This window comes from Solanum lycopersicum, chromosome 5 (assembly GCF_036512215.1).
Source record: "Solanum lycopersicum chromosome 5, SLM_r2.1".
NCBI classification, from domain to species: Eukaryota; Viridiplantae; Streptophyta; class Magnoliopsida; order Solanales; family Solanaceae; genus Solanum; species Solanum lycopersicum.
The window spans coordinates 4,488,607-4,552,070 of record NC_090804.1 but is presented as its reverse complement, the minus strand read 5'-3'; the positions used below and the strand labels follow the sequence as shown (position 1 = coordinate 4,552,070).

The 63,464-nt window shown below is 29.7% G+C and overlaps 7 protein-coding genes and 2 long non-coding RNA genes across 15 annotated transcripts in view; 7 read left to right on the top strand and 2 right to left on the bottom strand.

Annotated features, from left to right (window-relative positions):
- The window catches only part of LOC101245544 (uncharacterized), a 5,473-nt gene extending 8 nt beyond the window's left edge, over nucleotides 1-5,465 (bottom strand). Inside the window, exons 1-4 of the mRNA XM_004238933.5 lie at nucleotides 5,248-5,465; nucleotides 3,778-3,913; nucleotides 2,153-2,281; nucleotides 1-1,471 (exon numbers count right to left, since the gene is read on the bottom strand). The exon at nucleotides 1-1,471 is cut by the window's left edge and continues 8 nt beyond it. Of these exons, the coding sequence (XP_004238981.1) occupies nucleotides 1,364-1,471; nucleotides 2,153-2,281; nucleotides 3,778-3,913; nucleotides 5,248-5,408 (534 nt within the window). The 5' untranslated portion in view covers nucleotides 5,409-5,465 and the 3' untranslated portion in view covers nucleotides 1-1,363. The remainder of the gene's footprint in view (nucleotides 1,472-2,152; nucleotides 2,282-3,777; nucleotides 3,914-5,247) is intronic.
- On the top strand, nucleotides 95-1,305 carry LOC101245253 (lysine-rich arabinogalactan protein 19). Its single transcript, XM_004238932.5, has 2 exons — nucleotides 95-899; nucleotides 1,019-1,305. Exons 1-2 carry the CDS (start codon nucleotides 201-203, stop codon nucleotides 1,109-1,111), a joined length of 792 nt encoding a protein of 263 aa, XP_004238980.1. The 5' UTR covers nucleotides 95-200; the 3' UTR covers nucleotides 1,112-1,305.
- A 245-nt stretch (nucleotides 5,466-5,710) lies between the features above and the next one.
- PHO1-3 (phosphate transporter PHO1-3) lies at nucleotides 5,711-11,103 on the bottom strand. Its single transcript, XM_004238931.4, has 13 exons — nucleotides 10,720-11,103; nucleotides 10,323-10,629; nucleotides 9,214-9,613; nucleotides 9,081-9,129; nucleotides 8,936-9,007; nucleotides 8,580-8,709; nucleotides 7,811-7,931; nucleotides 7,454-7,703; nucleotides 7,211-7,360; nucleotides 6,759-6,911; nucleotides 6,393-6,671; nucleotides 6,117-6,253; nucleotides 5,711-6,017 (listed from the first exon to the last, which is right to left on the bottom strand). Exons 1-13 carry the CDS (start codon nucleotides 10,939-10,941, stop codon nucleotides 5,927-5,929), a joined length of 2,361 nt encoding a protein of 786 aa, XP_004238979.1. The 5' UTR covers nucleotides 10,942-11,103; the 3' UTR covers nucleotides 5,711-5,926.
- Nucleotides 11,104-25,768: 14,665 nt separating this feature from the next.
- LOC101244664 (probable isoprenylcysteine alpha-carbonyl methylesterase ICMEL1) lies at nucleotides 25,769-33,336 on the top strand. 2 transcript variants are annotated; one of them, XR_011221099.1, is made up of 11 exons: nucleotides 25,769-26,603; nucleotides 28,994-29,070; nucleotides 29,179-29,248; nucleotides 29,348-29,428; nucleotides 29,812-29,886; nucleotides 30,652-30,753; nucleotides 30,840-30,980; nucleotides 31,414-31,454; nucleotides 31,575-31,729; nucleotides 32,686-32,776; nucleotides 32,879-33,336. XR_011221099.1 is itself a non-coding variant. In XM_004238930.5 (11 exons), the coding sequence occupies exons 1-11, from the start codon at nucleotides 26,212-26,214 to the stop codon at nucleotides 33,032-33,034; spliced, it is 1,395 nt and encodes a 464-aa protein (XP_004238978.1). In that variant the 5' UTR covers nucleotides 25,769-26,211; the 3' UTR covers nucleotides 33,035-33,336. The 2 variants fall into 2 exon arrangements, 1 of the variants encoding a protein (XP_004238978.1); XM_004238930.5 differs by having other exon boundaries at nucleotides 31,414-31,479; nucleotides 31,586-31,729.
- A 766-nt stretch (nucleotides 33,337-34,102) lies between these two features.
- On the top strand, nucleotides 34,103-35,865 carry LOC112941471 (uncharacterized). Its single transcript, XR_003246736.2, has 3 exons — nucleotides 34,103-34,217; nucleotides 34,797-34,913; nucleotides 35,592-35,865. It is a non-coding gene; the product is annotated as an uncharacterized lncRNA (long non-coding RNA).
- Nucleotides 35,866-37,728: 1,863 nt separating this feature from the next.
- On the top strand, nucleotides 37,729-48,341 carry LOC104647298 (uncharacterized). 6 transcript variants are annotated; one of them, XM_069297809.1, is made up of 6 exons: nucleotides 44,779-44,935; nucleotides 46,103-46,180; nucleotides 46,528-46,602; nucleotides 47,388-47,483; nucleotides 47,611-47,669; nucleotides 48,091-48,341. In XM_069297809.1, exons 1-5 carry the CDS (start codon nucleotides 44,851-44,853, stop codon nucleotides 47,616-47,618), a joined length of 342 nt encoding a protein of 113 aa, XP_069153910.1. In that variant the 5' UTR covers nucleotides 44,779-44,850; the 3' UTR covers nucleotides 47,619-47,669; nucleotides 48,091-48,341. The 6 variants fall into 6 exon arrangements, 2 of the variants coding, with proteins under 2 accessions (XP_069153910.1, XP_069153909.1); XR_011221096.1 differs by lacking the exon at nucleotides 46,103-46,180 and having other exon boundaries at nucleotides 44,700-44,935; XM_069297808.1 differs by lacking the exon at nucleotides 47,611-47,669.
- Nucleotides 48,342-50,191: 1,850 nt separating this feature from the next.
- LOC101246816 (nudix hydrolase 1) lies at nucleotides 50,192-55,265 on the top strand. Its single transcript, XM_069297806.1, has 4 exons — nucleotides 50,192-50,443; nucleotides 51,340-51,417; nucleotides 52,017-53,956; nucleotides 54,706-55,265. Exons 3-4 carry the CDS (start codon nucleotides 53,785-53,787, stop codon nucleotides 54,993-54,995), a joined length of 462 nt encoding a protein of 153 aa, XP_069153907.1. The 5' UTR covers nucleotides 50,192-50,443; nucleotides 51,340-51,417; nucleotides 52,017-53,784; the 3' UTR covers nucleotides 54,996-55,265.
- Nucleotides 50,314-52,395, top strand: LOC101244184 (uncharacterized). The gene is made up of 3 exons (NR_136277.1): nucleotides 50,314-50,443; nucleotides 51,340-51,417; nucleotides 52,017-52,395. It is a non-coding gene; the product is annotated as an uncharacterized lncRNA (long non-coding RNA).
- A 6,592-nt stretch (nucleotides 55,266-61,857) lies between the features above and the next one.
- LOC101243889 (protein MIZU-KUSSEI 1) lies at nucleotides 61,858-63,214 on the top strand. Its single transcript, XM_004238929.5, has one exon. It carries the CDS (start codon nucleotides 62,125-62,127, stop codon nucleotides 62,899-62,901), a length of 777 nt encoding a protein of 258 aa, XP_004238977.1. The 5' UTR covers nucleotides 61,858-62,124; the 3' UTR covers nucleotides 62,902-63,214.
- Nucleotides 63,215-63,464: the final 250 nt, after the last annotated feature.

The window sequence follows — 63,464 nt, the reverse complement described above, 5'->3', positions numbered from 1 at the left end:
AATATATGACCAATATCATATTTTCATATGGATTATAAATCTTGTGATGAAGAAACATAAAAACAATTAAGCACAAAATTTTGGTGCCAATTTTGACAAATGATTAGACATGCTGTAGCATTCACATAAAACTAAGTTTCCCCTAAAAAACATTTCTACCAAACACTTCTTCTTATTTAGAAGTTAAAATAATATTGTTGATGTATATAAGTAGAGAGCTCTTGACAATCAAAATCCTGCACAAAATGGCTTCTTCTAAGTTGATTTACCTTTCAAGTTTTTGCATTTGGCTTGTGATGGCTAATGCACAAGCACCAGCTGCATCACCATCTACACCAATCACGACACCTCCACCTACTACGACACCTGTTGCAGCAACACCCCCGCCTTCCACTACGCCTGTTGCACCATCACAGCCACCAGTAACTTCAGCACCACCTCCAATAGTACCTCCGCCTAAAGTTGCCCCCGTTTCTGCTCCAGCGACCCCACCACCACAACCTCCACCAATTCCACCTGTCTCAAGTCCATCACAACCACCAGTATTACCACCACCTGCCCCAGTTGCTTCTCCACCAGCAGTCCCGCCACCTCAGATAGCCCCAGCACAAACGCCACCATCACCAGCACCTGTAACACCACCAGTGTCTCCACCTAAGGCGCCACCAGTATCAGCACCGACACCAGTCGCTCCTCCACCTGCTGTGATATCACCAGTAGCAGCACCAGAGTTAGCACCCGCGCCAGCACCAGCTCATGGCAAGCACAAAAGAAAGAAGCACAAGCATAAGCACCATCACGCGCCAGCACCTGCACCAACTGTGCCAAGTCCGCCAGCACCACCAACCGTCCAAGATTCTGTGGATGTGACACCAGCGCCATCGCCTACTCTAAATTTGGTAACGTTCCCATCGTTTTTCCCCATCTGGTAACTGTAATTTTTCGAAAATAACGTAGTACATAGACAGGAACAGCTCTAATATGATAAAATCACTTACTCTCTCTCGCTTGAATGCAGAATGGAGCAACCTTTTTACTGCAAGGAAGCGCATCTGGAATGTGGATGAATGCTGGTTTGGCGATGACTATTCTTTTGGCCATCATAATCTGAGATTCCCACAGACATGACATGAAAAGCTATATGTTTCATTACCAGAAAGAATTTTTTTGAAATGAGATGGGGACTATTTATGTGTTTAGAGGAAAAATAATGTGCAATATGATTTTCATTGTTGTCATTTCATTGATATTCTTTTCATCCAGACTTTTACATTGAATGTAATTGATTTTCTTTCACCTACAAAATTGCATTGTCAATACTGTTACTCTCTTGCTAGGGCCTAAAGGTAAGCTTAAGCTTCAATCAATCTTGATCAGCATCTGGATCCATACTAATTTCTTCCTTGAAGTTGTACTCAACCACAAGTCCAAGGTTGTCAACTAATTTGTGATACTGAGAGCAGCCTGAACACTGAAATGAGAATCTTCAGTTGACATATTTCTATACTAACAAATTTTTTTAAAGGAAAAAAAGGCAAATAAGACAGCTATGTCACACCATTATTTGACTTAAATACCACATACTCAAAAGATGTTTAATTATAGATTTCAGTTTGGTATTAGTATTCATGCAAACAATATGTCAGATATCTGAATCCAGAACTAGGGTTGTTAAACTCTGATCATACATGTAACGAAAATCGATATTAGAATCCCTCATACTACTTACGAAAGTTCCAACAGTCCAAAGGATTGGTTAAACCATTATTGGACAAACGTGCAGGAGCAAAAAAACATAATTATTCATGCATTAAGGTAGGGATATAAGATCCCATATGTCCCCAGCAAATGAACGGCTCAGATATGGTGACCACTACCTGAAAACTTATGTGTTCAGCCAAATGTTTTTAGGAAAAATAGTTCAAATTGAGGAGAACAAATGAAAGCACCATATAATACAAGTGCTTCTGAGAAGATTACCCATTAATACCTTCAACGATTAAATCGTCCATCTAGCGCTTCTACCCTAAAATATCTTGGTGAATACATAATTAAGAGAGAATTATTCGACTTTGCTATCTCGTAAGAAAATTAGTTTTGCTTGCAATTATCAAAAGCTTAACAGCATGACTATATGCTCAAATCTAAGTACCTGTATAAACACAGTCCCTCTTTCATATGCTAATCTGTTTATCAGTCTTTGAGAACGAGCACCACAAGCATTACATGTAAATGTTGCTAACAGACTTCTTCTTGGTAATTTCATGTCAAATACTGCTTCCTACAAGAAGGTACCCCCTCATTAAGAATACACAAAGAAAATGTTAAAAGAAACAAAGGAAATCCAAAAAGGGAACTGAACTAGGACAATTGAAAACTAATAACACATCAATACTAATGGTAAGAGGTAAAGAAGAAACAACAAGAAAGAGAAAAGAATATAAATGGAAACAACTTCTGAGATATATCGCTTTATTTGAAAATTTTAGATTTAAAATTTTGGCGATGTGAAGAGAGAAGAAAGAGATGAGGTTCTTTCAGGATAAAGGCCATATATGTTCTGCATCTTTGAGTTCAAAAGTTAAATTCTCAAACAGATGGATACAAAATATTTCACCCTCATTACCAATTGAAATATAGCTAGACTATGTTTACCCTTTAGTAAAAATTATCCCTACAATTTAGGAAATGGATATTTAAAAGTTGGTTTTCATATGTCATATATAGAGCACTTGAACATTGGAATGTACACGTTAATTATCTTCAGATCAAATCATTGCAGCCTACTTAAAATGAATGAATTAAACAAATCCCAATTCGAAATTGATTCAAAGAACTTATTCTGATTTTTCTAGAAAAGAAATTCTCATCAAGACAAGGAAACAAAGAAAACTACATAAATTTCACACCAACTTGGTGTGTTTCAATGAATGAAAATAAATAGTTAATGGGGAAGAAAACTTCGTACTGTGATTCAGAGAACTGTGGAAGCTCTATGGGGGTGATAGAGATGTACAAGTTCCACAGAAGTGATTAATAAAAAGATTACTTCTATGATGTAAGAGAGATTAAGAGGGAAATCTGACAGGAAAATGAACTGTCTGAGTTCTTATTATATTTCCATATTCTGTTGCGAGAGCACAAGGGAATTATGGCAGAATACTAGAATAAGCAATTCATTATTGTTTATGGCTTCTTTTCTCAGGAGAATGAAGCTAAATGAGATTTTGTAGTCATTCTCTTGGCCCAAAAAAATGATACTTGAGTGGCCAAAGGGCAAGTAGAAATTCTTTTTCCATGTAACTGCAAATTAGAACATCTAATTCATTCTTTCGCTAAATAGGGGGTGTAAATGTCACTTCCAATTGAAGTTAAGTTACTCTTTTCAAATCTGAAGTAAAAAAAGGTACTGAGTCAAGGTGATAACTGAAAACCACCCATCAAGAGTCAATCTTTCCATAGAGATCTAGTAAAGGAGGAAGGGAGAACTTAGCTTAAAGAAAACTAGCCAACAGAGAGACAAAACTACTCTTTTGCCAAGTGCATAAACCAAGGATAGCTTTAACCTGTTGAGATGCAGATGCAAAGATGTCTCAACTTCAAAACCCATCAAAGTGTTTTTGTATCTAACTAATTAGTGCTCCACTACTATGGTGTACCTAAGTGTATAGACTCTAGAGGCTCACGGTGGCACCGACTTCCCCTAGCTGATCGTCAAGATATCCAAAATCGTTAGGCACACGTTCACAATGCATGCAAAGAACGGCAAAAGAGTACCTTTGAAGAATCACTTGAAGCAGATGAATTCACAGCGTCTGGTTGTGTTTCAGAACTATCTTCCACAACACAAGAAATAACTGGAAGCCGGAACAAATGTTCTGATGCTCTCCTCTTCCCATAAATAGTACTTGACCTGTTACATAAAAATATAACATACACATACTGTTTTAACCAACACAATTCTCATGCACTCCACCTATTATGAAAAAAACTACTACCCCTTAATCACAATATAGTTGTGGTCAGCTATACATATCCTCATACACACTTAGCTCCAATTGGATCTGTTTCATCCACACGACCCAGCTTAACTAGTTTTAACATAGTACCGCAGCAACGGGTGGAGGTAGAATATAGGAAACGGATTTGGCAGAACCCAGTAATTTTGGTTCAAACCCAGTATTTGTTCTAAGAAATTCGTTTAATATGTACAAATATTTTGAAATGCAATAACTCAAAAGGACTAAAACCCGAACCCATAAGCTTCAAATACTACTACTGCTACTACTACACTCGGGGTTGGTTATACAAATCATCTATATCCATTCCATTCCATAAGGACCTGTTCCATTCCACTCATTACTGTGTTCTACATACTACAACCATATCAACTAAAATGCCTCAATCTCAAACTAGTTGAAGTCGACTTAGCTATATGAATCCTCTATATCCATTCTACTTCATGTGAACCCGTTTCCTCCACTACTCAACTCTCCATAATAAAGTTCAATTTTTGGGGGATAACTATTTAAGTTAAGATTTTCATACCAAGCAACAAACAAGGGAATCAAAAAAGATAATACACTGCTATCTCAATGTTGAGATTGACTATATGAATCCTCTATATCCATTCTACTTAATGTGAACCCGTTTCTTCAACTACTCAACTCTTTCTTTTTCTTGATAATCGTGGTGTTCAGGCCAGATTGCGCTCACCTCAACTAATTTCAGTGTCACCTCCCACCAACGACATGCACCAGGTTACTCTAACTTCCACTACTGAACTCTACATATTAAAGTTCAGTTTTTTTTTTAGATATAACTAGTAAAGTTTAAGATTTTTATACCAAACAACAAACTGGTGAAATAAAAAAAAAGTAATAATCCTCTATCTCAAACTACTTGAGGTCAACTATATGAATCCTTTATATCCATTCCACTTAATTTGAACCCATTTCTTGCACTAAATTCTTTTTTTCTTTCTTGATAACCATGGGATATCGCGTACCTCGACTAATTCAACCGGATAACTTCCACCTCCCACCAGCAACACATACCAGGTAGCTATCACTTTCACTTCTCATCAGCTCTACATATTAAAGTTCAGTTTTTTTTAACAGATAAACCAGTAAAGCTAAGATCTTTACACCAAACAACAAACTGGGGCATCAAAAAAGAACCAAAAAGACAAACCCCATGAAATAAAAGAATGAAATTAGGAAAAAAACATGATGCATAGAAGCTCACCTAGTAGATTTAATACAGAAACGATATGAATTAGATCTGAAGGAAGAAGGGAACTGAAGAGAACAAATGGGCACATGGGTTTTGGTGCAAGTAACAGATAAAGAACTACAAGAATTAAAATTATGGAAGATTTTGCTGTTTCCTGTTATGGAGAAAGCCATTGAAAGAAGAATCAAGAACAGAGAATAGCTCAAGCTGCGGCTTAATTGGAATTATATGCAACTTTATATATATATATATATATATTTATTTATTTATTTATTTTTTTTATTTTTATTTTCAAGAATTGAGAAAAGGAGTTCAAAAGAAAAAAATAGATTTTATTTTGATTTTTTCACTTCAGTCTCTTCACAAAATTGAATATATTTGTTTTTATGCATATGAATTGAAAAGAAAAATCAAACAAATTTCTCCTTTTAACACAAAATTATCGCTTTTTATATTGTTGTGTAATGATGCGTGATAAGATAATTTTGACGCAGAAAATAGAGCGTCATTTTCATTCGCATAAGAAGAATTTATATATTTTACAAGTATGGATTATTTCCTAGATAGAAATAGAACATATTACACCGGCCAATCAAAATACCCGAAAAAAAGGGAATAGAGAACAATTTGACAATTTATCATTTTGTTCAATAGGATAACATTTTCTTTTGTTGCTGCAAATTGGAATAATTCAATCTTGTTCATCTACTTCATGAAAAGGAAGTGGCACTGTCTTAACAGCTCTAAATTTCCCTGCATTATTTAGATGCTCATTCTCCAACCTGTTATAAAGAATTAAAAACAATGTCCATATTAGGAAAAAAAAATACGCGATTTTAACTTATATACACTGATAATATAATCGAGATATCGTAAATCACCTGTAATAATTCCAATGTCCTCTTCTAATAACTTCAAGGGCTGCTAAAAATAGCCCTGTTACCCTGTAGTCTACAGTTCCAAAATTGTAATGAAGTACTGTTTGTAACCATGCTAGTCTCAACACAAGGTTCAATCCCTACAACAACATAACACATTTCAAAAACACGACGACGACTAGTATACGTCTGATCCTCCAAAAGTAGCGCATTTTTTTTTTTTTGAGGATGTAACATGTACGACAACATTTTAGGTAAGTCTGAACGTAGTTTTTTTACCATGGAGAAGTAGTAGATAAATTTTCGTCGTAGCATCAATTCATTCCTTAACCAAGGATTCTTGGAATGACATTGAAGCAAGCCCCAATCTTTAACAAAATCCCAGTATAATTGATACACAGTTGCAACACTTGACACGACTATAACTAAACAAAGCCATCCCATATTCTTTTCTTTTTCATATGCAACTTTTGCACCAGCAGCCAACATTGCAGATACATATTTTCCTAAGTTGATTAGGTGGCTTTTGTGTCCTTCATCGAACCATCTTCGTGCACACTGCAAATATATCGTATTCGTTTCAGTTTTTTCTATGCAAATCAGTTCAAAAGTTCAAATCTTGAAAAGGGGAAGTTGTTAAAAAACCTGCATAGCTCTCCAGTAATATGGCAAGAATGAAACTGCATAAGCAAGGTCTCTATAATATTTTGTCCTCATACAATATCCATAATCTTGATTTTTGTAACTTCCTGTTATGTAATAGCATGCTACATATTCAAGGTTTCGTAGCATTGGAACCTGTTTAGTTAACGGAAAAATAACATCAGAAAATGTTATCGATATGTTAATAGTACTGAAAGAATGATACTTAAACAGACATTTAAATTTGGCCTCAGCTGACAAGTAAACACTCTAACTTTGAGTATGCATATCTAGACATGCACCTCGACTTGTCTACACTGTGTCAGATGAACAAAATGATCATCTAGACATCTCCAAAATTTACGTGTTGGAGTGCTTACTTGTAAGTTGAGGTCAAATTTGAGCGTTCGTGGATGTATTTATGCCTATTTAATGTAGTGATGTTTCTTGCTAACCTGGCTACAAAGTTGATCAGCCATGAAGAAGTCTAACATGACAACCTTATACAAAGGTGAAAACATGATGTTCCTTATAACACAAATGAATCGATAACGGCTAGATTTGTATATGATGTTGAATGGGCACACCAGCAGCAAAATAAAGACCTGTGAAAAACAATTGTGATTATACTTAACACATATATTGAGCCAAAATAGGCGGAAAAAATCAGTTTTTTTGGTTAATAGTAAGAAAATTACCACTAATAGGAGGGCAGGAATTGCTTGAATTTGATTATAGGAATACCCTTTAGCTACAAGTGTTAGATGAAGAAACAGGACTCCGATAACAGCAGTCATCGATGTAGTACATATAAGGAACACATCTCTATACTTGAGTTCCTTAGTTTGAGCTAGCTCAAAGATGAAGCTATAGTTTACACGAGTCTTTCGCCACATAAATATGTTGCATCCATACAGAAAGAAGTGCAAGAACATTAAGCTGAACATGCTGCATCATCATCAGTGTAGTTTCCATTAGATGTTTCGAATTTTTTTTTCAAAGACTTTACGAGTTAAATAACATTTGAATCGTTTAAACCATAATCGAACACTTGCCTGAGAACAGGATAGACAGTTTCCATGTAGATTGTATCAGATTTAGGTCTATACAGTCCTGTTATATGAGCCATGATCACATATCCAACTAAAAGTGCTATGAAACATCCTCCAAATAAACCTGTTTTCAAAAGCCAATATCAGTCACTGTTCAGTAGTTCAAATTAGATCAACATCATCTTGTTAATGTGAAAATATATATAATATCAAATCTTGTTCCGTGTGTTACAAGTTTCATTTTGGCCTTTGTTGCTCGGACTATCCAAACATGTTGTCCCACCAGTGTTAGATCCTCCAAAAATGTGTAATTGGAAGATTCGTCACACACCTTCAAACATTTTTGAAGAGTCTGAGCAACATAGACTTTCGTGACACAAAGAGGTACAACAAACCTTTGAAAAAAGCTAAACACTATTGTCTTTTGAACACTTAGAAAGTTCTTTAAAAGTTTGAACATAATATTGGTCAATTACATGATAATGACCTAAAATGAGGATTTCATTGTCCTCCACTGCTGAAAAAAAAGTGGACCCTTAAGTCTACTTTTGCATCACATGGCCCTTTTTTATGTTTGATAGACTCTTTGTTTTTATTTGGCTATATAATAAAAGAAGTGGTAACTTTTTTTTAAAAAAAAGCCACTCATGTTATATTATCTTGGATGTTTCCTTCTAGGTCCTTTCCATCCGTGTCGGATACAGAATTTTCATTAAGGGATTGATCATTTACGATATATGAATATACAATATGCTTTTTCAACGAAACTCACCGATGAAAAATGTAACAGCATGAGATTCTTTTTTCTGAGTTGGCTTTAAGTACTTCATAGCCTTTTTTTTATCATCTTCAGCAAAGTGTTTGATGAAAATCTCCTCAACATCATCAGCCAACTTCAAAGCCTATGTAACAAAAAAATGTTATGATGTGTGAGACAACAATATCTTATCAAATACTATAAAGCTATTACTTTTGTAGAATTTCTCCTCTTTAATATATGACCACTTAGTACTGTCTAAGAATAATCTTAAGATGGGATATCTATTTGGAATTTAGTACCAAACAACACTTTTAACTCAAAACAATGTCATGTTGCTACATTTTTCATGTTAAAAATGTTTCATTTACCTTGTCTGAACTGTTGAAGTAAGAACTCTCCACAACTCTTAGATAAATAGGAAGGACTTGTTTGTTTGTAACCTATTAAAAAAAAGGAAAAAAGTTAACTTAAGACATAGTAAGAGTTTTTTAGTATGGTGAGCCAAACACTTACTTTGTCAAATTTCTTCAAGATCTTTACAAAAGCAAGCATGTTTAAGTTCCTATAAAGATTTCAACATGTTAAATTGTTAAGTTAAAAAGAAAACTAATTGTAAATCGAACGAGTAGTTAGTTCAGTAGCATACCGATAAGTTTTGAGGTATCCTAGTCCCTTGTAGAGCTCAATGAAGGCTCCTCTAATCATCTTCTCCGCGTGTTTTAGCTTTGTTCTATTGATGTGCAACTTTTTTCGTCCATTAGGACCACATTTCTTGGAGGATTGATTGATCATATCATCCCTAAGCAAGTAAGTTATAGCTGAGAATGTTCGTGTTGGATTCGTTAGAGGAATGTGAATCTTTAAGCTTTTTCCCTGGGAATTTATCACGCGTTCAGATAAACTCTTCGATTTATTGTCTTCTGTATTGATGTTAGCTGGATTGCCTAGCTCACTTGATCTTGGAGAGTCTGGTATCACTTGATCTATTGAGTTCTCAATGTCCTGTTCTTGTTCTTGTTCTGTTCTGTCTTTGTTAGACTCTTCATCTGTTGCCAAAAAAAAATCATTAGTATTGGTTAAGGTAAGTCCTGACGAGATGGAGTTGCTCGGATAGTAAGCACCCTTCACTTCTAACCCGAAGGTTGCGAGTTTGAGTCACCAAGGGAGCAAAAGGGGCCCTAGCCCCTTGTACTTCTCCCGAGGATTTTATGTTATTAATGAAAAGTCGATACACACTCTGTCTAGTGGTATAAATTCGCTTAAAAAGATTTTGCTTCAACTTGGAGGAATAGTATATATATCATGAAATTGATTTCTAGATTTCTATGTCCTCTATATATATGATAAAATCAATCAATCATATAACAAACTTAGAAAGTATGAATAAAATGCTAAGTATATTTGAATGCAAAGTAAAAAGTCTCAAGAAAAAGTATTCACTCCCTATGTTCAATTATGAAGATGTAAACAAACGAGGATTGTGATGAGATAAATAATATCCCACCATCCTTAACCAGAAGTATCAGTTTCGAGTCCTGAGTGATTAGTCTACGCTCCAATGTGAGTTCCAAACCAAAAAAGATGTTGTTCAGACCCTCAGAAAATGTTGTCAACACCAGTGTCGGATGTCTATAACATGCATGGTTTTGGAAGGATCCGACACACATGCAACTGTATTTTTGAAGAGTCTGAACAACATGAACGGACATAAAAAAAAAGCACGAAAGAGAGTGAAAACAGGGGTAGCTGTGTTACCACAAGAAATGGTGGCTGAGATTAACTCATCCTCTTTGATATTTTGGCCTGAAGAAGTTCCTTTATCATATTGCTGTTTGATCAATGCATCTTTGAGCTCAACAAGAATCTCCATTTGCTTCTTCAAACACTCCCCTCTTTCGAAAAATTCCTTCTCCTTTGTTCGAAAAAACTGATTCACTTTGTTTAGTTGAAAGTCTAAAAGCGCGAAAAACTCAGCAGCAGATTCAGTATCAGCAAATTGCTCCAACAACTCGGTTTCATACATATCTCCTTTACTCAACGTTTGTCCAATCTTCGTATGAACCTAAAATCGATAAAAAAAATCCACGTTAAAAAACAAGTTAACAAATTAGGAAATAGAACAAAAAATAGCATAAAGGGTGATCAAGTATACTTGAATGATCTCATGTTCGCGACGTTGAGGTCCAAACATATGTAATTTTCTAAGAGAGGTATAAATGTTACGCGTAAAAGAACTCTCTTTATTCGCGTTATTCACATTGTTGTTAAGAAGATGAATTTTCTTGAGGTCTTTCTTCAATTGCCAATAATCAACAAAAGCTTCTTTCCATTCAGGAATTAATTGTCCTTCAAATTGTTTAGAAAATTTCACCATTTTATTTTTTTTTTGAGTAACAAAAGTGCAATGAAAATGGCAAAAAATATGCAAGTGAAGTGTGTTTGGAATGAAGGAAAATATTGAAATATTTAAGGAGAGGGAAAAAGGAATTTAATTATTATTATTATTATTATTTTTGAATGGTACAAGATTCTAAACAAGCACAATTCAAATAATATCCAATGGTTATACTATGCTCATTCCACTTGTGATAATACATTTTATATTAGTGATTTTACATTTCATAATATAAAATGTAAAAAAACAAATATGGTACTAACCTAACTTCCCTTTATTTCTTTCTTGTACTTTAGTAAAATTTCAGTTATGTTTTTTTTTTTTTTTGGTTTTACAACTTTTCATAACGTTTAAAGTACATCACGTAATACATACTTAATTTGTCACGAAGAAATCAAGTGACTGTTATCGGATGTGGTGCGATGGATGTGATCTCGTCACTCTTAACTAGAGGTTTTATTTGGTTCGACTTTTCTAATAATAGATTATATATATTTATCAGATCAGTGAATTTCGAATATCAGATGATTAGACAAAATGAAATCCAATAAGTGGTAAACAAAATTTAAATTACAGTGTTTTTTTAATTCAAAAGTTTGTCGTTAGTTACTTATCCTTAACTAGACGTCTCGTCTTCAAGTTCATCTGGTATGGAGTCGCCTTTGTTAGAGAGCATTTTAACCCTCAATGTGAAATTTTACGACGCGAATTCGGATATAGTATGACTCTAATATAGATACTGAACACCAGGCGAAAAACATAAAGTTTATTTTAACTAATCGAATTTCTTATCAAAGATGTTGTTTACTGGCCAAAATAAAATTAGCATAAACACATAGCTTAACTCTAATTAGACTAGACTGATTTCCACTTACATTTAAGATGATTAAAAAGATTACTACTTTATTTTTTAGTAATGTTACCCTCTTTTCTTTACTTTCACTAACAAAAAAAATATATAAGATTTTGTTGTGTTGTATTAAAAGTTAGTGTTGGCATTCAATGTTTAGAACTTTTTAGGCCATTTTTCCAAATAATTGCTAATCAATCTTTTTTTTTTTTGACATCCTCTTTATTGACCCTCTAATAATGGACCATCCAAGTTTATTACTTGATTCGGAGCTTAAAGAGTATAAAATATTAATAAAAATTTCAAAATGATATATAAAATTTTATATCAACCATAATGGTAAAATTGCTGAAACAACAGTGATTTCCTCCACCGCAAAAAACAAAATTGCTGCTACTGCAGCGATTTGCAAAATGTGATATTGTTTTTAAAATAATTAAAATCACTGCCTAGGCAGCAATTTTCATTTTTAAAATTTTTTTAAAGAAAATCGCTGCCTAGGCAGCGATTTACATTTATTTTTTTTAAAAAAATCAAGAAAATCGCTGCCTTTTGTTTAAAAAACCACATTTTGCAAAATCGCTGCAATTTTAGTTAATATAAAATTTTATATACCGTTTTGAAATATTTGTTAATATTTTATACCCTTTAGGCTCCGAACTCTTTATTACTTTACCAATGTTGGTTTCATTTGATGCAATTTGGACTAACACATCCCATATTGATACAACAATAATAAATCCGATGTATTTCATAAATAATCTCTAAAAAAAGTATAATATTTTAATTACTCGTATATTATAAAGATGAAGAGATTATTTTTCGATAAATTTTCAGTCTAGATAAAACATAGCAGTGAAGAAGTTAAAGCTGAAAATAATGTTGAAGGTAAAGGAGACTACGAATTATGATCATTAATATTATTGATGATCATCATTGATAATCAATTTCTTATATTTTGCAATATTATTCGTAGCTTAAATATATAATATTTTTTTTGATAATTTATAGTGAATCAATTTCTAAATAAAATTAAGGATGAATTGTTTATTTAGCTATAAAATTTATCTTGTGCTATTTTTTGTTTTGAAAAATAAAAAAATTACACCACATATGTATTTAAGACTTTGTATTGCTAGTTATAAACAAATTTTTAATACTCCTTCCGTTTTAAAAGGGATGATCTAATTTGACTTGGAACAGAGTTTAAGAAAAGAAATTTTTTTTTTTAATCTTGTGGTTCTAAATTAAAGTTATGTCAAATGTATCAAAATGCCCTAATCTTGTGGTCTTAAACATGTCACGTGAAAAGTTAAAGTTAAAATATTGCTAAAACGAAAGAGTCATTTTTTTAAAAATAAATTAAAAAAGAAAGGAACAAGGACATTCTTTTTTAAACTGAGGCGATATTATTGAAAATAACAATTTAATTACAATCTACAAGTTTTTTTTTTTTTTTTTTTTGCTTTAGATAGTAGGATTATTTGTATTTTTAACAAATGGTAATTATCGGAGCAAAAATAGGAACGGCTTCTCTCTCTCTCTCTTTTTAAATAACTATATAATTAATATAACTATTTAACTACATTTTTAAAAATTAGGGAAAATATTTTTTCAATATTTTTTTTTAAAAAAAGAAAAGAATCCCCTAAATCTCTCCACTCTTTTCTCCAAAAGTTTTTTTTATCTATTTATGTTTTTAATGCATTTTTGTCATTTATCTTCAAATGAAGTTTTTTATAAATATATTTTTCTCATAAGCTTTTTCAGGTTGTATTTCTTGGTTTGATTCTAAAGTCATACTTTTTGTTTTGTTAGTTTTTCTTATATAAATAATGAAGTAATAAAACCATCAAAAGATAAAGTTTTGGTTGATAAAAAGACACTCTTAAATTTTTTTATAATAGTCTTATATTGTATTAATATTAAAATAAAGGGCAACTTTCACATATAGCAAACAAAAAAATTCATATTTGTATGCTATAGCAAAGTTTGCGTAATTGCGCTTCATAGCAAACATAAAACTGTATAATTCGGTATACATATATAATTGTATAATTCGCTGGCCTTTTCGCTACAATTGTATAATTAGCTATCCTATTTCACTGCGATTGTATAATGCCCAATTGTATAGTTCGCTGCCTATTTCGCTGCAATATTTTTATAAAATTTTCTTTGCATACAGTTGAATCAAATTTAAATGTATGTATATTGCATAATTATAAGTGTATAGCAAGAACATATATGTTTTTCTCTTGCTTTACATAAAAACAGAAACACAATATATACACTTCTGTTGTATAAAACTAGAGAAAATTGTATTTCACTGTAATTGTATAATTCACAATTGTATAATTTGTTGGTCTTTTTCTCTGCAATATTTGAAGTAAAATGTTTGTAAATTGTATAATTAAGTGTATAACACGAATTTATATATTTTTGCATGTGTATATACAATTTTCTCTCGCTTTATACAAAACAAAAACAGAATTTATACACTTCTGTGTATAAAGCGAGAGAGGCGAGCGAGATTTTTTGGAGAGAAACGCTTGACAAACTTTAGCTAATGTTTGCTATGGAGCACAATTAAATCAAATCCTAGGTACTCCATTTATTTTAGATTTTTAGTTTGCTATTATATACAATTTTCCCTAAAATAAATGGTTAGCCTTGCTCTCTATGATTATTTTAGAAATTTTTGCAATCAACTTTTATTTAAGAGCTTTAATCAAGCATATAATAAGTTATTTAATTAATTACAAGGACACACATGTTGATATTTAAGAATAAAATATTGATGGACACAATTATGCATGAGAATCAAATTAAACCACCATTATGCTGGAACTTTTACTATTACATGTTCCAATTTATTTTTACTTTTCAATTTAAAAAAAATTAAGATATAATTTATTTTTCTATATCTATTTTATCTTCATTGTTAATAATTCGTTTTCAAATTTTAGATGATTTATAATAATTAAAAATAATATAATATAATTATTGGTTTATTTATTGATTTTTTATAAAGTGTGATAAATCAAACATTAACAATAACAAGTATTTAAAAAATAATTACATTGTATGTACCTTTACTTGATCATCATTATATAATAAAAAGAATTATAAGTTATGGAGACCAAGCATAGATAAAATACACGTTAGGTGATTAATTTCTTTCGATTTAAGTTTTGATGGAGAAAATTTTGATCGAAAGTATATATGTAGCATATATCTGATAAAATAGTCAAAGTACATAAAAGCTTATTGAAATTTCACGGTTATAGAAAATTGTGTAAATGGAAAATCAACAAAGACAAAGGTCGTATTTGAATAAAGAAAAATATTGTTATTCAAGTTATTCATGATCAATTAGCTAAATTAATTGAAAACGTTTCTCATTCGTATTAATTTCTTTTCCATTTATAAAAGATTTATTTGTGTGGACGGAAAGTAGTACATTTTACTAAAATAGTTGGCATAAATATAAACTGATTCGAATATCATAATTATTAAAAATATATATAAAAGATTAAAGGAAAAAAAAAAGTAGTGGCATTATATTATATATCACATGCCACGAAATTCCCACCAAATTGTCAGCATGATATAATATGCCTATCTACTAGCTAAGTTACAACAAAAGAAAAATATTCCAAGATTCGTAGCCGTGTTAGATATTGTCTTAACAAAAAAAAAAAAAGTATCTGGACATAATTGTAACTTTTGGAAAAAAAAAATGAAAATAATTTCAAAAAAATTTAAATTAAAATTTTAAAAAATCATAACGAAAATAAAAATTATTCATGGTCAAATAGACGATCGTATCGATGTGGAAAATTGAGAGCTCCATCTCTCAGGTGGGATGACTCAAAGATACGTTCTTGTTTATATTCCAATATATTTGCCCCACATATATGTAGTGACAGATGTATTAGTACGGATGGAGGGTAATTACACGTGGCATTTACGTCGTTTTATTTATACGTGTCACTAGCTTATGTGGCAGTGTAGAATTTGTTTCTTCTGCCTCGATTTACATGATATTTTAGATATGATTATAAATCATGTAATGTTTCATGATTTGATTAGCTTATAGACATGGAGTAAACTAGTTTTTGAAGTTAACTAATTAGACTCATGTGGTCGTTTTTTTACATGGTATTAGAGTCAAGTCCGTTTCTATTATTTGGGCTTTCGATCCATGCTCCACTTTGGCCCTAGACGTGAAGAAGGGTTGTTAGAGTGGGTTGAAGTCCCACATTAATTAAGGAAATAAACCGATGATCTGCTTATATACTGATTTGGATAACCCTTTCTTTTGATTTTGATTAAAATTTTAAAATGAGTTAAGCTCATATGTCATGTTAAGTTATCATATCGACCACTAAAAATATCGTGGGATCGATACTATCTCTCTGTCCTAACCCAAATGTGAACTAATTGGATAATCAACTTCAATTAAAAATATATATTTAAATCAGAGAATTAGTGCTGAAGAATAAGTACTATTCGAAAATACGTAGAAAATAATGGAATATCCCATTGGATGACAAGAGAGGAATATGCTTTCATGTATATTTAATATTTAGTGTTACACTAGATAAAATCTGAAAAAAGAACCAAAATAATTGAGTTTACATTATTAGCTACGGAGAATAAGCTTCATTATCGTCAAGAAATATCTAGCAGATAACACATTTTTCTTTACAACAATCATACACAATGTGAAGTAAAATCTTATCGAACAAATGAATTTTGAATATCAAATGTATGTACACGACATCAAATCGAGTCATTTTCGTGATCTCTTTAGAGTTTAATTTGAGGTTGATATGTATACAAACATACAATATTGAACCAAGACATAGTCAAGTTGTTGTTACAACTAGCAAGGGAACAAGTACTTAATTTGTTCCTCACCATAAGTGAAGAATAACTATTTCAATAAGTAGATATTATAACGTATAGAATAATATATATACTATTATTGGATGATTGAGCAGGAATAATATACTTCATGATTTGTATTATGTCGAGAATATCACTAACTAATAAAAAAAACGTATTCTCTTTAATCGCTTAAGCTAAATTTTTTTTTAGATGAGAGTATACTTTAGGCCAAACATGATATTCATGAAAATCTTTTATACATCATTTCATTCATGAAACTAACTATATGTTACTAAATTAATTAAGCTTATAGAAGATTATAATTATCTCATCAAGTATAAAAATTAGACAAATAAATTGAAACGGAGAAAACGTTTTAGCTCCCGAACTGAGATCTTAAGGAATATGAATTTAAAATAGATGGACTCTAATATAAATGTCAAATATCGAAAATAAAAATAAATTATAACAACAATCTACGACACAAAATTAAACATATGAAGAATTAATAAACAACTTTTCCTTTTCTACTTATAATATATATATATATATATATCCATTTTAACACATCAATAATATGCTTACACTTATTCTCTCCAATTTTCAATGATATGATTTAATATAATTTCCTTCTAGTTATCCTCAAGATATATATATTGTGACAAAATTTTCACATCCATTTATCATATGATCGATTTCACTTTTAACTTCGAAAAATTATATGCACCAATTATTAAAATGGCCTCAAAGATTTAACTCATCAAAATCATGCCCAAAAAAACTAACATCATTATTTATAACATTTAATTGCGTTGAGAATATATTTAAGTAAATAAGCATATGTTCTGTCTAACTAATTGTTAGTTTTTTTAAAATAAGATATTATTTGTGATATACTTCAACAAATCGAGAAGGATAAAAGGACGGATTCATTATTTAACGAGTCTCGAATCTTACACCTTTTTAACCCTCAGAAATTTCTCTATTGTCAATAAAATACTATTCTAAGTGAAGGGTTTATAATGAAGGAACAATTAGTTTGGTGAAAGGACATTATCACTTGCAAAGTTGGGGGAAAAAATAGACGTAGAATAGGAGAAAAATAAAATAAATAGGCACGATGCTATATTGTCATAGAGTTTATTTAGTTCGCGGATTAAATTAAAATGGAATTGTAATTTTGAGATTACAATCTCGATATCAATTTATTTCGATTGGCAGATGAGATGAAATAAGATGAGATATCTCGTAATTAAATCTGAGATGAAATTCATATTGCATTTGTTTGAGGGTATAAATTTATATCATTAATCAAATGTCGTATAATTTTATCTCAAATTTAATTTTGTTTTATCTCACCTCAACACATGTGAAACAAACTCTATTCCAATATAAAACTAGTATATATTATTCATTCACTGAATACAAATTATAATGTAGAATATAAACCGAAAAAGAAGTAATCAGAAAGGGATGAGATACATGACCATAGAATGGAGATGAGAGGATCGGAAAGCCTGTTATTTTCATAACCGTTCTTCTAACTCCTGTTACTCTTTAATAAATGATAATTAAATCTGGATCTCAAATACAAGTCTATAATAGCCATAGGCCCTGACGGAGTCAAGTTGATTCACAATGGGCACCAAAATATTATGACAATAAAAAAATAAAAGTGAAAACCCTTCAAATAGCTCCAATACAACAATAACAAGAGGATTTAAAAGTTCTTCGAAAATGGTTACACAATAAATGTCAAACATGGAGAAATAATAACTACACGAATAAAAATTAATTGTGAGAAATCAATTAAATTGAATAGAGTAAGATGAAATATCTCGTGATTAAGTCTGAAATAAGATTTATACTATATTTAATTGACGATATAAATTTATCAATCATCAATTAAATACGAATATAAATATTATTCCAAATTTATATTACCATATCTAACATTATTCCGCGTATCGTTAAAAAGTTTAAGCCAATGACAGACTAGTAGAATAATGGACATGAGTTGGATTGCATTTCTAAATTTGGTGTTTATTGCTAGGCCCTCTTACGTACGTTTTCTATATATCTTGTCAAATAATTACCACGCATGTAAATTGTAATCATTGCATATCTCTCAATTGAGATAATTTGTTTATATATAAAACTTAAAAGACATATTTACTTTGTTTCGTTTTAGTATTTTTTTTATAATTTTATAAAATTGTATTTAGAAATAGATTCAGAATTTTCAAGTTATGAATTCATATAACAATTGCTATTGAATTGTCATGATTCATAAAGTCGCATCAGATCCACCATTGATTTCATCAGTATAATTAACTTCTTAAGTTCATATAGCAAAAGCTATTAAATTATCATGATTCATGAAATCACATCAGATCCACCATTGATTTTATCAGTATCGTCAACTTCTTAAGTTCATATAGCAAAAGCTATTAAATTATCATGATTCATGAAATCGCATCAGATCCACTATTGATTTTATCAGTATTGTCAACTCCTTAAGTTCATATACCAAAAGCGATTGAATTGTAATGATTCATGAAATTTTGTTTATAAAATTTAAATAGTGTATATTTCTATATATATATATATATATATATATATATATATATATATATATATATATATATAAAATTTAAATTATAAATGTTTTGACTCTCGTATTTTGAACTTATTCAGACAATTAATTAGAAAAGATAAAGTAATTTTAAACAAGTTATGATATTAGAATGATAAGTAAATTTGTCTTTTAAGCTATATTCCACCCTTATATATGTATACAGTAAGAGAGTTAAATTTAATTTTGTGCACTAAAATATTTTTAGAAAAAGAAAAAAAAGGATGACAGTACCTTTAGTAAAAGTTTCAATTGGTTATTGACGTTTTTTTGAGATTATTACTTTATGAAATAAAAAATTACTTTTACATGATATATATATTATGTGGAATCCATTTAGGTCAAAATTAAAGAAACATTTTTAGTGCAACTCCAATCCATTCGATTTGCCCGTTTGTGTTCGAAATTGTCACAAACGGGTAAGTCATATCTTTCTGAATCGAATTTTCGGAAAAAGCAGAAGTAGGGGTATCAAATGAGCGGATTGGGTTGACATTGAAAATATTATAATGGGTTGAATAGAAACCGGGTTGGATCTTGACCCGCCCAAGTTTACTTTGGGCTTAAATGTGTTGGGCTCAAATGGGTTTAAAAACGGGTTGGATCTTGAACCGTCAAATTTGACCCGATTAATTTCAATAATTTAACATATTGATAAGTAACTTTTACGATCACAATTTGAATTTCCACTCAATAATTTTTTATTAAAAAAATAACAAATTGATAGATAAATCTCAAAAGATGTTAAATAGATAATAATTCATATCTTAAATATAAGAAAATACCTTAATAAAAAAATTTAAACAGATTGAAATTGAAAATTGAATTGGACTTTATTGAGAATTTCCTTCAAATGGGTTAAGCCGGAATGAGTTTGAGATTGTGTTAACAAAATTTCTTATGTTAAACTTGAATTTATTTTCTCATATGTAGCACTACGCAAAATGTGAGAAAATGACAAAAATAATTCCTTATGTTTGACGATAAGTTCTCCCACACCAAGGGCTACGTGATGTTTTTTTTTTTTTAAAAAAAAAAAAATTAATAATTTAAAAAATAAATAAATTATATTCTTCAAAAATTCACAAATATATAATGTATTATTTAAGCTTCAAAGTAACCAAATTCTTTAAGCATATGATTCTTGGATTGTGATTACATGCCATTCATATTATATCAATAAAGAGAATATCCCTAATTATATTTCCCTTGACTTAAAAGTGAAATTTTTTTTTCTCTTTTTTAAAATTAAATGGATATATATGGATAAATGATTCATTTATAGCATATGCTTTTTTCATTAATGTACTTCCATGACACCTTTAAACTTTTTTTTTTTTTTTAAGTAGCATAATTTATGGCTACCATATATTTTATTTTTTTTAAGTATATGCTTTTATCTTTGCATAATTTTGGTATGCCTACCCCATAATTTAGAATGAACATGGGAGGTTATGGATTAGAATATTAAGATTCTTGAATACACGTGTATTTAAGAACAATAATCTTTGATAATTTTAGTGCCTAGCCAGCTGCATGTCTGCATGAAAAAAAACATTATATATATATATATATGGTTCGATCTATTAATAATTTTTTAAATTTTATTTAGAAATTTGAACTGTGATTTAATTTGTTATAATTTAGCATATATTTGCACATCATGTTATATTATGTAGGATTGTAGATAAGTTTATCATATAAAATATATTATCTTTTTATATTATAGACTTTATTGTCAATTGCACAAAAAAAGTTTCAAAATTTGAACGCCAAGTGTCTAATATAGAAAAGTTTATCAAGTATTCAGCTGTCTAATTGAAACAAGTCATAATTCGAGTGTCTAAATAAAAAAATAGGAACAAATTTTATAAAATGTCAATGTATTAATTCTATATATGTATTATAGTATATAAAGATTTTTTGGGTACTACCAATATATGTATTTTAAAATAATACAACAAGGTAAGTTATTTTTATTTGACGTGTCTACGAAGTTTAATTTAAATAATGATATATAATTAAATATAGTAGTAGTTTTAAATTAAAGGGGTAAAATAATGTTTATGAAATATTTTACATATCACATGTCATATTATACAATTAAGAAATTTATTAAAATTGATATTCTTTTTGAAACATAAAAATAAAATGTGTAAATGAATCATTTTTATTTTATACGTGACATTATTATGTAGATATACATACTTAGACCTTAAGAAATTAATATGTGACACCATAAATGAATTACTAGAGTCCGATAATTTGGAATAATATAATGCTGTAATGTCGAAGGATATTTCATCTTATTGTAGTACTATATAATCTTTATATATATAAATATATTTGTATATATTATTTATTTTATTCATTTTATTTTCTGTCATAAAATTCTGATTCTTGAAATGCATCAATTAAGAATCATAATCTTTTGGAAGTGTATGGATGAGGAAAAAGAACATATTATTCTCTATAATATTTGTGATATTGGCTTCATTGCCATTTGTCTTCATCATTTTTGTCTTACAATATAATCTTTTTTTTTTCCAAAGGGAAATTAAGGGTGTGTTTGGCATGAAAGGGGAATATTTCTTTAAAATATAAATGATTTTTTGTTACTTATTAGTATATTATTTCAAAAATATTTATATATAACTATTCAAACATTAAGGGACGAGGTGGGAGTGTCGGGAGAGAGTTTGATTAAAAGAATAACTTTGAGCCAGACTCGTTTATCTCGAAAATTCATTAGATATATACCATTATTTAATTTAGAACTCAATTGCTTAGAAGAACTATCTAATTTTGAATTCGTAACTATGCCTATAAAGTTAAATGTGTCGGAGACTGTAGAATGAGAAGAAGACAATTAGTATCAACTATCACGCTCCAACCTAAAAAGTTATATTTTTCAAAAAATTTAACCAGTTAAATATGTTTCCTTTGATAACAAACATAGCTTTAAGTCTTTTATTTTTCTTGTCATTTTTTTAAAACAGAAAATAAAGGATGTAGTATTTATAGTTGAAATTAGCAAATATTAGTGTCACAATTATGCTTTTTTAATTACTTGTATTTGAAGTTTAGTAGCAAAAAAATGGATCTTCTTTTATACCCATCTACAATTAGCCAGGAATATTTTGGGTTTAGCTAGTGAGTTTAAACTATACTTTATAAATCCACTACAATAAATTAGGCAAATGACAATAATTCTAGAATTGTTCATCCATGAATCTAATCCAATTACTTTTCATTAAATAAAATAAATTCCACCACATTTTTGGAATCTTATTTTTCATCATCCTATCAATAAAATTAGGCTTTGGGTCTAAATTAACTATTAATACGAAATATTTTTTCATTCTTCAACATCTCTATCTCACCTTTCAGTACGTAACGTACATTCATAGCGTGAATAATTATATAACTTAGGAGCTCAACATCGAGTGAGATAACACTGCTTTAATATCATGTAAATTAAGTCTTGAAATTTAACTCATGTAAAAACTAGTTTGAAGAGAAGAGAATTGCTCAATATTTAAAATATCACCCCATCTTATTAACGTAATCATTGACGCGGAACTTTTTTTTTAATTCTTCAACACCATCATTCTTAATTTCAATTGAATAGCTAATTGAAAAGACATAAAATATCAAATATAAACAAGATGCCTCCATATTTTTGGTGGTCTTTTACTAACTTTGAAGAACTCTTTGTCCATGAATCTAATTCACAAACAAAAATGCTTTCTTTTTAATGGGTTGATATGGATGCGCTGTTAAATATAGGTCGAAAATTAAAGATCAAAATCGATGAACACATCTTTAATATTTCTATAAAATATCCTCTTTACGTTTCTCTCTTATTTTGATATGAAATTTTCTAAAATGTTATGTATATCTCATTTTCAAAATTTTAACGATGATTCTTCTTATCTGTTCTCATCGATCCACCCTCTTTTATCACCTCAATATCACACACACTCTTTTGTAATATATACTTTGTGCATAATGAGCCGCAGTGTATACATAATCTTGATCGAGGATTTTATCCTTTAATTTATCCGGATATTCCATATTTAAATCAATTGTTGTCTCTTTTTCCATTAAATTGTCACTTTTTAGAATTTTCTTACTAAGTAGTGAGGACTTCATTGACTTATCAAAGTGGCTAATTCATGGAAAATTAGGTATGTGACTGATTTAAAATTTTAAATTTATGCGATGATCTTTACAGTAATTTTAAGTTGGTGTAATAATAATAATAATAATAATAACTAAATTTATAATCAAATATTTGTTAAATTTACTAAGATATATATATATATATATATATATTTATATGAAATTTGAACAAAAACTATTGAATTTATATAATATTTCATATATATTACTTTGTAAATTTGTGATGTTGGAAATTTTTTAACTAGAGAGGTGATAATAGCAAAGTGGGGGTACGGTTAGCAGAAAATGATAAATATAATTTTTCGATGGTTTTTTTTTTGTTAAAAAAGAATAACTTTGATAGAGTTTTTTTTTGTTCCAACACATAAGATATTAATTTAAGAAAATATCAGAAATATGATAATCACAAAAGTTTATAATGATTTGTACAAATATAAAAATGATAAAAGGTTTTAGATTAATCACAATTCATTATCATTATGTCTGCCTTCAAATGATGACGGATTATTGTACAAGTGTTGGCCTAAGCTTTTTATGCAGGAATTTGACTCTCAAATCATATGTGAATTGTCTCGTATGACTCACATAATCACATACATAACAATGGACAAGGGTCACAATGCGAGCTCGTAAATTCAACAGTTTTATAACTAAATATGAGTACTTTTTATTATAATATACATATTAATTGACGTATTAAGGAATAAATAATTAACAATAAGGATAAAATAAGAAAAAGACAAATTAAAGTGGAAATCTATTTTTGGAAACATGTTTATAAATTTATTAGAAGCAAAAATATTATATCCATTCATTTTTAATTGTCATAGTTTCCTATTTTTAGAGTGACTAATATTTTACAATTTATTATTCATTATATTGATATAAGAAAAAAAGAAAAATAATTAAAAAGTCATCGAAAATCCAAATTCCAAATAAAATTCTGAAACCTTATTATAGTAATATTAGGAAAACAAATACTGTTAATTATAGTATAAATATGACTAATATTTTACAATTTATTATTCATTATATTGATATAAGAAAAAAAGAAAAATAATTAAAAAGTCATCGAAAATCCAAATCCCAATAAAATTCCGAAACCTTATTATAATAATATTAGGAAAACAAATACTGTTAATTCTAGTATAAATCCAATTTGAATTGGATTTAACTTTTAATTACGTTCGATTATTATTATTACTTTTTCATATATTGTAAGGTCCAACTCGAAAACCAATTACCCAATTTGTGCATGAATCTTAGGCTGATATAACATCACCCTACGGGCAAATTGTTAAGGTATTACCTATCGAATTTAGCGTGTAAATAAAATTTTATATTGATATAACTAGAAAAAAGAATTACATATAAAGGTGTACAAATTATTCTTTTGAAAATAATCGTGTGGATTTGATACAAAAGTTAACAATAACACATCATGATAAAAGTATTTTTAGAATGTTTTAGCTCAATAACTAATATTAGAGTCATTAGTTCTACAAAATAAATATTGAAATAAGAATAAAATAGTCGGTTTACAATCTTTACCAGTACTTTGTGAGACACATACAAAAACAAAAACAAAAACAAGTAAGTGAATTTCGATTAGACAAAAATAAAAGCAACTTAAACAAAAAAACAAGTGATTTGAACAAAAAAAAACGAAGTAACTTAGACAAAATCTTTTTGTCAATAACCTCATACTAATCAATCGAATATTGAAATATTACATGAATCATATGCAATTTAATTCGAAAGAAAAACGTATTAAATATGCAAATAAAATCTCATACTATAATTTGAGATTATCCTAAGAATTTAATTGTTCCTTTATAAAAAAATTTGACAAACTAAATTTGCTACCAAATCAAGATAAGTACACATATCCTAATATTCATGTCCATAATTCGTATTATCTTATAAACTTATCCTTTTATCTCTTATTTGACTCATGTTATCTCATAAATTTATCCTTTACATCTTCTTAGGCTAAGTTATAACTAAACTTTCTAACATACCATATTATATTATGTCTAACGTTACAATATTTCAATATATTATACCATACAATCCCTAACTTTACCTTCTCACGAGTCTCAAACTCTCAGATTCGAAACTCCCTATATACATTCCCGATCAATCTTATCCATGAAACTTACATGACGTAATTTATTTTCTATATCTTGTTTATAAACTATTATACTGAAACAAAATTTAAATTCGTAATTTCGAAATTCCTTTATGAAAGGAAAAAACATATGCTAAAAACAAAAAATAAAAAAATTAACCTATGATAACACAACATGTGGAACCAAACTTTTAGATTTGTCCCCACTATTGTTTCTTCTTCTTCTCTGAAAAAAATTCAAACTGTCAACCAAAAAAGCCACAAAAATTTCTCAAATCTCTATGAAATCAAATCAATAATTCATGGAGATAAGAGAATCTTTGATCCCTCCATCTTCCCATCCCTTCAATTAAACTAACTTTAACAGTACACAACAAAAATCCAACTCATTTTTTCACTTTTTCAGCAATAAAAATTGAATCTTGGATTCTTGATAACATTGTTTTCTTGTTTTTTTACCCTTAAAAATCAAATCTTTTTTACTTTCCATGGATAAATTTGTCTTCTTGTTCTTGAATATTTGATAAAAATCAAATCTTTTTTGTAATTTTCTCAATGCAACCCTCAAATCTTCTTCCTATTTCTAACCCCAATTCACCACCATCAATGTTGATTCCAACATCCTCTGTTACTGCTGACACAATGTTAGTCAGATCAGAACCTCATATTGTACATTCATCTTCTTCATCAACCATACTTGTTGTTCAAGATGATGATGATTCAAAGATTGAGACAAAGCCTCTTCTTACTAGAGCTTTTAGTTATTCTTCTTCTTCGTCGTCTTCGTCGAACAATTTAGTTATGCAGCAGCAGAGGAGGCGCCGGATTGCAAGTGCAAATTCCCTTTTGTCTGGAGCTGTTGAGGGTTGTCGCAGAGAAATGGGAAGGGCTGCTTCTGATACTTATGTTGTAACTAGGCTTAGCTTTAGACTCTTGCGATATCTCGGGTAATAATCTCTTTTGTAAAACTGTGTTTTGGTTATAATGTTTTGTTTAGTATGATGATGATCATGGTATGCAATGAACATAAATGAAGAAGCGGAGATTCAGATATGCGACATCAACTTGTTTGTGATTGAGGCGTAGTTGTTGTATTTTTGTTGGAATGATTTATTTAGTACGATGATGATGATATGAATGAGCTTGAATGAAGAAGTGGAGATCCATATAGATGAGCCCAACTTGTTTGGGATTGAGGGGTAGTTGTTGTATTTTGGTTGGAATGATCTATTTAGTATGATGACAATGATATGAAAATGAGCTTAAATTAAGAACGGAAGATTCATATAGGCGACTCCAACTTGTTTAGGATTGAGGTGTAGTTGTATTTTGATTTGAAAAGTTTTATTTAGTATGATGATGATGATATGAATGAGCTTAAATGAAGAAGTTGAGATTCATATAGGTGACATCAACTTATTTGGGATTGAGGCGTGGTTGTTGTACTTTGGTTAGGATGTTTTATTTAGTATGATGATGATATGAATGAGCTTAAATGAAGTAGTGGGGATTCATATAGCTGATCCCAACTTGCTTGGGACTAAGGCGTAGTTGTTGTATTTTGGTTATAGTGTTTATTTAGTATGATGATGATGATATGAGTGAGCTTAAATGAAATAGTGGGGATTCATATAGCGGACCCCAACTTGTTTGGAGCTTAGGTGTAGTTGTTGAATTCTTGTTATAATGGCTTGTTTAATATGATGATGATATGAAATGAGCTTAATGAAGGAGTGGACATTCATATAGCCAACCCCAACTTGTGTGGGTTGAGGTGTAGTTGTTGTATTCTGGTTAGAATGATTTTATTGATTACATGTTTGAATTTGTTTTTAGTTGAGTTTGTGTATTGGTTTGTCTTCTGGTAATATCGTCTTGAACTTCGATTGTTTTAAGGGAAAAGATCCAATTTGCCTCTATACTATCCGGAATCGCTCAAATTTGCGATTTGTTACAATTTTAGTTCATTCATACCTTGGCCATTAGAAAATAGTTATGTATTTGTCTTGTATTTGTTGTTTACCATTAACAGAGATCTAATATGCACGTGCTAAACTCTTTGAGAAAAGAAAAGGTTCAAATTTATTCCTCAACTTTTGTCTATGGGTTACCAATTACCGGTTGGAGCGCCGTTAGGAGTCAAGGAAATAATGAAACTTTTTCCTAATAGTGAGGGTAAAATTAGACAGAGTTTATCCCAGCTCAAAATTTATAAGTGGTCTTACATGTAACGATGGTTTTGCCAGCTTTGGAGACAACACTAGTTGGGAGTATGTTCCCCTATAGAGTTTACGATCGATTATACTTCAGGTGTTGGGAAAGACCAATCATACTAATGAGTAAGTCACCCGTTTTATTTTATCCTTGATGTAGTTTAATGTGTTATTTGAATTGGTATAAGTTGAATGAGAACTGAAATGAGAAGGCAACCGATTATACCTGAACTTACATGGAATACAGTCATACAGAACAAAGAAAGGGGTTAACTTGAGGGACAGGAGCAGACACCATGACTGGCATTAAGAGTATGTTGTTCACCTTCACTTCTAATGATTGAAGATAAGGTTCTAGTGATGCTGTTATACTTGGTGGGCTGGCTTTTAGCTTGCATATTGAAGAAGCTGCTTACCAACAATGACAAGTTGGAAGTGTAGTGGAAGGAATAAGCTTTTCCTGCAAGCCTCCTAGGAATGAATTCTCTCCTGGCCTCCTTTTCATGCTAACCAAACTTAAGGAGGGAGAGCACGTGTCTACTGATTTTCTTCTTTCCTCCATCTACATAAAAGACTTATCCATGATGATTCCAACCTTTCCATGCCAGGTTATTGTGTCTTAGATCAGCATGTCCAAGTCACCTTGTAGATATATGTGACACTGCCATCTTAGATGGTCAAGTTAAAACTTTGATTTGTCTCCATGCCCTTTATGCCAAATATTCTCACCTGTGAATAGGTCAGTTCAGCTATCTGAAGGTTTCACCATATCAAATTTCACTCTACACAACAGCTTCATACATATTTTTTGTTGTTGCATATCTGTACAGCCATTGAAGTAGACTACTAAAATTCAGCTTCTCCACATGTTATAAAGAAACCACTTAATTGCTTATCAACCAAATGTTCCATTTCACCCTAGCCTTTCAAGAGGAGTTTTAGAATGCCTAGCACTATTTTAATATTAACCTTTATAGTTAGCCAATCAACGTCACTGCAATGCTCTCTTAGCAACTCTTTGAATATTTTATGCTGTAGGGATATATTCCTACCTCAAATCTTAGTGTGTAATATATATGAAAGGCATTTTCTAAATTTTTTCTGGTCATCCACCTTTTGTTCAGGGTAGGGTACAGATGGATCGTCAGGTTTCTTGCCCTTGGCTGTTATGCTATGCTGCTTATACCTGGTTTTATTCAAGGTCTGAAACATCTTGGATATTTCATCTGAACACCTGACTCTAAATATCTTGTTGACTTCATATTTTAGAATATAACGCCCATAAATAAATCATGCTTGTCTGATGCAGTTGGATATTACTATTTCTATTCCAGTCAAGTACGTAGAGGGATTGTTTATGGTGATCAACCAAGAAATAGGTATACTTTGTTGAATTCAATCCTTATTTTCATAGGATGCTTGAGCATACTTTTCTATGTCTTCATGGATTTATACCTGGTTAAAGTCTCATGGTGCAGGCTTGATCTATACCTGCCGAAAAATATGAATGGGCCAAAGCCAGTTGTTGCATTTATAACAGGTGGAGCATGGATCATTGGGTGCGTAATTAAGTCATTTCCTTAAACTACATCCATTTATCCTTAAAACTGAGGAATATCCTATGTTATAAAATCTAGTCTGATATAATATGATCTGCCAGCTTCTATCTGTTTGGTAAGTATGGAAACTGTTACATTTTCTTCAAACCATTTGCATTGTAAGATTCAAAATCTGATCTATTATTAGATTTTCAGCATGAATGTTTGAGGATTATTATTCCTACTGCTTACTATGTTACGTGGCTACACCGTAGAAGCTTTTACACTTACATTGCAATCATTAATCAACACATAGTTAAAATAGTGGCTCCTCTTGTTTAAGCAAGTCGGTGACGGTTTGATAAAATTATTTTCTTAGTTATTCTTTCTTCTTTGTGTTACAGCTACAAAGCTTGGGGTTCTCTTCTAGGACAACAATTGTCAGAAAGAGACATTATTGTGGCATGCATTGATTACAGGTAATTACTATTTCATCTGAGAAATACAGTGTTTTTTGGGGCTTAATGTACATTTGCATGATGAATCGTTTAGATGTATGAGTTTTGTAATTCATGTTCTCTATTTCTTGCACATGTGTGAGTTATTAGTTTTTTTGCTTACGCAGGAAAGATTTAGGCATTTCAACTTATTTACCACACGATACGTTATCTGAAAAAAGAAAAAAAAAGTTCTATGTTACTAGGATTTTGCTTATATTCACTAAAATTAGCTTTTTGGACACTTGGTATAATTTTTATGTTCGCTAATACCTTTCTTGTAATTTTCAAAACCTACAACAATCTTGTTCTGTGAAATGATACAATAGAACGAACTGGTCTAATATCAGAACGGCGAAAGCAGAGTGTTGGTTTACCGTATATGTGATGATGCATCTAAAGAGCTTTACTTGTTTTCTTTTCCTCATAAAATAATCTTTCTTGCATCTAAAAACAAAAATCTTTCTCACAATATAACTTCCAACTCATCCGAAAGAAGCCAGCTAATATGGTTGGGAAATGTCAATCTAACAAGTTGAAGAGGATTAAGAGAAGAACGATGTCCAAGATGTGATGTATGGCTTTGTGCAACCGAGGAAGAAAAATTACAAGTCAAACTTTCTCCCGTTGTTTCTCTCATGTTGCATATACTATATGTTGGATCATTCATTGGACACTTAAATTGCACTTGTATGTAGCCACTAGTTTGTTTTCGATAACTAAAGGCGTTACATCAATTGCTTGCAGAAATTTTCCTCAAGGAACAATTAGTGACATGGTTAAGGATGCTTCTCAAGGTATCTCCTTTGTTTGTAACAAGATAGCTGAATATGGAGGTGATCCGAACAGGTAGCCGAGTTGTTTTCTCCTTACATTCTTATGAATAATTCCCTCTAATTAAGAATGAAATATATCATGGTTTATTCTTCTTCTAGAATTTACTTAATGGGACAATCCGCTGGTGCACATATTGCTACATGTGCTCTCTTGGAGCAGGCAATCAAGGAGACTGGTGCCGAACCGAGAGCTTCTTGGAGTGTCTCCCAAATAAAGACGTATTTTGGTCTATCTGGCGGGTAAGTTCTTGTTCAAGTCCCTGGGACTACAAGGCTTAGAGTCTTTGCCACTTCTTCCTTTAGGTCTTCTAAAAACCTTAAATTCCCAGATGAAGTTCGAATTTCAATTGAACTGAGCCCAGATTTTGTTGTCTATCGGAAACAACCTATGAGGTAGGGGTAAGGTTTGCGTACACTAGGTATATCGTTGTTGAATGATATCCAAAGTTCATTAGATTCCATTAAACTAATTTCATGATGTTTCCTTGTGATTTTCCATCTACTTGCAAGCACTGCCATTTCTGTTTCTCTTTGAGCTCAAAGCATGATTAGCAATTGTTGCTAGGCATTGCTTAATAAGGTCGCGGGCAAAATGATTTACGAAGAAACTCTTTTCTGATTTTGGTAAGTGGAATTGATTGAACTAATACACCATTTTTTTAACAATGAGCAGGTATAATATCCTTAAGCTTGTTGATCACTTCCATCGCCGAGGTTTGTACCGTTCAATTTTTCTAAGGTATATATATTACCGACTTCTGGTACATGAATGCTTTAACAAATGCATACGGCTATTTAAATTTTTCCAGTACATATCGCTAATATTGATTTTAGTACTTGCACAGTATAATGGAAGGGGAACAAGGTCTGAGACAATACTCACCAGAATTAATGGCTCAGGACCCAAACATAAAAGATGCCGTCTCTCTTCTTCCTCCTATGGTCCTTTTCCATGGTACCGCAGATTATTCCATTCCGTGTGATTCCAGGTCTGGACCTCCTCTTCATGCATTCAGTTACTAAACATAGAAATGTTTGATCCTTTTTGGTATTGACTAAAAACGGAAGGGTGACACATAAAATGAGACGGGGAGGAGTAACTTTTATGCGTTACAGTTTCAAGTTCACCATGAGTGTATGCTCGATATACTAAATTGCAATGAGTTTTTATCTGAACTAGATATTCAGGCTATTGCCATTCATTTTAGTTCGATTAATTTGACTGGTTCAAGATTTTCTTAGTAAATGGTAATTACTAATAGCATTTCATGTAGACCCTTAATATTTGCTAAGTGTCCAACATTGGTTGAGGAATGAGTTTTTATATCAATCATCGCTTCCTAAGCTAGCTTTTGAGGTTGAGTTCGGCCCATAATTCATTTCTTATCAATGTACCGACTACCGAAGTCAGAGTCATGAGCTAATTTTTGAGGTTAACTCAGGCCCCGAGGTCCAATATCTGTCTTACTTTTTTTTGTATGAACACCTCGTTGCCTCAATTACCTGCCACCGTGAACCCTATATATCCAATTCATTGGGACCTTTCATGTTTGTCTGTGGCCCTCTATCCATCATATATCAGAATTTTCGTTGCAAAAATTGCATCAACGCAAGTCATAGGCTTAACCAATATAACCAAGAATGAGGATGGATGGTTTCGATTGCATATAAATTCTCCATTTTGAGGATGCAGCCAGCCTGTCACAGGGACACAAGCTGTATAGGTTAGATACATAAACTATGGAGCAGAGCAAAACTGGTTAATTAATCGTTAAACATAGTGGCTGCATGTATTATTATGGAAAGGTAGCCCTTAAAATGATCTCCACAATGCATCGATGAGATGAACAGTAGACATATTTGACATTCAATTATTGCATATATACTGTGTAGATCCAAACATCTTTTGCAAAGTTTGCTAACATACGTATTTCTCTTAATCCAGCAAGAGTTTTGCTGATACTCTTAAAGCTCTCGGTGTCAAAGCAGAATGTATCCTATATGAAGGAAAGACACATACAGATTTGTTTCTTCAGGTAACTGATGCCTCATTTGCTTATATCGCGAAAAGCTAAGGTCTTGTACACATTATAGTCATTCCCTTATTCGCGTTTTATTCTTGCTTTGCTAACGTTTAGGATCCAATGAGAGGTGGAATAGATGATATGTTGGATGATCTCATTACACTGATTCATGGTGATAGCTCTGAAACCATCAAGGCAAAATCGACCCCAAGAAAACGCCTTGTACCTGAGTTCATGTTGCAGATGGCTCGAAGTGTTAGCCCCTTTTAACGATCATTCTACTACTGTTCCATAACCCATTGTGTTCAATTGGACTCATTTTGAGATCCATGAATCGCCAGAGCTTTCGATTAGATCCTCTTTTTTTTCTTTGTTTTAGTTAGTTTAAAGTGGACTTGCTAACAAAAGTAGCCATATATACATATAGGTTATTCTTGGAAGGGAAAAACCCTTCATTCAATTATTCTTATTGTAATATTTTCTTTCATCAACATATGCGCGTTATTACAACTCAGGATACTTCATTAATATCATGGCATATAAAGTCCATACAAAAAAATTTGTAGATGAAATTTTGCTTATATCATCTAACAAATTTATGTCATATATCTTCACAAATAGTCAATTACGTACATATTATTACCTTGATTTATTATTTAATCATGATAAATTATTAAAATTGATGTGAACATTTTATGCGCATATAGACTAATCTACGGACTGATGAGACTATTCTATATATAAATAAAAATATATTATCTACTTCTCCACTTTGGAAAAATCTTAGCAAATGAAAAGTGGACTTATGTCCATACAATTCAAGCCCTAAGAAAAAATAAATAGAAATGATGAAAATAAATTTTTATGACAATAAATACGCATATTAATAAAGAGAGATAAAACTTTTATTGACATAAGTTAATTATCATTGGATCAAATGTCACTATAAGCTTTAGGGACATATACAAAGAGTTAATAATCGCCTTTAAAAGTACTTATTTAACGATAATTAAGCTATTATGGTTAATGATCATTTGAGTCGCGCACAAGTTCCATTTTTTAACATATAGAGATTTTAGTAGCTCGATTGATTTATTACTTAAAAGTGATTTTATAAATTTATTAGCCAAACGCAATTATAACCTCTCACCAAAAGTAAACACTTTTCAAAAAATTTAACCAAGGAAGCTTACTCAAGACTGAAAATATTATAGTCATCAACTTGAGAGGACTTTGATTGACTAAAATATTATAAATCAAATGTTCAGAAAATTATAATAAAATATCATTCAATAATTAAGGGTCCACACATTTATAATCACCTCATATATTAAAATAATAAAATTAATTTCTTTTTGCTCCAATTTGATCTCCATGAATCACAAAGCATTATTCTTAGCTTTTTTTGTCATACTCCTCTGTCTATTCTCAGCAACTTCTAGAAGATTGACAGGTATATTATTAATCCCTTAATTGTAATCAAACGGAGCTAGATAAAATCGAGGAGATTTTATAGTATAAAGTTATATTTTTATATAAGTATAGTTTACTTTATTACTTTTTACGTATATATAAAAAATGTTAAACCTTCGTTGAGTTCTTATTTCATTTGGCTTTTTTTATATTAATAAAAATTCTGACTTTCTTATTCGTACCATTAGTTTCTTATTTTATACTAGAATTTTATTTTTTTAAATAACTTGATTTAAATTATATTTCATGTTTAAATCATTTTTTTGTTTTGTAGGAAAAGTATAATAAAACAAGCTAGATATTATTTATAAAATTTAAAATTAAACACAACTTCATCTTCTAACTTAAAAGGTTCAAATGAAATGAAAAGTATTTGTAATAATAATTAGTAGTTTGAATATAAGATCTATGATATTACGTGATTATCTATTTTGAAATATTACTCTTTTATATGTTTCATATAAATTAATCAAGTTGGATGATTTTATTAGCTTCTCGAAAGACATAATATATTAACATGCTCTTTAAATTGATTTCAACTAACATTTATGTCCTCTAGGTTATGATTGTAATGGCTATAAATCTCAAGAAGAATCGTATCCACCATGTAGTTCCCTCTACTTTATCGATCCGCAGATACGAAAAATTCAAGTCCCAAATTCAATATCGTCACCTGGTAAAGTTTTACGTAAAATATATTTTTTAATTTATCTTAATTTATTTCGTATAATTTATTATACGCAAAGATTAAAGGAAAAAACAATAAGTTATTGTGCATATATGTTTACTTCACGGATTGATAAGTTTGACATATCTAGTGGCTCAATCCATTAAATTTTAGACGAGTTGAAAGAATTATATATTTTAAATTCTAAAAAATATAATAGGATCGATAAGAGATGATAATCTTTATTGCTTCTGAAATATATAATTTAATTTGTTTGACCTAAATTTTAAAATAAACTTATTTTGAAACGTATTTCTATGTGAAATGATTATTTTGAACAAGCATTTTTAATTTGGTGAGGAGCTATTTGTTTTGGCCAATTAGTATTTGATCAAATTTCTAAAAGGTGTTTTTTATATTTTTTTTTTGAAAAGTATTTCTCACACCCTTTTTTTGGTAAGTAAATTATTTTATTTATTGAATATGCATTGCACAAAAGGAGTCACTAACAAATTGTGTCTAGACGTATACTACCAAAATTTAAAGTGTTTACTTATCAACTGACTTATATAATTTATCTATGTATTATATCTAAAAATTATTTTTAGTAACGATTTATATAATTTATATTTTTTTTCAAGATTATAGATCCATTACTTATACAATTGTTTCTTTACATGTTTGCAGCTCGTGGAGCATGAACAGAGATTGAGTAACAAAAAAGGTCATATTGCGCAAGAACTTTATATTATATTTACGTAAGTTTAATTACATATGTTTTTTGAGTTGGACTTTTGTATGTTTGGATCTCTGTGATAGATCTTCAATGGAGTTAAGTTATGTATTTTTTTTAATATATATATATATATAATAAAAACATTTTATATATATTAAAGTAGGGAATTTATGAATCAAGAATCTGGTTGTTGGACATAGTCTCAACATATCAGAGATTCAGAGATATAGTTCCAGGATAATAATTAAGTTTTGCGGTGTAACTAGCTAACTTGACCTTCAAATTATCTGGCATTACCACCATATGAATGATTTACCTCGAGAGAATCGTAAAATTTCTTTTCTTATTTAAAAAATTCGATTATTCCTGCAATATCGTATACATTGTACCAGCTACAGTGATTCTAAATATTTAATTCGTGCGTTCTTCCTATTATTCCTATTAAAGACTTCTATATTATGTGAGATAAAAGGCTATTTATGATAGTTCCTAAAAGTATTAGACTTATTCCAATGGACAATTAGCTCCATGTAATATAACTACAAGCATGCAATTATAATCACCAATATTTAATGTCTAATCGAGTTTAAGCCCTATGCTCATGTATCTGAGTCGGGTGAGAAGGAGAGAGGCAAGTAAGATTCTCATATATATTATATATATATATTTGAAATATCAGATACAAGGAGAGAGGTGAGTGGGAGAGGAGAGTAGTGAGCGAGATACGAGAGAGGCTAGTGAGAAAGTCAGATACATGTGAATTCACTGAAATAAATTTTATCAAGAATAAATTATATCTAATTTTGACATCATATATCTAGATGCACTGGCCAGATACACGTAACCAAAAAACAAAATCTAATAAATAATTTTGCAAACTAGTATGAATCTAAATAGTTATCTCATAAAGGACTAAAGTAATGAGATTTCTATAAATTATCCAATATATAGCCTGTGTGCCACTAATAAGTGTACTACACTCACTATATCATAATAACAAATTTTATCAACCTAAAATAACATTATCAAAAGATTATATTTGTCTTTAAATATTAATTTAAATCCCCTCATTTGCTAACACACAATTCTTATAAACATCCCATCTCATAAGAAAATACAATTTTTTTCATCTATAACTTCATACAAATATTATTTTATACATATTATACCAACCAAACGAGACATATAATTAGCTATGCGACCAACCAAATGATAGTATTATTTTATGTAAGATTGAGATTTATACGAAATTAAAACCATTCTTATTGATGAAATCTTGGTTGATAAATATAATATGAACTTAAAAATTAAAGAATTCTTTTTTTATATATTTCTATCGTTAATTCTTTGTTGTCGATTATGCGATATACTGGATACACGTAGTTTCGTGCTCATACTATACTTGCTGCACTCTTTTGTGGTGCAGATTGGATTTCAAATTCGGATACATTTCTTGGAGCTTTAAAGATGAGTTTGGATTACCTTAGAGTTGTGGTGCGCTGCTCAGCACACACCTTCATCTACCTCTATTTATTAGGTTATTTTGGTATACTGATAGGATATTTTTTACGTTTAGATTTTCATAGTTTGGATTTTTACCGTATTATAGAAGTTCATGTACTTATGAAACTAAATCTCGGGGTGGTAATTTAGATTTTCGCATTTTCTACTTGTAAATGACTTAGTGATTGGATATTATGTTTCTGCTTATCTTTCTACTATAAATATTGAATTGAATTGGTAAAAGTATTAAGTTGACTTACCTATCGATAGGAACATAGGTGTCAACACGACTTTTGATTTGGATCGTTACATTAATACACAACAATAAAAATAGAAATTAGTGCGTCATATAACTTTTATCTCTGAGCAATAAAAAAAAATATTACTAATTATATTAACCGATAAATTAAAAACATGTAATAAAAATAAAATTGTTAGCTATAAAATATCTAATAACAGACAAACGATAAATTCATAACTATATATCGACTAGTGCCATCATAGTCATCAATTTGAGGAGACTTTAACATATAAATTAAAATTTTAACTTTTAGCAAAAGACTTCAAAGTCAAGCCACATAATTTGGGCAAAGAAAATAAGAATTTTCTAATAAATAGTTGTCCATACATTTCCAAATTCCCTATCAATATTGTAATCTTTAAGAAAATTGTATAAAGGGGTAAATAAATAAGCATATTATTTGATTAAATAAAATCTCAATCTTGTAGATTTTAAAAACCATGATTCACAAAACATTCTCTTTTTTATTCATAGCCATTTTTTTCTTAATTTTTTGTTTATCCTCAACAACATCCTGTACAAGATTATTACAAGGTTTAGTAATCCCTTCACTCTATAGACTATAATATAATTGTTTTTCCCCTAAATTATTATTATTCATTTTATTATTAATTGTTGTGCTAACTATCTTTGTTTAAAATTTGTTTTAACCATGATTTTTTTTTCTCAAAATACTTTGAATTGTTAACTGATTTATATTGCATGATTCTTATATGATCTTTCGATACGTAAATTTCATTTTTGCGTAGGGACGTGGATTAAAGTAGAAGGTTAGTAAGTAGTTGAGTGTTGTATCGCTTATCCTTCCATACTAGTAGTCGTAGCATTGTATCTGTAGTTTAATTCTCGTTCTTCAATTTCTGTTACTTTTTGTTGTTTCTTATACTTCGATTATCGTATTATTTTGTTGTAGTTACTGTTCTGATAGTTATCATATAATTTTTTTAGTATTTTTCCTTGAGTACTTCTTTACATTTTGTTATTTCTTTTTCAATAGTGTTTATCCTTAAATTGAGAGTCTATCAGAAACGATATCTCTATCTCTATGATAGTGGTTTGTGAAATTATATTAAATTTTACACTGAATATAAACATTTATTTTATTCTAAGTTTTTAATTTGATCTAGCTCTCCATATTTTAGATCAAAGTCATATAAATTAAAACGAAAAAATACCTATATATTTATAATATAAATTTTCTTTGTTACAGCACGTAGGGCTATTATGGCTGATGATGATAATGGTGATTATAATCAGGATAATAATAATAATGATGATGATTATAATGATGCTAGCTCACCAGCAATTCCACCAGGTAAACTTCTCCATCTCAAATGCTATGTATAATTTTGATTCTTTTGATTATGATATTTATAATTTAATAAATTATTAAGTGTTGAATTATTCAACTAGTTATGTGTTATGATAAAAATCTATTTTCTTCTTTCATAATTGAGAATAATTAACTATATATTTTTTTTTTCTATACACAGGGTCTTATGATTCTCCTTTAACTATTTAAAATATCAAAATTATTATTTTATAACCATATCATATCAATATAAATTTATGCATAACTTAATAATTTCTCACTAAGAAATATTGAGTGCTATTTTTATAAATATTTTAATTGAATTAATGAAAAAAAGTTAATAACTTTTTTATATCGAAAATTTAGAAAGTTATTTAATATTTGAAGAATTTAAATAATAAATTTAAATTACTTATCAAATTTATATAAATTAAATTTTTTTCTGACCAAATTTTTTTTTTCTCGATTTAATTTAATTTTCTATGATAATACTAGAGTATGTTGGAATTCCAATGCGACCTCATTCCTCTAAACCAGATCATTCGGCAACTGATCAACACCCACCACCTGCTGTTATACACCCACCCCCTGGTAAAATTCTCTCAAATATATATCTTTCTTATTTTTTTTTGATTTTTCACTCAATATTTTGTATTTATATTAAAATTTAATTAAATATGAATTCACGTATTTATATTCTTATTCTTTTCGTATGGCTCGCCAATAACCGAAAGGATTGGATAGGACGGGATGGAAGTGAAACATTCTTAAAAAAGTATATATATATATATACTAATTTAAATATAAAACTACTAATTAAAAATCAAAATATTTTATGAGTAATTTTTTAGTATATATATATATATATATATATATATATATATATATATATATATATATTTCTAATAAAACTGATTAACAGCTTGATAGCAAAAAACGGATGCGAGAATATTTTTCACTAATATTAAAAACCGGTCCAATCGATTTATGTCATTTTTGAATTATGTATTTCAATTCTAACAAAATATATTATTATTATTATTATTATTATTATTATTATTATTATTATTTTGCAGCAACCCCAACGGCATGCAGTGGAATGGATCGACAAGAATTAGAAAATTGTATACGTCGTCAAGTAAACAGGGATCTTTGCAAGAATTATAACATATGTTAAAATAATAATCAATAAATTATGTATGTTTTAGATAATTAATTAATTAATTATATGGTTTATAAATTTTAGTACTCCACTTTGTACAGAATGGGTACATTTTGTTTCATTAAATTATCTCCCAAAAGAGGATACAACACAAAATATTTTCAATTTTTTCTATTGTGAATGGCCCTTTTTATACTCCTCCTGTCTCACGATATTTGTATTTTAGAAGTTTAAAATAAAATTAATTGGTTAATTGTCTTCAATTGTGATTATTCTTAAAAACTATAACCACATAAATTATGACATATAAATAAAGTAAATATGTTTAATAAAAAAAATTATATCTTAAAATATAATGAAAGTATAAAACAGTCAGACGTTCTCCTAATTGATGTATACTTTAAGAGACTTATAAAAAAGATATTGTAATTTTTTTGATGACATAGCAAGTACTTCAAAACATTTTGTAGATATCGAAATTTTATAAGACTCTATACGACGTATTTAATTTCAAGTCAAACATTTTTTTTAAGGTTATTTTCATTCTTTTAATTGCTCAACATGTTTAACTTTTGATAACATAGTATATCTACGAAATAGTAGAATCAATTCAATATATTCATAATATACCTCATCTACATTATTATTAGTTTTAATATACATATTTAATTTAACCATATAAATAGAATACCAACGAAGAGTAGGAATTTCAGTTATATCAAATCTGAAGGGGAAAAAAGAACTAAAATGCAAAGAAAAAATCTTTTTGTTTCAAATTATGTGAATTTGGATATGATATTTTTTAAAAAAATTTAATACTTTTGAAAATTGTAAAAAAAGAATTGTAAATTAAAATAATTGATAAATCAAAGTACTTTTAAAAATAAGTATAAGACATGCTCATGTGAGCAATTACTCTATAGAATTAGTATAGCTCGTAAACAAGCACATTAATGAAGTCTTGATCGAATAGACAAAGATATTATTGTTAGGATCGAATTCACACACACACTTGATGAATGAAGGACACAAGAACTTACGAGAGAGAGATATGAGAGATCTAGAGAGAGAAAGAGAGAAATCAATATTTCGTGGTAACACTCCGTGGGTAAACTTCCACGGCGATGGAGTATATATTAATAATTCATAGTATATGATTCCCTCAGTTGCACAAAATGCCTTGAACTCTGATTTGTCATACTCTCCTCCATTATCAGACCTTAGACATTTTATTTTCAAACCGGTCTAATTCTCAACTTCAGCTTTCCATTTCTTGAAAGTTGCAAACACATCTGACTTATGCTTCAAGAAGTAAACCCATACCTTTCTGCTGGAATCATCAATGAAGGTAACATAGAATCTGGATCCTCCAAGTGATGATACTGGAGATGGTCCCCAAACATCTGTATGAACCATTTCCAATCGCACTTTCTTTGGCTCTCTAGGAGTCTTTGTGAAGCTTACTCTTTTCTGTTTGCCCATAACACAGCTCTCACAAAGACCCATATCGACAGACTTCAGGCCCTCTAATGCTCCTCTGGCAACCAGCATCTTCATTCCTTTAGCACTCATGTGTCCAAGTCTGTTGTGCCACAGACATGAAACGGAAGCACTATCAGCAACAGTAGCCATGTTAATACACCCTGCAGGTGTACAAGGTTCCAAATTTGGTGCCACGAGCTACTACCAAAGCACCTTTCACAATCTTTCATGAATTTTTTCCAAAATCTGTTGCATATCCCGTGCTATCCAACTGACCAACAGAGATCAGATTTTTCTTGAGCCCAGTAATATATCTGACATCCTCCAATGTCCACTGGTTTCTCAAGGGGGTCTTTATGCAAACATCTCTCTTTCCTTCAATCTCTAAGGCTTTATTGTCAGCAAGATACACCTTTCCAAAATTTTCAGATTTGAAGTTTTGGAACAAATCCTTGCTTGGAGACGAATGGAAAGATGCACCAAATTCCAAAAATCCATGATTCAACCAGGCTGTTCACACTAAGGATTAGAGCATCTCCAATGTCCTCTGCTGAATTTACAGAATCATTGTCATCTCCAGATTTCTGATTCTGTTTCTTCTTTGGCTTTGTACAGTTCGTCCGAAAGTGCCCTTTTTCTCCACAGTTCCAATAAGTCTCGTTTGATCTGTTCAGAGATTTTCCTTGATTCTTTGATTTTGATCGACCATGTTGATTTTGGCCTTTCGTCTTACTTCTCCCCCTTCGATCAACGCTGAGAGAACTGCCCGATGAATCACCCACTTCTCATTTGCGAATACTTTCGCTAAGGACAACATCACGAATTTCATCAAACTTCAGTTTCTCAGATCAACGGAAACTGCTAATTGCAGCAACAACAGTATCCAGGACTCGGACAGAGATGACATCAAAATCAACGCCTTAATTTTATCTTCGAAATTAATATTCACAGAACTGAGTTGACTCACAATCATATTGAACTCATTTATGTGATCAGAAACAGATCCATTCTCAGACATCTGTAAATAGAACAATCTACGCATCAAATATACCTTGTTCATCGCCGATGATTTTTCATACATGTTTGACTGTGCCTTGAATAGATCGAACGTAGTCTTCTCCTTCACGATGTTGAACGCCACGTTTCTTGACGAAGGCAACCAGATCAACCCTAGAGCCTGGTGATCCTTGAGTTTTCACTGCTCCTTCGTCATGGATTCCGGCTTCACCCCAGTCAACGGTTCGTAAAGATCTTTCTGGTACAGATAATCTTCCAACTGCATCTTTCAGAGACTGAAATCGGATTTATCAAACTTCTTGATTCCAAGCTTTGAACTATCCATCTTCAGTGATCGTGTTAAATCTCCTTGGCTTTGATACCAGTTGTGAGGATAGAATCCACACACACACACTTGATGAATGAAGAACACAATAACTTACGAGAGAGAGAGATAAGAGATCTTGAGAGAGAAAGAAAGAAACCAATATTTTGTGGTAACACCCTGTGGGTAAACTTCCATGGCGGTAGGGTATATATTAATAATTTAGAGTATATTTGGTTTAGAGAATAAATAGTACAGTACATCAAATATTAATCAGGATCCCGCCCCCCATATCCCCGTGGCAACCTCACCGCGGAGGTTAAACCGCGTGAACATTAATATATGACAGTACATCAAATATTAATCAGGCTCCACAACCTAACAATTCTCACACTTGGAGACTGATTCATTCATCCAAAAATACATTCTAAAAAAAATCTCTTTATCATCAACATCTTTACCGCACCGCAATATCTGTAGCAACAACTACAGAAGACCAACCGAGGTTTTGCATAACCCCAGTTTTCCAACATCAACACATTTCGTCAACATGTCTGTCGGGTTCTTTGCACCCTCTATCTTCTCCAAGCACATATCACCATCCTCCACCGCCCTACGAGTGAAATGGTACCGCCTCCTGATGTGCTTTGTTTTCGAATGAAAAGAATTTTTCACCAACTGTATGGCACTCTGGCTATCTAAGTAAAGAATTTTCTCGCTCTGCTTCTTGCCCAATTCCTCCAGATAATCTGCTAGCCATATCATCTCTTTCCCAGCTTCAGCTATTGCCACATACTCAGCTTCAGTAGATGAAAGAGAAATACATATCTGAAGCCTGGACATCCAACTCACTGTTGTTCCACCTATGGTGTAACTGTACTCGGATGTACTCTTGCTTGAGTACATCAAATATTAATCAGGCTCCATAACCTAACAATTAAGATTAAACTTTTGCTATTTTGAAGTCTTCGATAGAAAAAAAAATCGATTATTTTCTATAGATAAACCCTATTGTAATATAATTGTAGCTAAACTACACAACTTGACAAGACGCTATCAGTTGACTTGGTCAACTGCCATGAAGACTCCATAGTAGTAGTTTTTTATTTGTCCATATTAATTTAATATATTTTTGACCAAAAATAAATAAAATAATAATTTTATTATATTATTTTTTAGATAAATTTAATATTTTGATAAATGCATTAAAAGATAATTATAATTAATGATATAATATATAAAAAAATTAAATGATCTGTTAATTTTTTTTATTTTCAAACTAAACAAGTAGAAGTTTCTTTATCCGATCATTTTTACTTTTTTATGTTTGACTTGATCAATCTCTTAAAAAAATAATTTTAATATGTAATTTATTATATAACCCTATTAATTACTTCCTATGTTTAAATTTATTTGTATACTTTCCTCTTTATTCCAATTTAAAAAGAATTTTTTTTTACAACTCTTAATTTTATATTTTTAAAATAAGTGTAAGACTATAAGATTAAATGACATTTTGACGAGTTTGATAATTTTTAATTTAAGATCAGTATAAATCCACAAACATAATTTACTCTGTTTCTGATTATTTTTTTTTGGCTGCTGTTTAAAAATTATTTTTAGCTAAAAGAACTCAACATTCTATACCAAGTACTTTAAAAAAAAAAGAATTTTCAAGTAAAAAATATTGCTTATTTCTACAAATCATAAAATCACTTTACCTTAATATATTCTACATGTTCAACATATCAGTATGAGAAGACTTAAGAGTAGACTAACTAAGTGTCACCAATCAAAAAAGGTTGCGGCGTAATGGATAAAATTATTTCTTTTTTAATTAATGATTTTAAATTTAAATTACGAATATAAAATAGTTTAACTAACTTAAATTAATTGAACGTTAATATAGATATTAAATCACGTATGAAAAATAAAAACTAAAATGTCATAAATGTTTAGTCGAGGGAAGACTTCACACGTTTTCTAATATCTTAAAGGATTTTAGTCCACAAGTTTGAGTTATTTATTTTTCTCTCGAGGAAAAGCTTATATAAGATATTGTTTGTATTAAACAAAAAAAAACACAGTATATTTATTATTCATCTCTTCCTCCATAGCTTTTTGAAACCATGAATTACAAAGCATTTACTTTGATATCGTTTGTATTATTTTTTTGTCAATCATCGATAATGGCTTCTCGAAGAATATTATCAGGTTTTATCTCTTTGTTTTTCTGATTGATATATAAAGTATGAAAATTTTAAAATATTATTTATTATCTACTGGATTACAATTTTTTATGTTGATAAAACATAAAGATCATTTGTATTATATATTTATTATCTCTTCACATTAGTCTAAAACAAATTGCTATTACATAAGTATATAACAAACACTGTCAATAAAAATACTTTTTAAAATAAATATTTTTTCAAACTTAGATCAAACAGATTATAAAAGTATAAATAATTAGGCTATTGAAAATAAAATGGATACCAAATTTGGACAGATTAAAATATTATTTTATATTCATCAATTTGACCAAATAGGAAAAAAATTCAAAGACAAGTAGGTACCCCCACCCCCTCAAACAAAAAAAACTATTTTTTTATACCCAAAAGTGCTTATTCTTTGTTTGAATTGAATTTAAATTTTATATATTAATAGAGCTGTCAATATGCATTAACCCATTTCATTCGGGTTAATTTATATAGGCTTTGATATTTTACGAATCAAATTAGGCCAGTTTATTTTTTGTGTGGATCAGAAAATGGCCGTTCCAACTCACAAGTATGTGGGCTAAAGTATGTTTATAGCTTGATATTTATCATTTTAAAAGTATGTGTAGTGTTATTTTTATTTAAAAATTATATCATATTTAGAATTATTAAATTAAATTATAAATTATAATTTAAAATTATTATCATAAATATCGATAAAATAATATTACATGATGTTAATACTACTACTTTTTAATCAGATCCACAAATAAAATTATCTTTCTTATATTTATTTATTTTTTCAAGTAAAAATATAAATATTTAATTAGAAATATTAACATAATTGTTTTGAGTTTGTACTCTCTGTAATTTAAAATTTTAATATTATATTATATTATATTTTTAATTAATTTTCACTGGCCCATGAAACGGATCTACCGATACTTCTCAAGCCTCTTATTCATGCCGGGTCAAAAAATTCTTTTCTCAAATAAACTTCAAAAATCATAGCACAACTCTATTAAATTTTGGGCTAAGTCCCAACTCAACAGACCTAGCCTATATTGATGAATCTACGTATTAATACAATCAAATTCTTTATATTCAAAATAAATAAATTATTATGATAGCATAATATATATAAACTCTATTTTAATAATAGGTCCGGGAAGTTGTAAAATGCCAGCACTACCTCATCGTCCTCCATCAGCTGGATCAGCAACTCCCAAATCATCGCCCCGTAAATTTTTTATCAAACTTTTTTTCAATTTACGTGTCACAATTCAAATTTTAAAAATAAAATATTTTAATTTAATTTTTATAACTTCGCACTGCCTGATGCGAACTACTATTAATATGTGTGGCAAATTAGTTGTATAGTCTTGTTTTCATTTAATTGCATGATTTTTCATCAAAATGAGTAGATTTAGAAAATGAATTAATAAAATCGAAAACTTAGAAAGTTATTTAATATTTGAAGAATTTAAATAATAGATTTAAATTACTTATCAAATTAGATAAATTAATTTTTTTCTGATCAAAATTCTTTTTTCATCAATTTAATTTAATTTTCTATGATAATACCAGAGTATGGTGGAATTCCAATGCGACCTCATACCTCTAAACCAGAACATTTTGCAACTAATCAACACCCACTACCTGGTAAGAATAAATTCTCTCCAATATATAGCTTTCTAATTTTTATTTTTTTTTCACTCGATATTTCGTATTTATATTAAAATTTGATTAAATATGAATTCACATATTTATAATTTTATTCTTTTCCTATAGTTCGCCAATAACTGAAAGGATCGGATAAGACGGGACGGAAGTGAAATATTTTTAAAAAAGTAAAAAACATATATATATTAATTTAAATATAAAACTACTAATTAAAAATCAAAAGATTTTATGAGTAATTTTTTTCGTAAGAAGATATATCACATATGAGCAGGGATCGGAATTAAGTGGGGTTCGTAGATCTCTCTCTCTCTCTCTATATATATATATATATAATCTTGTGATTTGTTAATATCCTAATAAAACTGATTGAAAGCTTGATAGCAAAAAAAAGGATGCGAGAATGCTTTTTAGTAATATTAAAAATCGACCGAATCGATTTATGTCATTTTTGAATTATGTATTTCAATTCTAACAAAATATATTACTATTATTATTATTATTTTATAACCATATTATTTCAATATGAATTTCTGCATAACTTAATTATTTCTCACTAAGAAATATTTACTGCTATTTTTATAAATATTTTAATTGAATTAATAAATATTTTAATTGAATTAATAAAATTAAAAATTTAGAAAGTTAATTAATATTTGAAGAATTTAAATAATAAATTTAAATTACTTATCAAATTATATAAATTAATTTTTTTGTGACCAAATTTTTTTTTCTCAATTTAATTTAATTTTCTATGATAATACCAGAGTATGTTGGAATTCCAATGCGACCTCATTATTCTAAACCATATCATTCAGCAACTGATCCACACTCACCACCTGCTGTTATACACCCACCCCCGGGTAAAATTCTCTCCAATATATTGCTTTCTAATTTTTTTTCAATTTTCCACTCGATATTTTGTATTTTTATATTAAAATTTGATTAAATATGAATTCACACATTTATAATTTCATTCTTTTCGTACAGCTCGCTAATAACTGAAAGGATCGGATAGGACGAGACGACAATGAAACATTCTTAAAAGGGTAAAATATATATATATATATATATATATATATATATATATATATATATATATATATATTAATTTAAATATAAAACTACTAATTAAAAATCGAAAGGATTTATGAGTAATTTTTTTCATGAGAAGATATATCACATATGAACAGGGGTCAAAATTAAGTGGGGTTCGTAGATCTGTCTATCTCTCTCTATTTTATATATATATAAAATCTTGTGATTTGTTAGTATCCTAATAAAACTGATTGACAGTTTGATAGCAAAAAACGGATGCGAGAATGGTTTTTACTAATATTAAAAACCGACCAAATCGATTTATGTCATTTTTGAATTATATATTTCAATCCTAACAAAATATATTATTATTATTATTATTATTATTATTATTATTATTATTATTATTATTATTAACTTGTTATTTTGCAGCAACCCCAATGGCATGCAGTGGAATGGATCGACAAGAATTAGAAAATTGTATACGTCGTCAAGTAAACAGGGATCTCTGCAAGAATTATAACATATGTTAAAATAATAATCAATAAATTATGTATGTTTTAGATAATTAATTAATTAATTATATGGTTTATAAACTTTAGTACTCCACTTTGTACAGGTTGGGTACATTTTGTTTCATTAAATTATCTCCCAAAAGAGGATACAACACAAAATATTTTCAATTTTTTCTATTGTGAACGGCCCTTTTTATACTCTTCCTGTCTCACAATATTTGTATTTTACAAGTTTAAAATAAAATTAATTGGTTAATTGTATTTAATTGTGATTATGCTTAAAAACTATAAACACATAAATTATGACATATAAAGAAAGATTATATCTTAAAATATAATGAAAGAATAAAACAGTCAGACACTCTCATGTCTCCTAATTGATATATACTTTAAGAGACTTATAAAAAGTATCATAATTTTTTTGATGACATAGCAAGTATTTCAAAGCATTTTGTAGATATAAAAATTTTACAAGACTATAAGACGTGTTTAATTTCAAGCCAAACATTTCTTTTTAGGTCATTTTTATTCTTTTAATTGATCAACATGTTTAACTTTTGATAATATAGTATATCTACGAAATAGTAGAATCAATTCAATATATTCATAATATACCTCATCACATTATTATTAGTTTTAATATACATATTTAATTTAATCATATAAATAGAATACGACGAAGAGTAGGAATTTCAGTTGTTGATCAAATATGAAGGGAAAAAAAGAACTAAGATGCAAAGAAAAGATCTCTTTATTTCAAATATTGTGAATTTGAATATGATACTTTTTAAAAAAAATTAAAAAATGAATACTTCTGAAATTGTATAAAAAGAATTTTAAATTAAAATAATTGATAATTCAAAGTATTTTTAAAAATAAGTATAAGACATGCTCATGTAAGCAATTACTCTATAGAATTAGTATAGCTCGTAGATAAGCACATTAATAAAGTTTTGATAGAACAGATGAAGATATTAAGATTAAACTTTTGCTATTTTAAAGTCTTCGATAAAAAAATGATCGATTATTTTCTATAAATAGACTCAATTATAATATAACTGCAGCTAAACTACACAATTTGACAAGACGCTATCAGTTGACTTGGTCAACTGCCATGAAGACTCCATAGTAGTACTTTTTTTTTGTTTGTCCATATTAATTTAACATATTTTTGATCAAAAATAAATAAAATAATAATTTTATTATATTATCTTTTAGATAAATTTAATATTTTGATAAAGCATTAAAAGATAATTACAATTAATGATATAATAAATAAAATTAAATGATCTGTTTTTTTTTTCAAACTAAACAAGTAGAAGTTTCTTTATCGATCATTTTTACTTTTTCCTGTTTAACTTAATTGATCTCTTAAAAAAATAATTTTAACATGTAATTTATTATATAACCCTATTAATTACTTCCTATGTTTAAATTTATTTGTATACTTTCCTTTTTGTTCCAATTGAAAAAGGAACTTTTTTTTACAACTCTTAATTTTCATTTTTTTTAAATAAGTTTAAGATTATAAGATTAAGTGACATTTTGAAGCATTTGATAATTTTTAATTTAAGACCAGTACAAATCCAAAAATACAATTTACTCTGTTTCTGATTTATTTTTTTTGGCTGCTGTTTAAAAATTATTTTTAGCTAAAAAAACTCAACTTTCTATACCAAGTACTTAAATTAAAAGAAATTTTAAAGTAAAAAATATTGATAATTTCTACAAATTATAAAATCACTTTACCTTAATATATTCTACATGTTCTTGAAAAAAAAGAGAGGCTAATTAAGTAATGACTCGTTCAACATATCAGTATGAGAAGACTAACTAAGTGTCACCAATCAAAAAAGGCTGCGGTCTAGCGAATAAAATTATTATTTTTTTAATAAATAATTTTAAATTTAAATTATGAATATAAAATAATTTAAATAATTTAAATTAATCAAACATTAATAGAGATATTGAACCGTCAATGAAAAAATAAGAACTAAAGTGTCCTAAATGTTTAGTCCAGGGAAGACTTCACACGTTTTCTAATATCTTAAAGGATTTTATTCCACAAGTTTGAATAATTTATTTATTTTTCTCTTGAGGAAAAGCTTATATAAGATATTGTTTGTATTAAACAAAAAAAAACACAGTATATTATTCATTTCTTCCTCCATAGCTTTTTGAAACCATGAATTACAAAGCATTCACTTTGATATTGTTTGTATTAATCTTTTGTCAATCATCGATAATGGCTTCTCGAAGAATATTATCAGGTTTTATCTCTTTGCTTTTCTGATAGATATATAAAGTATGAAAATTTTAAAAAATTATTCATTATTTACTGAATAACAATTTTTTGTGTAGATAAAACATAAAAATCACTTGTATTATTAGAAGGAGAATTTTAAAAAACATCTACGTAAATAAAACTCTTTTAAAAAATGATATATTTATCCCTTAATATTAATGTATTTTAATTTTTTTTTTCCCTAAATTTTCAGTTGAAGGAAGTAAATAAATTCATTAGTACGATGGCATTTAATTTGGACTAATAAACAGTTTTTCTTTTCCATTTCCTTTTTTTAATTGTAAAGAGCTTTACTTTTAATTTGACATATCAAATTTTAGTTATTTAATATAAAAAAAAAACACCTTTGAAAAGCATATATTCCTTAAATAAGACATGTATGGCAGATTTTTTTTTTATCGAAAATACTTTTGTAATTATAGTTAAGCATAAACTATTACTCTACATCAACAAGTTTTTCAAATTAATTAGTCTAATACAAATTGCTATTATGTATGTATATACCAAACACTATCAATAAAAATACTTTTTAAAATAAATAATTTTTTAAACTTGATCAAACGGATTATAAAAGTATAAATAATTAGGCTATTGAAAATAAACTGGATATCAAATTTGGACAGATTAAAATATTATTTTATATTCATCAATTTGACCAAAAGGGAAGAAAATTCAAAGACAAGTAGGTACCCCCACCCCACCAAACAAAAAAAATAATATTTTTTATACCCAAAAATGCTTGTTCTTTGTTTGAATTGAATTTAAATTCTATGTATTAATACGATTAAATTCTTTATATTCGAAATAAATAAATTATTATGATAGCATAATATATATATATAAACTTTATTTTAATAATAGGTCCGGGAAGTAGTAAAATGCCAGCACTACCTCATCGTCCTCCATCAGCTGGATCAGCAACTCCTCAATCAAAGCCCGGTAAATTTTTGATCAAACTCTTTTTCAATTTACGTGTCACAATTTAAATTTTAAAAATAAAATATTTATTTTGATTTTTAAAACTTCGCACCGCCTAATGCGAACTACTATTAATATGTGTGGCAAATTAGTTATATAGTCTTGTTTTCATTTAATTGCATGATTTTTCATTAAAATGAGTAGATTTTATTCTTAATCATTTAAATAAGTTGAATTTTAATTTTTGTATTTATAACATAATAAAAGTTATTTACGAGTTTGAAACACAACTTATAAACTATTATTATGTTAAAAAATTGCGTTTTTTTTTTACCTAGAGGAATAAAATCATTAAAGACCGGCACAAAATATAGGGAAAAAAAATGCAAATGGCCCTTTTAAATTTTCGATATTTGATTAGAAAATTTAAAAAGAATTTTTTTTAGTGATTTCTTGTACTTTGTGGTCGTGTACGAATCGCATGATGAGATATTATTATAAAGTCTTTTCTTTAAACGCCTAAATGAGAAATTTATAATTTATTTTAGAAATAAAAAAAGTATAATTTTATTTGATTTCGAAAAATAATAATCGATGTTTTTCTTTTTTTTAAATTAAAGTTGCAGGGCGTATACGGGCACGGGTGTGCGAGGAGTATAACAATTGTAGGCGCCCCATTACACCAAGTAAATCCTAAATCGAAATTATAATCGTAGTAAATGGTAGTTAAAATTTAAAATTTATAAATTATGAATGTATTGCTGAAATTTATAACTCGTTCAATTACTTATTAGATTTAAGATAAGCCAGAGTTAATAGAGTTTAAGATTATATGTTTTTAAGATTATTCCGTGAAAGTTTATGTAATAATATTGAATGATATATATTGATATCAAAGGCCATTTAAAGTCTTCTTTCTCCATCTCTTTTTGCTATCTTTTTTTTTTCTTCACTACTTAAAGTTCCCAAATTATGAGGAATAAAGAATGTAAATTTCCTAAATGGTTAAGTACATTCATCGATTGTATGTTAATTAAGTTTTATCTAGATGATATTCTAATTACGATTTGTTTTAATTGAGTCAGTAGATTTTGAATTAGCAAGAAAGTACTTGATAAATATCGTGATCAGGGCATGCACATGCCATCAAACATCTTTTTTCTTTATTTTTATTGTATCAATTCGAACTTGTGACGATCCGTTAAGACTTGTAAGATAAACTAAAAGTTTCTTTTTTGGGAATTTTACACAAATCACATATTGTTAAGAGCTAATTTTATATTATCCGTACTATTATTCAAATTACAACAATCCTTTAAATTTCATTATATTCGTACACATCCCAAAACTTTTTGATACATTCCATCTCGATTTCGAATACATCGCTCAACATATCGATATACCGTGTCTCGATTGCGTATACATTCGATACATCACGTAAAGTGATGAATCCAAAAATAAGAGATAGTAGATATTTTCGCAAGTTTTTCAAATGATTGAAAAATTTTAAGAATACGATAAAATAAGTTGTATATTTAATGGTTAAATTTTAAATAATGTCACAAAATAGACTATGGGAAAATTGTATATAATAGCAAACTAATAACCTAAATTAAATAGAGTAGCTAGAGTTTGATTTAATTGTGCTCCATAGCAAACGTTGGATTTGCCAGGCGTCTCTCTCCCAGAAGTCTCGCTCGCCACTCTCCCATTCTCGCCTCTCTCGCTTTATACATAGAAGTGTATAATTTCTGTTTCTGTTTTGTATAAAGCGAGAGAAAATTGTATATACACATGCAAAAATGTATATCTTCGTGTTATGCACTTAATTATATAATTTACAAACATTTTACTTCAAATATTGCAGAGAAAAAGGCCAAAGAATTATACAATTGCTGTGAAATACAATTTTTTCTAGCTTTATACAACAGAAGTGTACATATTGTGTTTCTGTTTTTGTATAAAGCGAGAAAAATATATATCTTCTTGCTATACACTTATAATTATGCAATATACATACACTTTAATTCGATTCAACTGTATGCAAAGCTAATTATATAATTGCAGCGAAATAGGCCAGTGAATTATACAATTTAGGCCTGCGAATTATACACTTGTATATGTATAGCGAATTATACAATTTTTATGTTTGCTATAGAGCGCAATTATGCAAAATTTGCTATAGCATACAAATATGAATTTTTTGTTTGCTATATGTGAAAGTTGGCCATAGACTATTTGTACATACCTCCCATCCACACGTTTGAAAAAGCCCAATAGCTTCTTACTATTGGGCCTAGACGGAACCCAATTACAAAATTTTCAACTATATAAATACTCCACACGCAATCTACGCTTTCCCGTTAAATTTATACCGGTGCCGGAGAAATGGAAAACGGCGCTCAGCAAGCACCGGACTCCTCAAAGCTACCGTCACCTCCGATACCTAAAGTCGGCGTAGCGGTGTTCCTTTTGAAAGGAAGTAAAGTTCTGTTGGGGAAACGCCTCTCCGCCGTCGGCCATAGCACCTTTGCACTTCCCGGCGGCCACCTGGAGTTCGGTGAGTACCTAAAAATTTCTTCCCGTTGTTTATCGAAGCTTAGATTCCACATATTAGTTATGATTTATGATATGATTTCTTTGCTAGATGATCTAAAATTTATAGTAATTTTTTGCTAGACTATTAAATTGAAAATAAGAAAAACTGGAGTATTTACAAACATACGAAATATAGTTTAACAGTTAATTATTGTGATTTATAATGTATTTATATAATTTTTATTTAAAAAAATTAAAACTTTTTTGAATTTCGAAATTTCGACTGTGCTACCTAAATTAGGACATAGAAATGTGTTTTGACTTGACACGAAGTGTAAGATAGTAAAGAAAACTTTGAATCATTTGGTCTTTAACTTAAAAGTATGTAGAATAGATCAAAACGTTATTTAATCTTTTGGTGTTAAACATGCTACGTAGAAAGTTAGAACTAATGACAATGAGTCTTTAGAAAAGAAAAAAGATTTTTTTTTTTTGAATGGACTGGAACGGAAAGTTAGACAAACAAATTGAAACGGAGGGAGTATTTGGTTCTGTTTAATTCAAGACATATTTGATAACACAATGTGCATATATTCATATTTGAGTTCAGCAATATGATCAAATAAGTGATCATGTTCGTAGCCTAGAAGCCTATGGTTCTGTTCTGAATAGTTGCCCAGTGTTGTTCAAGGCGTGCTTAACGTGCGTTTAAGCTCTGAAACGAGGCTCGAAACATATTGAACACGTACATTGATCATGTATTGGTTACAGGGGAAAGTTTTGAAGAGTGCGCAACGAGGGAGGTGAAGGAGGAAACAGGATTAGAAATTGATAAAACCGAGTTTCTAACAGTGACTAACAATGTCATCTCAGAGAAAGTGCACATCGTTTGCGTATTCGTCAGAGCAGTCCCTGCTGATGTTAACCAGAAGCCTGAAACACTTGAACCTGATAAATGTGCTGGTTGGGATTGGTATGAATGGAACAATCTCCCTAAACCACTCTTTGGTCCTTTAGAAGATATGGTCCAAAGTGGTTTCAATCCTTTTCCAACTACTTGATAGTTAACTGATTTGCTAAGTATCTAGGATTCAATGTTGCTAGGATTGATCACGAGTTCGAGCTGTGGAATCAATCCTTGATGTTTGTGTTAGGGTAGTCTGTCTACATTACACCCCTAATGGTACAGTCGTTCCACGTACCTTACATAATTGTGGAATGCTTTGAGCATCAGACTTCCCAAACACGGGTGTTTTGGTTTTGTAATGACAATTGATTCTTGGATATGCTATGTTATTTGTAGTAATATAATTGATATATTTAATATGAAATGTTGATGAATTCTGATGTTATGCATCTCTGCAACATGAGGGGTCTTGAGTCGATTAAAACTCTAAGATCGCGAGGTTCAAAGGCCTTGACGGTTGCTTAGAAAAGTCGATCTAAAACAGACAATACCTTGTTATTGGGCTTGAACCATGAAAAATTGGTGTCAAAATAGGAGGAGAAGCTTAGAGGTCGTATAAGGACGAATTCAAGATTCTAACTAACGAGACACTTTTTGTGTAGTGAGGCCAAATCTCAACGAAGACGCTAAGTCCCAAAGGGGTCGTTTGGTTGGGAACAAATTATCCTCGGATAAGTTATCACATATAGGAATAATTTATCCCACCATGTATATGTGATAACTTATTCCATCACTATGATATAAATGGTGGGATAAGTCATCTCAAATATGACAATTGACAACCAAACAAGATATCAAAATTTCATCCTAAGATTATTTTTTTTTATCCTGTGACTAGTTATTCTTATTCGTCACACCAAACAATGCTTTGAGAATGTAAGGGAGATTCATTATGAAACTTCTATTAGATAAAAATAAAAATAACACTCGACACACATTTAAGATGTTAAATATCAAGTTATAAACAAACTTTTTAATAATAAACTACTTATAGCATATTATTATCAAGTTATAGCATATCAAGAAAAAATATATTATTCTCATTAATTTTTTAAAATAAGTGTAAATTAGGTATATAGCATATTTTGTAGTCATATTCTCAAGTTATGGCATAAGAGTTTGATTTTCATTCTATAACATTTAATATATCAACTTATAGCATTTCTTTAAATTAAAATATTGTTAATATTTATTCTGTAAAATTAGGACGAAAAATAAAATAAAAAAATGATTAATTAAAATTGGGTAATTTACGTGAATGTAGTTAATGTTATTAACTGATAACAAAATGTGCACCTTTTTTAAGGGATTTTAAAATATATTAATTATAGATATGAACCTTAATTATCTCAATCCGTTTTTAATGATAATTAGTTTTAATTTTTTATCCTTAAAAAATTGTATTCTGTTATCTTCTTTCCATAAACGTGTATCATTTTTTTTCCAGAAATTGAACTATATTCATATATTCGAATTCTGTCATATTTTATCTTCTTTTTTTTTTTTTTTGGAAAAACAATTAAAATTGAAGGTTGAAAAAGTTTAGATTTGATTTGATGGAGAAAATTGTGTCAATTTTAATTAAACATGGTGGCAAATGGAATTCATCAGGTTAGTTTTTTTAATATTTTATTAATGTGTCGTATTTTTTTCCCCATGTTATATTAATAGCATATGTTCAATTGATTTTTTTACACGTATCATGTGAAAGAGTGTCACGACCCAAAATCGGGCCGCGACTGGCACCCACACTTACCCTCCTATGTGAGCGAACCAATCAATCTAAACCTTAACATTTCAATGTAATATCAACATAAAGTAATGCGGAAGACTTAAACTCATTAATAAAAACCAATTCAATAACTATTATTTCCCAAAATCTGGAAGTCATCATCACAAGAACATCTACTTCAAACTACTAAATCTAAGAGTTTCTAAGAAGCTAAAAATACACAAAAGCTAGTCCATGCCGGAACTTCAAGGCATCAAGATATGAAGAGGAAGATCCAGTCCACGCTAGAAGCATTAGCTCACCCTGATATCCGGAGTAATGAAGACTGGCTAGAGTTACTGTTGAGTCGAAGATGACGGCACGTTTGCTGCACTCCACAAATAAACAAGAAGAAAATATAAAAGTAGGGGTCAGTACAAACACGGGTACTGAGTAGATATCATCGGCCAACTCAAAATAGAAATCAATATATACCAAGTAATATCATAAAATTAACTATGATACTCAACATGTAGCAATAGCAAGTACTATATCATTAACAATTTCCGTCAAGTTCACACACGAGGACTCAAGCCTCAATGCCATACTCATTTGGGAATTATGTTCATTAGATTGAGTATATTAACATCTTTCAAGATTCATTATCTTTATTTCTCTTGTGTCGGTACGTGACACTCCGCTCCCTCATATTCATTAATCCTCTTGTATCGGTACGTGACACTCCGATCCCCTAAATCTACGTGTCGGTTCGTGACACCCGATCCTCTAAATCTACGTGTCGGTTCGTGACTCCCGATCCCCTAAATCTACGTGTCGGTTCGTGACACCCGATCCCCTAAATCTACATGTCGGTTCGTGACATCCGATCCCCTAAATCTACGTGTCGGTTCGTGACACCCGATCCCCTAATCTCCTTCTATTAATTCATCAAGCCTTCTTTCTTACCAAGGCATCATCAATTTCATTATTTTAGTTCATCACGCCTTCTTTTATACCAAGGCCTCATCATTAACAAAGAAATTAGGGTTTTGCAAGATTTGGGATTCAATAACTTCATCATGCTTATATAATCACAATTATATAATTACATTCATGCAAGCATACAATTAAGCACATAGCAGGGTTTACAATATTATCAAGACATATCATTCGCTATTAAGAGTTTACTACGAATATCGTAGGAGAAACCATAACCTACCTCCACCGAAGATTAGTGATCAAGCAAGCAAATTTTCTCCAAAGCTTTGTGCTTTCCCCTTCTCGATCGACCCTCTCTCTCTCTTCTTGTTCTTTCTATTTTCTTTATTCAAACCCTCTTTCTTTTACTCTAATTAGCATATAATTAAGAATAAAAGATGGCAAATATAACCCACTAATTAACTTAAGGTTACCTCTTTTAACCCCCAAGTAATTAGACTTATTAACATTAACCCACTAACTTTATAATTAAAGCAGGAATAGTCAAAAACGTCCCTTAAAACGTATAAAGAAATTCGACCCAGACTGGGATTACGCAACCTGCGACGGCCCGTCGTGCCTGCGACGGCCCGTCGTGCCTGCGACGGTCCGTCCTGCAGGTCGTCGCAAGATTCAGAGACTCAATTTCTCTGAAGAGTCTGTGACGGTCCGTCACACCTGTGACGGTCCATCCTGTCATTCTGTTACGAAGTTCAGAGAGTCGATTTTCAGTACCCAATTTCAGATTTTCTAAGTGTTTTGAAACGAGACCCTGCGACGGTCCATCGTGCCCATGACGGTCCGTCGTGGGGTCCGTCGCCTCAGCCTGTTTTTCCAGAAATAAAATCTGCTGTTCAAAACGACTAAACAGGTCGTTACAAAGAGCAATATCAGACTTGTATTAATTGTATCAGCGAAAGAGTTGTATTCAAGCAACAATTATCAATTGTATCAACAAAAGAGATGTATCGGCTGAAAATGTGTGAAGAGTTGTATTAACATGGTATCGGTGCAAATATGTATTACATTTTTACTACAAAACTCAAAATATTACTACGTATCATTTTTTTTTTGAAATTCTAATTATATATCATAAACACAATCTAAATATTTGCAACATATTGTAATTTTTCCAATTAGGATCAAAATATTAGTCTGTACATCATCAAGGGGATGGTAGGTTAATAATGTTAAAAAGTTGTTATATTAGTTCTTAATTAATCCTTCATATAAGGCAATATCATGCTTACTCATCACCTAACTATTAATCAATTATAAGATGTTTTCAGATTGTTAATTGGATTTTAAGCTCTTTGGTTTTAGGTTTTGATTTTGACATGTCTAGCTTATTCAACATAATATATACTTTTGCCCTTAATTAATCTCCTAGTTGTTGATTGTAGTTGAAAATTAGTTGGTCCGTGACATTTAGGTACCATAAATCATAATCACAACCCTCTCCCCCTAATAATAAATTTATTTTAAAAACCACTAGTAATTTATTTTTGTATGTTCAAATTTTGACAGACAGAGTTATACGGTACAAAAAGTGGAGGTAAAAGCCGACATATGGGTTCAATCGAACTATTCTCTCTGTCCCTATTTAGTTGTTCACTTCAGAAATGACACACATATTACGATAGCAATAATTAGCATAATGAAGTTATAATTTTACCATTATTAATTATCGTTTCAAAAATGATGAATTAAAACTTGAAATTTTCAAGAAGTATAATTGAGGATATAATAGGAAATTTTTTTTTTGTCCTTTCTTGATTTGTCAAAATTGACAAGTAAATAGGAACAACTAAAAGAGGAAATATGAACAAGTAAATAGGGACAGAGGGAGTATATTTTTGTGCCTAATATGACAATTTTTTTAATAAATAGAATTAACGACTTGATTCGTTTAGCCACGTAAAATTTTTTATCGCTAATTCTTGTTCTTTTACTTGTGAAAGTTCAAATCTCTGCTTCAGTTCAGTCGATGTCTATATGGATGAAAAATAGTAAAAACTTTGTAGATCGAGTTAAAATACGCACAAGTTAATATGAACACCATCGTTATATATATATATTTTTAAAATAAACATTATAACTAAATCACTTGTTGATTTATTAGTGGTGTAAGTAGAAATTCAACAAAGTTTTTGACCCTAATATATATGTTTATTTACAGGCTACCTCACATGTGGTGCAAATTAAACAGTCGGTGGAGGAAAAATAATGAAGAATCTTATTGACTTTTGAACCATAGGTTATATTTATATATTATTTATAATTTTCAACAATAGGGAGGACTTTGTATTAACCATTATGAACTGTCTACCATAATCTCTAATTGATAAGCCATTACCAAGATTTTATTGGCTCAATGTTAACAAAGCATGATTACTTCAACACTTTTTGACATTGTTAGCTTCTTTTTGACAACATTGCTGACACTATTGTTTCACCTTATTAATGGCTAAACTTGTTTTGTAATGTGGCAATTTCACACTCTATAATATACCTACCATATTAGTGCTTCTTTTTCAATCTCACGTTTAGAGTTTACATTAGAGCTTCGATTAAATTTATATCACATAATATAGGAGTTTTTTTCATATTCAGAGTTTGAATCTAAGACTTCTGATTAAGAATGACACAGTCTCCATAATAGTGCTCTTTTATGTTTTAATTTATGGGGGAAATAATCTGAAAAATACTTCAATTTGATCGAATTGGTTATTGCGATACCAAACTTTATGGAAGACATTTTACTTACACTATTTAATAGTTTAACTTAAAGATATATATGTGCCATGTGGACACATTACTATTTATAATGAAGCAATATTTATAATGTCCACGTGTGCACATATATACCTTTAAAGTTAACTACTCAAATAGTGCCGAGTGGTAAAATTTTCCTTCTATAGTTTGGTATCGTAACAACAATTTTGATCAAAGTTCAAATATATTTCTAACATTTTTCCCTAATTTATGTAAGGGATTCCTTTTGTAATATTGTTTGATTCGATATAAGAAAACACTTTTTTTTAAAAAAAATATATATATCTTTTGAAATTTATAGTTTGAAATAAACCTTGAAATATTTATATTACTCTCACAGTAAAAAAAAAACTGAAAAATTACAGGAAAACTTATTTTTTTATAAATTTTCATACTAATTTCCGAAAAAATTTTCGCATTTCTTTTAGTATCTATTGTAAATTTAATAGTACTATATTGTGGCTCCTAGGCCACGCCTACTGCTTCTGTATCTGCATATTAGTACACAGTACATGGGCATAGAATAAAATTGAAATAATTTAATAATTCTGATAAAATTAAAGCAAAGAAAATTACACAACACAATGGTGGCTAAATGGTCCCTATATAATTTCATAGATTGATGTGCAAACATTTTTTGAGTTTTCCTTTTCTAATCTTTGAATTTTAATTACTGAATCTTGACTTGCAAAAGTCCCTAGTGGGTGTGTTTGGTGTTAACCTTTCACCTGTCCTTTAGTTGTTTTCGATGTATATGTCACTTGTTAAAATTTGATATACTAAGCTTTCATAATATTAAAAAAAAAAAATTAATTTAAAACCTCAAAAATCCTTTTAACTAAAGAAAATATTTAATAGCCGCTTTTAGGACACCATTAAGTTTAAGAATTAGACTAACTAATGAAGTGTTCTAGTAAGCAAATTCCCTTGTGAGTTTCCAAGCAGCTAGGATCGTTCAAAATCGAACAGATGTATACAGACTAATTTAAATACAACTTACAACATTGTATTAGTAAAATAAAATGGATAACACCATCAAGATGTAGTGCAACATATAATACTTCTTCTAGGGTTTTTGAATCTACGTAATTTTTTTGGTACAAAGAAAGAACATCGAAATAGTTCTGTGCTATACGAATTTAGGTTGGTTGAGCTTCAAAATAAATCAAATGAAAAGAGTCAAAAAATCTTGACTTATAATACTCCCTTAGATTTAATTATTTGTCATACTTTCTTTTTTAGTCACTATTAAAAGAATATCTCTTTTTTTTTAATAACAGTTTAATTTCAATTTTCACATGACATATAATATATTTAAAAATACAAGATTAAATAATATCTATATAGTAATACATATGACATATTTTTAGTTTATTATAACACTCTTAATCTTTTTCTTTTTAAGTTCCATATTAATTCAGAATATGACAAACAAATTAAAACGACCGAAATAAATCATTTTCTCTCTTCAATCTTTATATTCCACCATTACTATTTATCTTTTCCCAATTTCACATTGTTGATACAGTTAGGTAGGGCTGCTCACCTTCTTTTGTCAGGATTCTCTCTGCTACTAAAATTCTTTCATTTCCCAAAAGTCCAACAAATTGATTCAAAAAAAATTATTTATTTATTTATACCACTTTCAAACCCCATAAAACCCTCAATATTAGTCCCCAAAAAAACATAAAAGAGTCAAAAACAACTCACTCATATTTTCCTAACTTCCTCAACTTCTCTTTTTTTTGTTTCACTTCAAATGAGAACAATAATGTCTAAGAACCAACATGAGTCCTTCTCATTTTCAAGAAGGTACTTCAATTTCAAGAAAAAAGTTGAAGATGAAGAGTACGATGATGAAGTTTACTTGAACACTTTCCACTCTTCCTCGCTTAGAGGTAGCGAGGAAGAGTATTTTGGGATGCATTCGCTGTCAGGTACAGCGACGAATGCATCCACAGTAAGCAAGAAACTGTCGCGTTCGACAGTTTCTAAGCTTCGTTCGGCTCTTACTTTTGGTAAGAGCCGAACACAAATAGGGCTTGGTACTAAAGTTATTGGTACTTTATTTGGTTATAGAAGAGGACATGTTCATTTTGCATTTCAAGAAGATCCAAAGTTAGGCCCAGCATTCTTTGTAGAAATGGCCACTCCTACAAGTCATTTAGTTAGAGAAATGGCTTCAGGATTGGTTAGAATTGCATTAGAATCAGATAAGAGGACAGGTAAAAAAGGGGTGAAATTGCTAGAAGAGCCAAATTGGAGGACATATTGTAATGGTAGAAAATGTGGCTATGCAATGAAAAGAGAATGTGGGCCTGATGAATGGAAGATTTTGAACTCAATTGGGCCTGTTTCAATGGGTGCTGGAGTTTTACCAAGTGATGGTGATGGAATTGGGTTAGAAGGTGAATTGATGTATATGAGGGCTAAATTTGAAAGAGTTGTTGGATCAAAAGATTCTGAGGCTTTCTACATGATGAATCCTGATGGTCATGGTGGTCCTGAACTTAGCCTTTACTTGCTTAGGGTTTAAACTGTGGCGTCCTGGTCAACTTGTGCTCTCTCGACTATTTCACTGAGTACCTATTATGTTCGAGTTTGAAGTATGTGATCATAAGTTCTTATGAAGACATAAGAAGTTAGTTTTTTTTATGATGTATTTTTGGTTTGTTTTAATGTACTATGAGGGTACGAGGGAAACAAACTAAAGATATGGAGGAGGGTGGGGTGTGAACTATATATGTATAGATTATGTTTTTCTAGTTTTGTTGAAGTGAAAGATGATGAAGTAAAACTTTGGTACTCTCTTTTTACTATAAGAGTTTTATGAATCTTATTTTTATTTAGATTTTGTTGTGTGAGTTGTATTTTCTTTTCATTTTGATCTAGTCTATTTTTATTTTTTTTTATAAGATAAGGTAGAGTTGAACTTTTTTCCACAAGATTATACCAATGAAGTAAAACTAGGAAAGAGATTAGTTTGGTGTGTTTTATCTAATTTTGGCATCTAACTTGGTCGATGGTGAATTTCCTTGTTGATTTATTGTTCTTGGGAGAAGCTACTAAATTGCTCGATCAGAAATATTTATAATCACG

What these genes read in the sequence shown, in the direction of transcription:
- PHO1-3 (XM_004238931.4), bottom strand. Translation starts at nt 10,941, where the DNA reads ATGGTGAAATTTTCTAAACAATTTGAAGGACAATTAATTCCTGAATGG. An exon ending in TTATCTACTACTTCTCCATG is followed by an intron (nt 6,254 to 6,392) that starts GTAAAAAAACTA and finishes ATGTTGTTGTAG; the next exon opens with GGATTGAACCTTGTGTTGAG. An exon ending in GGACATTGGAATTATTACAG is followed by an intron (nt 6,018 to 6,116) that starts GTGATTTACGAT and finishes TCTTTATAACAG; the next exon opens with GTTGGAGAATGAGCATCTAA.
- LOC101245253 (XM_004238932.5), top strand. Translation starts at nt 201, where the DNA reads ATGTATATAAGTAGAGAGCTCTTGACAATCAAAATCCTGCACAAAATG. An exon ending in CATCGCCTACTCTAAATTTG is followed by an intron (nt 900 to 1,018) that starts GTAACGTTCCCA and finishes GCTTGAATGCAG; the next exon opens with AATGGAGCAACCTTTTTACT.
- LOC104647298 (XM_069297808.1), top strand. Translation starts at nt 44,851, where the DNA reads ATGAATTACAAAGCATTTACTTTGATATCGTTTGTATTATTTTTTTGT. An exon ending in TTCTCGAAGAATATTATCAG is followed by an intron (nt 44,936 to 46,102) that starts GTTTTATCTCTT and finishes TTTTAATAATAG; the next exon opens with GTCCGGGAAGTTGTAAAATG. An exon ending in TGTTATACACCCACCCCCGG is followed by an intron (nt 47,484 to 48,090) that starts GTAAAATTCTCT and finishes GTTATTTTGCAG; the next exon opens with CAACCCCAATGGCATGCAGT.
- LOC101244664 (XM_004238930.5), top strand. Translation starts at nt 26,212, where the DNA reads ATGCAACCCTCAAATCTTCTTCCTATTTCTAACCCCAATTCACCACCA. An exon ending in GGTGATCAACCAAGAAATAG is followed by an intron (nt 29,249 to 29,347) that starts GTATACTTTGTT and finishes CTCATGGTGCAG; the next exon opens with GCTTGATCTATACCTGCCGA. An exon ending in TATGGAGGTGATCCGAACAG is followed by an intron (nt 30,754 to 30,839) that starts GTAGCCGAGTTG and finishes TTCTTCTTCTAG; the next exon opens with AATTTACTTAATGGGACAAT.
- LOC101243889 (XM_004238929.5), top strand. Translation starts at nt 62,125, where the DNA reads ATGAGAACAATAATGTCTAAGAACCAACATGAGTCCTTCTCATTTTCA.
- LOC101246816 (XM_069297806.1), top strand. Translation starts at nt 53,785, where the DNA reads ATGGAAAACGGCGCTCAGCAAGCACCGGACTCCTCAAAGCTACCGTCA. An exon ending in CGGCGGCCACCTGGAGTTCG is followed by an intron (nt 53,957 to 54,705) that starts GTGAGTACCTAA and finishes TATTGGTTACAG; the next exon opens with GGGAAAGTTTTGAAGAGTGC.